Genomic DNA, 59246 nt, shown 5'->3' with positions numbered 1-59246 from the left:
GCTGGAAAAAATAATTACTAGGGCTTGATTCAAACCATAGGAAATAACATTAACACAATACTGAAGGATTCACATGAATGAGCAATAGCTGTCAGAGAGACTTTGTAATAGCTATAAAAACATTTCTTTTTGTGATTTTATGTACAAGCAAATATTTTGACATCATGCCGGCATACAAAGGCATGGTTGCTGGCCATACACAGCATAAGATCATAGAAATGTAAAAGATTTCATGAAGTTGTAATTCAGATACTGCAAATCTTGTCACATTTGCCGGAAAGTGTAAAGGTTTAAACTGGACATACTTCAGTGTGTAACTGAGCAAAAATTGTAGGGTGCCAGAGAATACAGGGTTAGAAGTAATGAATGAATTCTGTAGGATGTCCATGGTAAAAAACACCATGGACAATTATTTGCAGTAGTCTGTGTTTCTGCGTGTTTACCAATGAAATAAATTTCCACCAGTTTGTTGGTATTAATGTACAGCATGTAAACAATTTGGAGGCCCTAATGGCAAGAAAGCCAAACCAGGTGATAAAATAAAAATATATGAAGTGATAAGAAATCAGATGTGCATTGTGCATATCAAGAACATCATCAGCATCATGAGGGCGCCTTTCAATGAATTCTTTAGTTTCACTTTCAGAAGTGACTTTTACTCAACATGATCATATAAGTTCTTCAGCCACATATTCATTTGGTGTCTAAACAATGTCATGAAAACAGTTAGGTTGAATTTATTTGAAAATTTGATCAAAGATCCCAGGACCTTCAAGTTTTTACAGCTTAAAGTGAATAAAAAGACACAGCAATTGCTGTGCAAATAGATATGATAGTTTATTTAGATTGTATCCAATGCTTATAGCAATAATTTTTGTAGAAGTTTTGTTCTTTTCTGCTTCATCAAAACTAGAGAGAAATAAGAAATATGAAATCATAAACACATTGTCACTGCCGTTTGGTTCCACAAAAACACTACAGCTATCACAATCACTGTCATGGATTAGTGAACAAAATCTATTTAGCTGGGTGATTTCTCTTAATCCACTACTGTAAAATTTTCAGTGATAAGCAGACCAAGATATATTTGGTCGATATTAGTGAAAATTGAGTATAACAACCAAGCAACAGATTTGTATGTTTTCATTAAATTCAGATGAATCAAGAGGTGTTTTATGCTAGAGTCAACCCTTTCCCCATAATGGTTTGGTCCAAACTATTGTTATCAATATTGAGTGTGGACCTGTTTACAGGGAATTGGGGTGACTAGATTGACAGAGATGAGTGAAATCCAGAGGTCAAAGGTACAGGATGACCAATATTGTTGCTCTGACAGCTGAATTTTCCACTATCCAGGTCCAATGGACTAGTGAACACATTTTGAATTTCATCATACATCACACATGTAGGGCTTGTCGACAATATTAGTCCTATGTGATTTACTGGTCTTTCGGATGACTAGAAAATAAACAGATTTGATCACAACTGTATTGGTAATAATGAGATACCAATCTCAAACCCTCTTAACTTTTAATAGAGACATAAATGTTGATGTGAAGTTTGAAATTTCACTTGTGCAAAGTGTGATATGTTAATTATAATGTAACCAATCAGCTTCCTTAGTTTTGCAATTTACAGCTAAGCACAGCACAGTTATACAGGCAAGATTTGGATGGTTATTGATGTTGTACATATTTTGTGATTGAAAGCCATCATAGTATTTCCAGTGTTGAGTGATATAGCACAGAATGAGAATGAAAATTTCATAAGGTTTGAATAAATTTCAGATATTACAGAGTAGATGGTTCTATGACATTCCATTCCATGTGTGTGAGTCAATGTGTGCGATGGGAAACATGCTAAATTGTGAAGTTCAAGGTGAATGACATACACAGATTACCTGGATTACAAGTCCATAAACTGCAGAAAGTTGCATCAATTTTGTGATTTTATTTCAAACTAAATTACTTAAAGATTGTGTATATAAGTAATCACGTTCTGGAACTGCATGTTGAAGTTTGAATGGGATAAGCAGGTGGCAGCATGGATGCAAATACGCAACAAAACCCTGGATGTGGACATTCTTGACTGAACAAAGCATTGCCATCCCTTGATAAGGGTGATAAAAATTCAAACAACAATGTAGAAAACTGCAAGATATTTTATGTAAAGATTAATTACAGGTGCCGCCAACGAAGCTGTTCGTGCAAAAAGGTGTTCGTGCGAAGTTTTTCAGCGGGCGGGCAAATTTCAAAACTAATCAGCGGGCGGGGAGAAAATATCGATATTTACTGTGGGCGGGGAAGAAATTCATTACTTTCAGCGGGCGGGGAGAACATTTTTGATAGTGGGCACCGGAAAATACGTAGAGGGAGGGAAAGCGACGTGCTTAATAGAAACTTGAGGAGAAATTAAGCGCCTAACCTAGAGGGAGCAATGTTCCAAGGTATACTGCTCGTATGGTTTTGTGTTGATCTGGGTTGCATAGTGGGATCTAGTTGGCAATGGGGAATTTCAGTAGTGGGGAGAGGGCAACGGGGAGCTTGAATTGATGTGGGGAGTGGGGAGCGGGCAGACCGTAGATACCGGAGGGCAGTGGGCATCAAAATTCAGTGGGAGGGCACATTTCCAATGTATACCAGTGGGAGGGCAGCTACGAACAGCTCTCACTTTCCGCTCCAAATTTTAGGTCAGGGTCAAAAATAAGAAAAAATCGGTATATCAGCCTTCAAAACATGTTTTGTGATGATTTTGAGAAATTCATGAAATTTACCAGTTGGCGGCACCTGTAATTACAATGAGATGTAGCTTATTGGAATTTTACCAGAATGTATGTGTGATATTCTGCAGCTGTTACACTTACAATATGTAAGTGTGACACGAACATGGTGTGTGTGTGTGTGTGATAGTTACATTATGTATGTGCGACACTAACAAGACATAAATGTTAGGTTAACATCATTTGAGTGTCACAATTATATTATGTATGTGTAACAACATTGATATCCTATATCTACTGTCTTTAGTGGTATGTATATAATGTACTGTGGGAATGAAACTAATTTTCGTGAACAAATCAATTATGTGTATCGCAATTTTAACATCATAGTCAGTAACCATAACACTTAGGTTCCATTGTGACACATGTTGAACTTTCTTGTGTTTTACCCGATTGTCACTCCAGAAAATATTAAATTGATCATGAAACACCTGTGCCAATCACACCTGAATACTGTTGAAATTTGAGTCAGACAAGGAATTCACGGCTACATGTCAAACTGGCAGTTAATGATCAGGCCAGCACCATCCTATTGTCAAACCAACAATATCAAATATGGATTCATTGATAAAGTTTTGCTTTGTTACAGCCCAAATAGCTGCAAATTTTATGCATTATTTTCATGACTTTATTTTCAAACCAAAGTTGGTTAGTGTAAATGTGCTAACTGAAAGACATGTATAAAACTATCTTTGAACCATACCTACACATTTTAACTGGCTGAATAATAAACAGATGCCACACTCATTAAATGGTGCCCCTAGGAAAAGTACAAAAAAAACAGTATTTCCTGCACATACACATCGTGATCATACCAAAAACAAGCATGATGCCATTTACTTGAATGACAACACACAATGACAACATTTTGTTGTTGTAATCTTTATTTTCTCTGTAATGGTGGGAAATACAAAATGTTAAAAAGTTTGAATTTACATGCCACTTCGACACTTTGACAGTGGAATACACTTTTTCAGTCTTCAATGGGTCGTATTCAAAGAAAACTTCGGAATGTGAGGATATTTTGAAGTTGGTTCATTACACATTCACAGCTATTAGGGCTTTAAAGGCACTGTTCGCGATCCCTGGGATCGCCTTTGTTCTGGTCTGTAAGAGGATTATGGAGGTGTGATGGCCTTTTGTTTTCCATTGAAATTGTAATCTTGTGGGTAAATTTTCTGATGAGACAATCTGGTGCCAACACATGCCTTTAAGAAGACTACAGCTTCAATACCAATAATTACTTGTATCATAATAAATTGAAGTATTACCACACTGGTGTTCATCGACAGACAAAGTGTATTCTTTATGACTAAGATACTGGTAGATTAACTTAATGAAATTTAGCATGAACTTTCAAAGATAGATTTCCAAATAGAGGACGCACCATTGGAATTTGTTTGCTATGCTTGTTTATGCAAGATTTTAATCTTCAAGTTTTATCTCAGGGACAAAGTACAACTTTCTTCCCATAATGAATGTTTTGCAGTTATTCATCCAGGAAAGTCTTTATTAAAAAATATTAAAAGCTTGAAAGCTTTGGTTAATCTAATCTAATCTAATCTAATCTAATCTAATCTAATCTATTGTCGTAACTTATTTAAGAATACTAACTTGAAGATATTGCGGTCCTGTTCTCCAGAATTGCTCTGTCTTTTTGTGTGATCTAGATGGACCAAGATTGTCGGGGGGAAAAATCACTTATATCACTAAAGACTCCAAAAGTCACCTGCCAGACTGCTGTTTACAGTTAGCGTAGAACATTTGTTAGCAAAACTGCATAATACATGTTTATTTTTTCTGTGTGTACATCGCTAATATATATTTGGCTGTAGGATAATTGGGGGGGGGGGGGCTTTAAAAAATTCGATCATATAGAGAGGGACTTGAAATTTTTTGAGGATGGGGAAGGGGTTACCTCAAAAAATAAAATTTCAATAGTGATTCCTCCAGCCTCCCCCAACCATTATTTGTTAACACAGCCTAACCAGTAACTTGCTCGTTTCATGTATCAGCACAGCATCAAGCTGATGTATACCATGTGACCGTAAATACCCAATCACATCTGCGAGTTTGGACAAGATGCGTTACAAAGTTTCATGTATGAATGTAAGTATTCACTTTCTATTCGGGAAGGAGGGTAAAAGTTAGTACATCAGAAAAGGGGTGGGGAGCGACTCAAATTTCGGAATGTCCGAGGCAATCCTTTCGACGGCCTGCCAGTCCATTAATAATGACTAGTCACCATTTTTGTATCTTTTTTTTCCTCCCAATCCTGTAATCATTTATATATATGGACATGCTCATTGTCGAAATAAAGAATAAATAAATAAATAAAAATAATAAATATGCATAATTGCACATCTATCACTATAACTGTTCAGGTGATGGCAGGTTTAAAAGTATGATTTTAGACCCAAATCATGAAGAAGTTTGGGTACCTTGACTAAGCGGTGACAGCTGCCACAGTCGACATAGCTGTGAGTCCCAAAGGTTTGTGGCTCGTCACTTGGGAAGCCCCTATTAAAGTATTACATACATGTATGTTATAACAAGCCAGATGATATATATATAATAGTAATATTTTTATTGCTTGCTTGTAAATATAGGATTTACATCACATTTGTGGCAATAAAAGTGTGATACAAAAATAAGTTAAAATTTTCTTCAATAAAGATAAAGTATTACAGTATAATAATGGTAGCTAATAATAAATATAACTAGGTATTTCTTTGTTTATATAAAGTAAAAATATAATCTGCAAGTTCATTAAAAGATAACTCTTGTTTTGTTAGTAGAGAAATAAGCTGATTTTCAGTATCGTCGTTTGGGAAATTGATTTTACTGAAAAAGTACTTTCTTTGGACTTTGTATTTCTGACAGACTAATAAAAGTGTGTTTCATCTTCAATACTGTTGGTGTTACACTGATTGCAGTATCTTTCAATAATTGGGTTTTTGGAACAGTGTGTCTCCCTTTTCAATTGCTAGATCATGATTGCTAATGCGAAGTTTGGTGAGCAATTTTCTTTTCTCACCTTGCAACAGTGTTAAGTAGGGTTCTAATCTAAATTACGTTTTATTTGGCATACATTCTTAGTTTACTATTTTCATCAGTGATCAACTTTTTCCAAAAGACTTCATAATTGTTTGTTAAATTTGTTTTCATTAAAACAGTATATAACTTTGTGGTGTTTAAGTGATGGAGCTTTATCAAGGAGAAAGTCCATTCCATTGTTTTAATTAAAGCACTTAAACAGTTAAACCAGGATCTATTGTTAGTGTTGTTTACCATTTGCTCCAGAAAAGCTTCTTTAGCAAGATTACAATGTGGCAGTTGTACGATATGAAGCCAGTGTTTCACAATATTAAGTTTGATCTCAAGTAGAAGTGGGAATTGTCCTAGTTCCCCCTCACAGCGGCATTACAAGCTTGTCTATTTATAGGAGCTTCGCGAAGCGACAAGCATGCGCCCCGTGGTGGGTCCATGGATTCCTGCATTTTACAGGTTGATTTTAATGAATTGTAAGGGACTGTTCAGAATTTACTTCCAGGGGGAGGCTGGGGATTTTCTATTTTCTGGGTGATTTTTCCACGCCCCCCCCCCCCCTCAGTAAATTATGGAAAAAATCTATGCCCCCCCCTCATCTTTCCTGGTTTTTTTCCATGGCCCCCCAAATATATCATGCATGCTTACACACTAAGACATATCCAGTCTAACAAGTTGCAGGAACTGTAGTGGACATTTAATAGATGATATGACAAAACATTTCAGGGACTGCAAGTGGCACACTTTTGGAAAGGCTAGCAATAAACATACCTAGTTGTAAATTTCTGAAGAAAGTTAATTACTAAATCTGAATACTTCTTTTGTTATGTCTCACTGATACATATGATGTACACAAAGACAAACAGAGAAGTCAGTTGGAAATGATAAACAGAAAATCAGAGGAGCAGATAATTGGCAAAGTGATATATATCTTGAAGTTTAATGGTACATCATTTGCAGATATCCAGATATTTCTGGAAAGTGAGATGTACATGCACAAGTTCAGCATACATTTTCATTTGATGATGCTGAATAACTTGCAGACTCATGGTGAAAGTTTTAAACATTAGGAATTAAAATTGGCGAAAGCCAACTAGTTTTTACTTTTCTCTTTTTTTCTAATTTGGTTGCCATAAAACCAAGTAGCTGCCACTGAAAGCAACAATGCTGAGGAATATTTTAGAACATTTCTTGAACAAAACACCTTATCCATAACATGAATTCATATGTTATTCTGCTCTGCATGTACCTAGAGGCAGCAACATTAGTTGAGTGTCTTCAAATTGCAGTGAAATTTTGATATCCATTTTTAGTATGCATGTTCCCAGGGGTAAAATTAGTATGTTCACTCTGGCCTGCCACATTGAACCAAATGTGAGCCAAGTGTCATTTACACTATGTTTTTTCATCCTCATCCTTCAAGCTACAACAAATGTGATCTCTAGAAAAAGTGACTATATTCTTGGTATTGGGTAGTCCCCCACCTTAAAATGACATTTGCTGTAACTTTTAGCATTTGTTCAATGTTCATCTCTGTGTATCAGCATTTTTTTGTTATTCTATCCCTACATAGAATACCCAATGCTGTATTTAGCAACAAACATGAACATAAATGACCATTCTTACTGTTGACAAATGAATTCTAGCCTGGACTTGATCCGAGATCTCTTTTCAACAATAACAACGCTGACTGTTCACTGTATGGCCTGTGTTAACCTGCTAAATACTGGACATTTCATGATGCTTGAGGGAGGAGAACAAGATGTTGCATTAGATGCATAAAACAAACCACTGTGAATATTAACAAATTTTGCAGCTAAAGGAGTTTAAATAAACATGTTGAGTTTATCTGTAACCCAGGTAGCGTTTATGGTTCTCTTTTGTATAGATCAGAAATTCTGGGCAAATATTAAATTGATTTTTTCTTCCTTGGCCCCCCTAAAAGCTTGAGGTATTTTTGTCTGCCCCCCCCCCCTCTAATTTTTCTTGGGGAAAATGGTGGCCCCATGAAATCCTCCAGCCCCCGGAAGTAATTGTGAACAGTCCCTTATCCCTCCAAGCTATGAAAGGGTTAAAGTGGTAAAAGTCAAAGCCAGTCCGTAAATGCAGGAATCCTTTATAGGATGGATGGTGTTGCAAGTCGTTAAAGTCAAAATCCGTCCGTAAATGCAGGAATCCCGTCTGGAAACACCACAGCTACGGACTCACAGCTACAGTCGACTATAAGGCCTCGATTAATACCTTTTAGCTCTCAGATGTGCGAGTGTTCATCAGTTGCTTTGTGAACCCGTACACATGTCTGGAAGGTAGGCTGGTAGTGATGAACAGCTGCTTACGATTCCCGAGTAGAAGTGAACCATGATGTCTTGGCAAACAGCCCTTGAGAATATCAATTTGGTGATACAAAATCATAACAGCGTCCTTGTAACTGATTGATATAATTCACGACAGCCAGATGGGCACTCGCAATATGCAGATAACTTGACCTGTCAGCACTTACTCGGTCAGTAACCCTATTAAACTTAACAACTTATGTAGGGTGTGTATAATATAATATTATAACTGACAACCAGATATGAACTGAAAATGCTCACGTGTTTCAGTATATAGTGTATTTGTCAATGAATTGAAACTTTTGCCACATGTCGGCAACTTTATTGAAAGAGTTATGATCAACATCATGAACAATATTCACCACAGAGTAATTCCAAACGTCATAAAGTATAAAATATGTAATATGCTGAATAAAAATACTAATTCCTTCGACTGCTGTCATTGTATTATCACTATATATAGCAGGTGTAATTGCCTTTGGTCAAGTCCTTCAAGCTGTAGGCCCTGTCTGCCAAACTTTGAAAGCTCGTGTAGATATCCAAATTATAAATTAGCTGACAACACGATTGTAACTAATTTGGGATAATTGGATGGTGAAGTAATGTCGATTTAATCTACAAATGTTATCTCATCTGCTTTTCTTTTTATATTTTACACACTTGTTTTTATGAGTAATTTGCGATATTGAAACATTCAGCCTAAATGGCACCTAACACTTTTGAGAAATTTGCAAAATATGAAAATCCAATTATCTCAATTAGTTCCGAAATAACTTAAACATGTGTGCATCAATATGCTCAAAATGTCGATGGCGCCACTAAGTATGACACCCACGTCCGCAACAGACGCAATCGCGTGATTGGAATTCTGATAATTTGATTCTTGACTTTATTCAGTTTGAATTTGCGCTTTGTACGGCGAAGAGGCATAGAAAACTTTGCTGTAACATAAATGCATGCCAACATTGAGACTTGATGGTAATAAATAACTCGAAGCATTCGACTAGTGAGGCGTCAGTCATTCGATCGATGCGGTGTTACACTTTCCAAAATACAACTTCAACTTCGTAATTTATATTTCGCTCTTCAAATGCACAGCAAGTCGTGCAAATCTGCCAATTTCCGGGGGAGGAGGGAGGGGTCATTTTGACTGTTGATGATTTTTAAATTCTACCTTGTAATGGACGTCGACATAACACTACTATGGAAAGAAAAGAACTTTTTGTAAAGCATTCGTAAGGACTATTAAATATGACAAATGTGAATTATGCATGTTTATATGTGACGTAAGATAAAGTTAGTACTTTCTATTCCAGTGCGCAAACAAAAGGATAATATCATCGCGACCTGGACAGACTACACTAAATTTTAAGGTTACAGCTCCATACTTTCTTTGACCTAATTGCTATATCTTCATCCGGCTCTTGAGTGAACCGGACAACGTGTACAAATGTACCGGAAAGAATTTCTCTTTGTTCCGTTATGGTGTACGTTTTTAATACCCCCATTTCTGCCATCTTCAATACATTGGGAATATTATGTTTTTCTTTGAACAATTTTAGGCTAACAGTTTCTGTTTCAAGAAAGAACGAGATCTAACCGTAGTTGGAAATGACAGTCACTCCATACAATTACAAAATCAACGTTCGACAATAACAAACATTAGATGAGTCAAATACAACTCAAGTCGACAAAGACAAAACCAGAAAAGGAAGACATCGACTTCTGACAATACAAAAAAGTGATGCCAGAGGCTTCGAAAAGAACGAACACATTATTCCCGAATTGTAGCACCCACCGTGTCAGTATGTAACTACAAATGGTCCAGATGCTATCCAATATCATTTACCAAACAGATGTCATGTTTCTCTACCGGCCCATTATAACCTTCTAGTGAAGAGACAAGCAGTTCTCTCGGAGTATTCTTGATTTTACATGTAAAGTTCGCAACAAAGAAGACAACGCCATACCACACCACCCTGTAGCATGCGTGATTATTGTTATTTTCCCGTAACTATACAGTCTTTGTTTGAGAAAATGCGTGTATGTATACTGAACTGTATATATCCTAACATAAATTCTTTCATTGTGAAACGAACTTATTGAGAAACGGTAATTATTATCAAAATATTGATTGGAGTCGTCCATCTCAGAGCCTTGATGGTGGTAGCTCCACTCTGTGAGAATAGAACAGCAGCTAGGTACCAAAGGTCTCACAGTATCATTCTCCTTGGTAGGCTACCCAACAAACTAGCTCTCCCGACCAAGTTGCCCTGCTGATGTCTGGACATGCTAGACTTTTACATCGCTATTCAAAGACACTCTACATGTTCTCATACCAAGATGTTATTGCTCCAATGGTCCAATCACAAGAAGAATTACAAAAACCTTTCCCATACGCAGCATTCGTGCTAGATGATGGTGATGATGATGATAATGATGATGATGATGATTATTATTATTATTAAATTCTTTATTTTATTATTATCATTATTAGACATATATGGCATGTATTGAAAAAAAATCTTTTATAGATATTTAAAATAGGCATTGCTAGATGATTCAAACAAAAAATGGCTTGTTTAAAACTTGACCGAATTGAAATGAAACTGGTCAGATGTATAACTCACAATATTATTGTGTTGCTACTCATAGAGTATTCATCTCAGACAGTATGTTGTGTCTTCTTAGAAGGGCATCGAATTTACAGATTCTGTTAGTCACAAACATAGAACTTGCTCTCCTTCGTTTTTTGTATTCGTTTTTTTTTTCTAGTTCTACAGCATTGTGATAGGCAACTTTCAATTTTTTCATTAAATCTTACACAACAATGTATCCACAATGGTCCTGCATAAAAATCATAGCAATAAGCTTTAGATCGAACGTACTTAACTCGAAAGGTACATTTACAGAACCTTCTCATCGGAATATTAGCTGGAACATAACAGAATCTGCCGCTCAATGTCGTTATCATCTCGAAATCATTAGTTAAGAAGAATCCCAATTTTTTCCTCTACAACATAAGCTAATCTAACTCCATTCATACATATTTGAGAGATGCGATGACACTTAGAATGAACAAATGTGGCGTACATAGTTTGGTCTTCTTGCTATCTAACAACATGTAATGAATCTCAGCATAACAGGCGCATATACCTGTAAACTTCTGTGCCCCGATGACAGAAAAATCACAATACATAGTACATAAATCACCATTTATATTTTATTTACAGTGTATAGTACATTATTGTTGAAAATACCTCCAATTATGCGACCAGTTTTCGAATCGGACGATAGAACAATCAAGTAATAAATGAAAACATAACACCAACCTTGCTTAAAGTAGCGACATGCCAAATAGATTTTTATGTTTTCTCAGTTATAGAAGTCACAAACCCTAATAAAGTATATATTTTCTGAAAGCTCTGGCATTGGGAAATCCGACCATGAAAGTGCACAGTCATTATTTGCATAATAGTCACGAAACAAGCGATATGCTGAATCTTCCAGAAATCTGTTTTTCCTCCCTTTAGAGAACACGCTGCAAGATTTCCGGTTGAAATTTATGCATTGACAAGCCTTGGTAATACGCTTCAAATCCGTGTATGGGATTTACTTTGCATGCCTTTGTTTTTGTTTGTTTTTTTATTTTGTTATGCACTATTGAAGGTATTAGACTGACTAAAGGTGCTTTGTATGGAATTGTAATTGTCGTGCCATATAATTTGAATGGAGACTCGGAGAGAAAAATGATCCAATATGGTCTTCACAAATGTCTCGACAAGTTATAACGTTACACACAAAATGTTGTCCTGCAGTTATTGTATAAGTCAAAAGTACTAGTTTTCAATAACTCAAATAAATTTATTAATGACACCACATCATTATAGGTTGACAATTTTAGCCTTGACGTTACGATGATAACTGTAATGTCTAAATTTTCAATGTGGCATTAAGATGGCGGAAAAGAGCTGAATTAATAGACGTAAACCATATCTGCTTCGCGTTTGGCCCGATCGTCTTCATCTGCACTGTCGTCTTCGTCCTGGGAGCCTCTGCGGTTTTCGGTTGGCGTTTCATATCCTTTTGGAAAAGGTAAGAGAAGGGGAAATAAGTAGATTATGAATACTGAAAAGAAATAACGAAAAACGGCGATTACTAGGATGAACCAGTGACTGTAATCAGTTAACGATGACAACCAAGCCTCATTTCATAAAAATTAGCCAAAATTTATTCCAATGCAAAATAATTTCTTACCCCAACTTTGGTCTTTTGAACTGCAGGCTTGAGAATCATCTTCATGGTCCTTTGGTTCTAGCTTCAGTAAAGGAACTGCTAGAAAGGGAAACGAATTACAATAGATTATCAAAATCACCAGTGTCCACATAATTAATCGTCTAAGATGAGGCATTTCTATTGAATATCAATATTGGCCATATCATTCAATCAATCAAAGGCATTTATATGGGTAATGTTCTAAGGCGCTGAAGAAGAACACAAAAAATCAAAAAGCTCTCTCAAAGAGATGCGATTTCAAGCCCTTTTTTAAGGTGATCAACGTGGCGACTGGCCAAGTTTCAACAAATGACTGTTCCACAAATCGGGAGCACATCTTGAGAAGGAGCGTTTCCCATACGTTTGCAGGTTACACTGTGGCACATGAAGAAGACGTTTTTTCTTTGATCGAAGTGATTTTGTTGGGATATCATTTGAGCTATACTAACTTATTTATTTAGAAATGAGGTATTTGCACATATTTATAAAATTATAGTAAAGAATCCTTTAAAGTACAAATTGAATACGGAAACAGGGACTACAAAGCATTTTTAACGGAAAAGTGCTAGTATTTCTCTGGATTCAGTAAAGAGTTCACAGAACGCCTATTATGTCTATGGTAATATTGCTAAATAGCAGAGGAAATACAAAAAATTAAATTGATAATAATTTCTTTACCTTCACCTATTTTAAATTGAGCTTCTGCTCCAACTTTGGTCTGGTCATCCTCCTGTGTACTGTCGTCTTTGTCGTTGGAGCTCCTTCGTATTTTTGGTGGAATTTTAATTTCTTTCGGAAAGAGAAAAAAAAGAGATATAAGTAGACTATCAATACATAAAGAAATAACTGAAAAGAATGAATCATCAGGGTGAAGTCAAGTCGGAAATTAGTAAGCATTATTAGCTACACCACAATAGTAAAACTTGAGTAATAATTCTAAATGATTACAGGCATGGGGTCATCGTAGTTATTTGTCTGAATCAGGTGAAATGCCCTTTTACCTCACGCAAAAAGGCAAGTTTTTCCCTTGACTCAGTGGAAAGTCCACGATACTCACTATTATGGCAAGGGTAATATTGCTATATAGAAGAGGGACCACTAACAAGTATATTCAAACAAATTTCTTGACCTCACCTGTTTTGACTTTTGCCCGGTCACTCTCTGAATGAACCAGTCCACTTTCCGATGTTTCAAGTTGACGATTCGTTCCTCAGAATAGTCGGATGGAACCCTTTTTCCTCCCATTCCACGCGGAAAACAACCTCCTAAATTATATATAAAAAGATCAATTGTTGATAGTTATTATAAGTCTTTTGAGAAAGACGGACCGATTGGCCGTTTTTGTTTGGAACTCTTGCGAAATTGATTAGAATTTAAGAATCGGCTTCGAAAATGCCATACCTGTATTTTTCACAGCTTATATAGTCTTGTGATTTAACAACAGGATCTTTTTGATTGTGCAACAGGGGATAACAAACTCATTTCCAAATTAACAATAGTAATATCAAAATTAAATATACATTCGTAACATATAACATTACTATATTAACCTTTAAACCAAATAGTCCGGGCGTGGATGATCTTGTTGTCCTCAATCGATTTCATGATAAACTCGTCCTTTTGACTGTCCTTTCGTAGTTTGATAATTTTAGCCAGGACGTTACGCTTCTTACTTCTGTCATGAACATGGTACAATAATCCTGTAAAGATATATAGATCATATTATAAGTCCGTATATTTATGTAAAGTCAATACTGTAATAAGATGTTTGAATAACAGTTGGTATTTGCATTTGGATGACCTAAAACTTTCTTATCATCATATCAAAATCTGTAAACAATTAATTATATCTCAACATGTAGTGAGATGCAGTGGGCCGAAAGAAATTTGAATTCAAAATAATTTCGTTACCCTCACTTCTTTTAGGTGGGGCTCCTACTCCTGGTTTGGCATGATCCTCCTCCTGTTCACTGTTGTCTTCGTCCTGAGAGACCCTGCGTCTTTTTGTTGGCGGCTTTATATCCTTTTTTGAAAATTTAAAGGAAAGGCAATAGCTATAGACTACCGATACAGACACGAATTAATAGAAAAGTGGTGAATATTTTTGGTGAAGTCAAGTCAGAAATTAATAAGCATATTAGCTAAACCACAATAGTAAAACTTGAGTAATAATTCTAAATGATTACAGGCATGGGGTCATCGTAGTTATTTGTCTGAATCAGTGAAATGCCCTTTGACCTCACGCAAAAAGGCAAGTTTTTCCCCTGACCCAGTGGAGAGTCCATGGAACTCACTATTATGACATGGGTAATATTGGTATGTAGAAGAGGAACCACTAACAAGTATATTCAAACAAATTTCTTGACCCTCACCTGCTTTGACTTTTGCCCGGTCACTCTCTGAACGAACCATACCACTTTCCGATGTTTCAAGTTTGACGATTCGTTCCTCAGAATAGTCGGATGGAACCCTTTTTCCTCCCATTCCACGCGGAAAACAACCTCCTAATTATATATAAAAAGACCAATTTTTGTTATTATCATAAGTCTTTTGAGAAAGCACGAAACGATTGGCCGTTTTTGTTTGGAACTCTTGTGAAATTGATAAGAATTTAAGAATCGGCTTCGAAAATGCTATACCTCTGTTATCCTATGCAGTCTTGTGACTTAACACCAGGGGTCATTTTGATTTATACCAAGTGGGATATATAATGAAATTATATCTGAATTAATAAAATATTTTAAATATCTATTCACGGTACATTTATGTTTCTTTATAACCTTTAAACCAAATAGTCCCCGCACAGATGGTCCTGTTGTCCACTATCGATTTCATGATAACTGGTTCTGTGGATTGTCCTTTCGTAGTGTGACAATTTCAGCCCGAACGTACGATACTTACTATTGTCACGAACATGGTACAATAATCCTGTAAAGATATATAGATCATTTTATAAAGTCCGTATATTTATGAAAAAGCGATAGGGCATCAGATGTTTGAATCACGGTTGGTATTTGCATTTGATGACTAAATCCTATTTTATCATCGAAAATTGCCTCTGCTACATATCAGCAAAATCTTTTAACAATTCAAAATAATTTCGTTACCCTCACTTCTTTTAGGTGGGGCTCCTATTCCTGGTTTGGCATGATCCTCCTCCTGTTCACTGTTGTCTTCGTCCTGAGAGACCCTGCGTCTTTTTGTTGGCGCTTTATATCCTTTTTTGAAAATTTAAAGGAAAGGCAATAGCTATAGACTACCGATACAGACACGAATTAACGGAAAAGTGGTGCATATTTTTGGTGAAGTCAAGTCAGAAATTATAAGCAACATTAGCTACACCACACAGTAAGACACGGGTAATAATTCTAAATGACAACAGACATGGGGTCATCCTAGTTATTTGTCTGAATCAGGTGAAATGCCCTTTGACCTCATGCAAAAGGCAAGTTCTTCCCCTTGACCCAGTGGAGAGTCCACGGAACTCACTATTATGGCATGGGTAATATTGCTATATAGAAGAGGGACCACTAACAATATATTCAAAATAATTTCTTGACCCTCACCTGCTGTGACTTTTGCCCGGTCACTCTCTGAATGAACCATTCCACTTTCCGATGTTTCAAGTTTGACGATTCGTTCCTCAGAATAGTCGGATGGAACCCTTTTTCCTCCCATTCCACGCGGAAAACAACCTCCTAAATTATATAAAAAGATCATTTTTGTTGATTATCATAGATCTTTTGAGAAAGCACGGAACGATTGGCCGTTTTTGTTTGGAACTCTTGTGAAACTGATTAGAATTTAAGAATCGGCTTCGAAAATGCCATACCTGTGTTATTCACATCCTATGCAGTCTTGTGACTTAACATCCGGGTCCTTTTGATTGATATATTCGGAGATATACAAAGAACTTAATAATAGTAACATCAAATCGAAATATATATTCACAACACATTTATGTTACTATGTTAACCTTTAAACCAAATAGTCCGGGCGTGGATGATCTTGTTGTCCTCAATTGATTTCATGATAAACTGGTTCTGTGGGTTGTCTTTTCGTAGTGTGACAATTTCAGCCAGGACGTTACGGTACTTGCTATTGTCACGAACATGGTACAATAATCCTGTAAAGATATATAGATTATATTATATAGTCCCAATATTTATGAAAAAGCGCTACTGTATCAGATATTTGAATCATGGTTGGTCTTTGCATTTCATGACGTGAAACTGTTATCATTGTAGAACTTGCCTTGGCTACATACCGAAAACATCTGTTAATAAACTATCTTATCTTTGTATGTCATGAGATTAAATGGTCTTAAGCATTTTTAATTCAAATAATTTCGTTGCCCTCACTTTGTTTAGGGTTTTCTTCTCCCCCGGCGTTGGCCTGATCATCCCCTTGTGCACTGTTGTCTTCATCCTGGGAACTCCTGCGTCTTTTTGTTGGCATTTTATATCCTTTTGGAAGGGTAAAAGAAGGGTAATAACTACTATCAATATAGAAACGCATTTAAGGAAAATAGCCGAATTACTAGTTAACCCAATATACAATTAGTAAGCAATGTTAGCTACAGCACAATAGTAAGACTTGGGTAATATTGTAAATGACTATATACATTGGGTCATCGTAGTTATTTGTCTGAATCAGGTGAAATGCCCTTTGACCTCATGCAAAAAAGGCACGTTATTCCCCCTTGACCCAGTGGAGAGCCCGCGGAACTCATTATTATGGCATGGGTAATATTGCTATATAGAAGAGGGACCACTAACAAGTATATTCAAAATAATTTCTTGACCCTCACCTGCTTTGACTTTTGCCCGGTCACTCTCTGAATGAACCATTCCACTTTCCGATGTTTCAAGTTTGACGATTCGTTCCTCAGAATAGTCGGATGGAACCCTTTTTCCTCCCATTCCACGCGGAAAACAACCTCCTAAATTATATAAAAAGACCAATGTTTGTTATTATCGCAAGATTTTAAAGAAAACAGGGAATGACTGGCCGTTTTTAGATGGAACTCTTGTGAAAATTGATTAGAATTCATGAATCTGCTTCGAAAATGCTGAACCAGTATTAATCACATCTTATACAGTGTGGTGACTTACCACCACGGCTCTTTTTACTTATAGCAACTGGGTATATAATGAACTTATATCTGAATGAATAATGATAATATCTAAATTAGATATATATTCATAACATATTTACATTACTATATTAACCTTTAAACCAAATAGTCCGGGCGTGGATGATCTGTTGTCCTCAATCGATTTCATGATAAACTGGTTCTGTGGGTTGTCTTTTCGTAGTGTGACAATTTCAGCCTGGACGTAGCGTTTCTTACTATTGTCACGAATATGGTACAATAATCCTGTAAAGATATATAGATTATATTATATAGTCCGTATATTTATAAACAAGCGACCTAGCGGCCGATATAGCTCCGCTGTGTTTATGTACAGATAACTATTTTTGACACATGTTGATGAAGAAGGTGGAAATCTTTGATAATTCAATGCAGTGGCCAGAAAAAAGTGGCTAAAATAAGCTGCAAAAATACAAAATTGAAGATTTCATCATACTTTGAATATATCACATCCGATCATCCCTAAGAACATGTCAACCAAAGCTATCTGATGAGTAGTTTTTTGAGAATAAAATATTCTGACCAAAAATGGCAACAATTGCCCCCAAAATAAAAATTGCACATTTCATCATAATTTCAAAATATCACACTTAGTTCATATATAGAAACCTGTATACCAAATTTCAAAGCTGTTAGACCAGTACTTTTTGAGAGACGCATTTTTTGACCAAAATGGGAAAAATTGCTCCAAAAATTCAAATTGCAGATGTCATCATTATTTCAATAAATATCATTTAGTTCATCTATGGAAACCTGTATACCAAATTTCAAAGCTATCAGATAAGCAGTTTTGGAAATACACATTTTTTGACCAAAAATGGCAAAAATTGCCCCAAAATTACAAAATTACAGATTTCATCATTATTTCCATAAATATCATTTAGTTCATCGGTAGAAACCTCTATACCAAATTTCAAAGCTATCAGATGAGTAGTTTTGGAAATACACATTTTTTGACCAAAAATGGCAAAAATTGCCCCAAAATACAAAATTACAGATTTCATCAGAAATTCAATACATATTACTTAGTTCATCTATAGAAACCTGTATACCAAATTTCAAAACTATCAGATGAGTAGTTTTGGAAATACACATTTTTTGACCAAAAATGGCAAAAATTGCCCCAAAAATACAAAATTACAGATTTCATCAGAAATTCAATACATATTACTTAGTTCATCTATAGAACCTATATACCAAATTTCAAAACTATCAGACCAGTACTTTTTGAGAAATACATTTTTGACCAAAAATGGCAAAAATTGCCTCAAAAATGCAAATTTGCATATTTCTGCACAATTTGAACAAATCGGAAATAGATCATCCTAGGGACATATGTACCAAATATAAAAGCTTTCTGACCAGTAGTTTTGAAGATGAAGATTTTTAAAGACTTTTTTACCAAAAATGACAAAAATTGCCTTAAAAATACAAATATGCAAATTTCACCACCATTTGAACAAATCTGATTAAAGTCACCCTAAGCAAACTGCATATCAATTTCAAAGCAATCGGACCAGCGGTTTCAGAGAAGATTTTTTTACCAAAAACACCAAAAAATGCCCCCAAAATACAAATATGCAAATTTCACCATGATTTGAATAAACTGAAGTGAGGTCACCCAAGTGAACTGAATATAAAATTTCAAAGCAATTGGACTTGTGGTTTCAGAGGAGAAGGCAATTGTTGACGGACGACGACGGACGACGGACGCCGGACGACGACGACGGACGACGGACGACGACCGATAATCAACCTATTTGATAAGCTCCGCGTTGCTGACAGCGGAGCTAAAAAGCGACACTGTATCAATCTTTCATGACGGTAGGTATTTGCATTTCATGACGTGAAACTAATTGCTACTTATCATCAACATCTCTGTCAGTAAACTTAACCATGAAATGAGATGAAATCGGTCAAAACATTTCTTGATCCTCACTCTTTTTAGTTGGCCTTCTGCTCTGGCTTTGGCCTGATCATGCTCGAGTGCACTGCTGTCTTCATCGTTCGAGCCCCTACCTTTGAAAAAGATCAAATAAGGACAATACACTAGATTATCAATACAGACAGGAATTAACGGAAAATATACGACTAGGGTGAAACCAAGGTTGAATTAACAATATTACCCAAGCTATAGCCCTCTCATAAAAATGAGCCCAAAACTGATTATAATTTAAAATAATTTCGTGATCCTTCCCTTGGTCCTTTGAACTTCTGGCTTCCCGATCATCTTTCTGGTCCTTTGATTCTAGCTTCTGAAACGGGACTTCAAGAAGGGAAAATAAAACGACTAGATTATCCATGTCACTAGTGTGCACATAATGAATACACTTTACTGGGTTTGACCCCTGGATGAAATTTGTTAGGGATATCATATGAGCTATACTAGATATTTGTGATGTAGAAATGATACAGTTGGATATCTTTTGAAATATGAAAGAATCCTTAAAATAAAAATCGCATTTGAAAAGAGAGAATTAAAATAAGTTTTTGACCCTCACCCGTTTCGGTATTGGTCTGATCATCCTCCGAATGGTCCTGTTCACTGTCAGAATTATCCTGGTCGCTGTCTCCTTTCTCAAATTTTGCCGGTGCAGTTTTAGTCCCTTTCAAAAACGGGAAAAGAATTACAATACCCACTTTATCGAGATAAGAAACTTACTGGATACTGATAATACGAGGCAAATAATCCAGCACATGTCTTTAAAGTACGTAAACGGTGAAGATGGCAAAGAGGCAGACGTGAAATCACTGTAAACTGCAATATCGCATTTGGTATAGCCCCAAACTCTCTGTCGCATCGTTGCTAGTTGGTTGCTTCATCGTTTCAATTGAACTCTGTCATCACCTCATAATCGCTGCCATTCGTGCTGGTTTAGGTTTTGCTGTATAATATAGCATCTGATCGCCGTCGTATTGGCGCCTTATCCCCGGATCCCCGTCGTATTGGACTTCATTGTGACAAAGCTGCAGCCAATAGTATGCATGCGTTCACAAATCTCAATAAAACATAGATTTTCCGATCGTTTTTAATCTTTTTTTTATTGTTTTGGATTTTAAGCGATATGTCCTTTTACACAGGTATAGGAACGAGAATTCGAAGGAAATTATAACTTGCAACTAAATCACATTTTTTTAAACCTATAGGGGAGGATGTATTTTGCTTACTTTTTCCGTGAATGACAAGATTCATTTCAAGCTGCTACGCAACAGAACAGGCAAACCAAACACTGGTCGTTTGTAAAATGCTAGTTAATATTAAATAGTTTATGTGCCAGAGAGCAGGTGACAATTTGCCCGACGCCAGGAAGGCAAATAGTCTCCTGCTGCGAGGGCAGGTAAATCCATATACTCAGGCAATGATTTTTTATTACATGCCTCTTCACAGTTAATGCTATATGACATTTAGTTACACGCAGGGCATTTTCAAACAATTTTACCGTGTTATCGACCAGCATCAAACAGATTTTAACGAAAGTCAAAATAGCAGTGTGCGCATGGATATTTTACATCTAGCGTTAAGCGTCTACTTTGACGCCCAAAAGGTCGAAGGGCTAACTCCCTGGATGTTCCTATTCAAATTAATGCATTGATTTGCACTCACATCGAGGCATGTAATAAGTGGAATCCATGGTTTTTGTTATTCATTCGATGCTTTATTGTCGGTCGAAACATTATCAGAGTGAACTTTCCAAGGCAGTCCAAGCGGCACTGCATCTCGCCGAGAAAAGATGATCGAGTGAGTTCATTCGTCTTTCAGACAGCGACCACTATGATAATGCCCCAAACTCATCTCTTTGTTTCAAAGTAACTCCTCAATTATAAACGTTATCTATGACGCGTCATACTGTAGAAACAAAGCTGTAAGAAGAGTAATATCCTGAGAAATCTTCGACAACGTGAAGATTGTGCCGCCGTAGCAATGCATGGCCGCCACGCAGGTCATCATGAAAGGTTCTATATTGATCTTTGGACTCTGGCTGGATGACGATCATCGAAAAACAAACCTCAGCATTGCACAGGCAAAGAGGTATATTAAAAACAGAAGTTGCTATAGAGTATGTTTCTATAATACGATTTAATACATGTTCATAACAGTGAACATTTACTGACACATTTTGACCATATCCGATAGGTCCTGCAGCCATACAATCGTCGAATTTGAATTCAATATTTGAGCTACAAGGTGGTGGGGACCAATTCATGAATGTGCAAAACTAGGAAAGGTACTTGTACAGGTGTTTATGTTCCAACGCATACTGAGTTGAAAAGAGAACAATGTCAAGGTGCAAATGAGCATGACCCTCATATAACCAAACTAACATGGGCGAATCATTTCATCTACTACATACTTGGACTGTGTGTTATGTTAACACTTTGGGAGGGAATTATTCGCCGCTAAATTGTTTTGAATAACTACGAGACTTAGGAATTAGTTTTGTTAACCATATAAAGGGAACCACCCTAATTTTATTTTGCTTAATCAAATCCCCTGGATTATCAATTAGAATGACACTCGCGGAAAAGATACGGGTTACAAGGTGACCCGTGGCTGAAATAAGTCAGCAATATTACTAAAGCCACAGTCGTCATTTAACATGAGTTTCATTTTACACTGGACCTACACAAATTACAAAGGTTAACCCAGGGCTGAGTGCTTGAGTACTTCTTGATCTGATCTCAATGACAATCGGCACTGTGTTTGTATGTCCAACAAAAATATCATACTTACGAGCCATTATAACCAAACTCAAATCTCAGAGATTTTGAAATGATTGTTTTTGGACCTCCTTGTAGAGCGGCAAACCTTTGAATAGTGTGCATACCCCTCAGCAATTGTTCGGCTACTAGCCAAAGTGCGCATGCTCACTCTCCCGGGAGAGAAATTGTCCCGATAGAAAAAATACTAGTTTTGGCATTAGGCTCATGTGTACGTCACGAAATATGCTTGCGCCATGTGTGACATGAGTTGTATGATCATAAATTAACATACCTGTACGACACTCGTTCTCGAACCTACTCGTGTTAGGGAGCCGTTATTATTTACAGCCGAGGGTCGGAAGAATGGAAGTGGGCGTCACTCAAAATGATGAACAGAAGAGGGGTTACTCAAAATATTATAAGAAGGGGTTTGTACAAGACATATATGACTTAATGCTACTTAAAAATTTTAAACATTCACAGTACTGCAAGGTTAAAATATTCCATAAAATAACGGTTTTAATGTCTGAAATTTAGGCGTAATAATGGCAGATTTAGTAAAAATAAATATTTCAATTCAGTCATAATTTTTGCATTTAAATTAGTATCGTTATTATACCCCTGCGTCTGTAACCTATGGAGGTTTTTCGTACAGTAAGTTTCGGTATCAGAAGACGCGGAGTCCAATAACTTTGACGCGGAGTACGATAACTTGGGTTATTGAACGCTATTTGACCTTTGACCTCAAAACACTTTTACGTCAACACGGAGAAAAAGAAGAGAAAATTTTACATTTTTTACAAAAATATACACTTATAAGCATTCAGTACTTCCAAAATCAAATCGTGTCAGTCCAAAGCCGAATTCGAGTTAAATTATGCTGCTGACGTACAATTTCTACCATAGACAGCACTGAGCAGCGCGGGTTGAAATTTCTTTCTGCGCGCTTGGCGGACGCGCTCAACGCGTTCCCAGTCTGCTCGCGATCGCTCAGTACAGTGAGCGACGAGCATCCAAAAGACGCCTTAATTTCGACTTTTTTCTTGTAAGTTGACTAAAAGGTGTATAATAATAAGGTTATGCCCTCGGAATAACTCTATATTATTGTACAAAGGTTTACTTTCATGATATTGTACGGTTGTACGATGAGAATATGAAAATTTCATTCACTTCATGTACTTGAATGCTTTTAAGTGATTTTAAATGATTTTCGTCAAAACCGACTTTCATCAGACACTTGTAGAAAATCGAGCATTGTGACCCCATCTTTTTCCTTTAATATTTGATAATTCTAATATACCAGAATTCAAAAATCCCTGATAACTGTCAAGTCTCCTTGTCTTCCATGTGTTGCTCTCTGGCCTGATCGTTTGTAAAAGTATGTTTCACTGTCATGAGCGTCATATGACCAAAACTCCCCTTCAACTACATCAGAGTCAGAGCTTTCACTGTCACTGCCGGTATGCAGTGACAGTGACACTGCCCGTAGGCAGTAGCAGGGCAGTAGCTGTATTAACTGTGATAATTCTGGCAATATTTTGTTCAGTTTATGTCGTTATTCTCCTACTTCCTATAGAATGTTGAACTGCCCAACACAACCTGTGTACGTGTACCGTGCATTTGTATTATTGACAAATGACTTTAAGTCTGAACTCTAATTCAGTTATCACAAATGTTATACAAATACAGACTTTGTCGACAAACTGAATATTGTGTGTTTCAGAATGCTGTAGGGAGACAGCAAGAAGCTGCATTTTATAGAAATATTGATAAAATATCAGTAGTTTGCAGCTTCTGCTCCGTTACGAGGCCTTCTTTTTTAACGAAAATTCAATGTCATTCATATATGTTTAGATTATTCCATAGACCCTCGAGGAAAACGGTTTATTTTCTCGAGGGTCTGTGATTATTTTGAGATTAAAGTCGTGAAATGTGACAAAATGGTTCTAGTTTTTGTTTAATTTACTAACATTAAAACTATTGGATGACAGATGACATAAATGTTATTTATTTTTCATTGAACCATCTAACAAATCTTGGAATAGCAAAGTGAAAAAAATTAAAAGGCAAACAAAATATTTTCAGGTCCGCCCCTTATAAGCAGACCAAAACTTTCAAGTCCCCCTCTACTACCCCAAGATTTTTCGATTCCCCCTGAATTCCTCCAGCCACCCTCTCACCTGCATTTGAGAATGCTGCCTAAATCGTCTAGAAGGTAAGTTTTCAATGTTTTTTAAAAACATTTCTGTAGAAATACCATTGATATTGCGAGAGAGCGAATTCCATTGGAGAGTAGCTGCATATGTACGCCATGTTTACTTTGTGCCAATTTTACTATATAGGTACATAAAAACTGGCCCGATTGGAAAAGCGGGTTGGATAATCGTGGGGTATCGAGTCTAACTACTGAGTTACTTCGTGGCAAAACAATAAGAAATAACAAGTAAAAAATAAACTTGCAAGTATGTCCAAAACACTAAGATTTTTAAATAAAGGTGCGCTTGAGGCATGAAAATAAGAGAAGCTATTTAGGCGGACGGACTATCTTAGTTTTTCGAAATTCGAAAAATTCATTTTTCTGCATAGAGTTAATACAGGGATGGCGGCAATTTTGAATTTTAAATATCGGCATTATGTTATTTGTTTCTCTAAAATCAAAATTTCCACGGTGACCCCCGATTTTTATTCTTGATTTTGAAAGAGTATGGTTGAAAGATTCCTTAAGAAAAGTTTGAGCAAAAGTTTAAGACTTCTCCTCTTTCGAGGCGCATACTACCTAAGGAGGTACGCTACCATTCCAAAAATGTTGGGACATTCTTGAAGTTGACTTTTCTGAAATAATCTTTATGTGTACATTGCAAAGATATGTAAAAAATATGGGGTACCCATGCAAATTTTTGAAAAAAACACATGCCAAAATTGACAGAAAACCACTAAATCTCCCATTGTGCGAATTTGCACTAACCAGCAGAATCTTTATTTTATCGCAAATGATTAACAGATCCCAGTGTGCATACTACATTTTTGCATCGCCAGGACAGCTGAATTACCACAATAAACTAAAATTTGTAATGCCCTGTCTTAAAAATTAAATATTAGACCCTAAATTTATCATTTAACTGTAAAATTAGTCTTTTTTAAAAATATAAACTTCATATAAATGCACAAAATAATTTATTTTTCTGCACACAGTGATAGCAGTCATTTTGAATTTTAAAAACCGGTAAATCTTACGTTATTCGTTTCTCTAGTATCAAAATTTGCGCTGTGACCCTCGATTTTCATTCTTGATTGTGAAAGAGAATGGTTGAACGATTCCTTAAGGAAAGTTTGAGCAAAGATTAAGACTTTCACTTTCGAGGCGCATACTACCTTAATATGAGACTGCCAGTTAAAGTCATGGTCGACAGAAATACCAAGAAGGTAAGTTGCAGAGGAGACCCTTTGCAATGGACGTCCACCTTTCCTAAAAAACTACTGGTCAGGTGCATTTGTTTAATTTACGGGGGTTGAATTACCATGTGGTGTCACTCTGTTAGATTTCGAGATGCAATGACAAGATATTTTTCTGTACCAAAAATCTACAAAAATACAAAGACTTAGCCGTATTCTTTATGCTTTTTATAAATATGTCATTGTGTGCATATTTGCACACATTTTTCTTATGCAATGTAAAAAACACTCATAAAGCAATGTTTTCGAACTGTACACTGCAGAAGATATATATATATATATATACTTTGTCTTAATAGGTCACCCCTGGAATTCGAATGGACCAAGGGACAAACAATGCACGTGGGCATACGCGCATAGACGAACGTGTATTTGCATACACGTTAGTGTTTATGTAGGTTTGTTTGTACAGCGATCACGTGATCTCTTGGACGTACTGAGTCTGTGGAACGCAGGCGTCCTTTTTATTCCGGAGTAGAACCATTGGCACTCTAATCTTTGAAGGCGAAATTTCCTATGAAAGTTCCAAGACAAGAAATTGACCTTTTTAAGCTGTTCTAGTGGTTAATAGGTCAGAACCCCCCGTAAATTATATTTTTTGGAAAGCCTAGATATAGGGAAACACTTCGGTTACCATAGTGTAACCGTTGTTAATATAACTATCACGTGACAGGTAATTTGCATAACCTTTCAAAAATCGGTTTCCGTATTTTTTGTTTCAATGATTTGAGATATAAGGCTAAAATTTGTGTGAGTGCAAGTTGTCCTTAGGATCTTCCAAGAGTGTCTCAGAATTTTTTTAAATCTTCTAAAACAAATTTTATGCCAGAAAAACTTCCAGAGCGGTGAATTTAACACTATAGTTGATTTCTTTAAAATTGTGCTCCAAAAACACTCCGCAAGTAATAAAATATCTGAGACATGCTTTGGAAAGCGTAGTGACAGCTTGCATTCCATAAGTTTGAGTCAGATCTTTTGAAGTATTGAGACAAAACAGGGAAAACCGATTTTTCGGAAGGTTATGCAAATTACCTGTCACGTGATAGTTATGCAAAATAATGGTGACACTGTGGTTACCAAATGTTCTCCTATATCTAGGCTTTTTAAAAAGGTATAATTTACGTTGGTTCTGAGCTTATAACCACTAGAGAATTGTTAGATACAAAAAGGTCGATTTCTTGTCTTGGAACCTTAAATGGGATTTTCATGTTAAAGTTTATCTCTGTGACAAAGTACAACTTTCTTCCCAATAGTGACTGTTTTGCATTTATTCATCCAGGAAAGTTTTAACTCAAATCAAAATATTAAAAGCTGGAAAGCCTTGGCTAGTCTAAATAATTGTCCTCACTTATCTAAGAATACCAACTTGAAGACATTGCAGTCCTATTCTCTAGAATTGTTCTGCCTTTGTGTGTGATCTGGATGGCCCACGATTGTAGCAAAATAATTTTTATGTTACTTAATACTCCAAAGGTCGACTGCTATATCACTGTGATTTAGTAGATTCTCAAAACCACTTGAGTCTTGATCAGAATTGCATGTCGTATGTTAAGGAACTCACAAATATTCAAGTCTGAACATATTGTACATACTTACACCAAAACCAAACAAGTTAGTACCCCTACTTAAAGCCAGTTGTAAATTTTGTCTTATGAGTGTGTTCAACCATATAATGAAAGAATGCTTTCCAACAAATAAAGTACTTCAGAAGACACAACGAAAAGAGTTGACATCTATGTCACATTATATTACCATGCCCTGTATACAGTCACTGTGATCTGATTTCCTGTTGCATATTTTGGCCTGACTGATAATATGCATGCTAGGGAGCATTCAGTTATCATAGCAAGGGTTGTGTGCCAAGTTCTTCTTGAATCCCCATCAAATAATAGCACTCCATCCACTCAAAAATGTTTTATGATCCCTAAATTTCATGACCCCTTCCTCTGAGAGGAAATGTTGATATTCATTACTTTTTCTTCTTTATATAAAAGTTATCTGCACAGTAACTCTAACTAAGGTTTGGTAGGTAATTCAATGAAAAATGAATAATATTTCATGTCATCCAATAGTTCTTATGTTGGTAATAATTCAAAAAAATCTAGTACAATTTTGTTGCATTCCATGAAATTTATCTCAAAAAACTATAAATTTATGAATGCCATTGAATTTTTATAAAAAAACAAATAGGCCTCTTAACAGGGCAGAAGCTGTATCTGTCACCCTACAGGTAAAACACACAATACACACAATATTCAGTTCCTCGACAAAGCCTGTATTATATAAATATTGCATGATAATTGAATTAGCAGCCACACCGTACAGTTCAACATGCTGTAGGAGTATAAACTGAACAAAATACTGTCAAAATACAAGTTAATACAGCTACTGCCTATACGGGCAGTGTCACTGTCACTGCATATTGGGCAGTGACAGTGATAGCTCTGACCCTATGATGTAGTTGAAGAAGAGTTTGAGTCACAGGATGCTCGACAGTGAAACATACTTGTACACAAGATCAGCAACACATGGAAGACCAGTCATCAGGGATTTTTGAATTCTCTCGCATATTAGCATAATCAAATATTAAATAAACAAGATGGGGTCTCCATGCTTGATCTTCTGCATAGGAATACATATATTGACTCTACAAACTGCTGATAACAGTTAGTGTCGATCGTCAGTGTGCAATACTGCACAATGCATGTTTATTTTTTCTGTCGTGCATCGCTAATAAATATTTGGCTCTATGAATTTGTTTTTTGGGGGGGGGGACTTGAAAAGTTTCGATCATATAGTGGGGGAATTGAAATTGTTTTGAGGGTATTGGGGGATCTGGAAAAAAGAAAATTTCAATAGTGATTCCTCCAGCCCCCTCACCATTATTTGTGAACTTAGCCTAACCAGTAACTTGCTCATTGCATGGGTCAGCACAGCATCAAGCTGATGTATACCAAAAATAATATACTACCTATCACTACAACTGTTCAGGTGATGGCAGGTTTTAAAGTGTGAATATTTAGAATCAAATCGTGAAGAAGTGTGCGGACCTTGACTGAGCGGTGACAAAGCTGCCACAGTAGACATAGCTGTGGGTCCCAAAGGAGTGTGGCTCTTCACTTCGGGAACCCCTATTTGATACAATAAGCAATATGATATCGGGCTTCGCGAAGCGAGGAGCCACGCGCCCGTGATGGGTCCATATCTGTGGTGTTTTCAGACAGAAGTCCTGCATTTTACTGGCTGGTTTTGATCTAAACGACTTGTAACCCCTCCATCCTATAAAAGAGGGGTTAAAGTCGTGAAAGTCAAAACAAGTCCATAAAATGTAGGAATCCCTTATAGGATGGAGAGGTTACAAGTCGTTTAAGTCAAAATCAGCCCATAAAATGCAGGAATCCCGTCTGGAAACACCACAGCTATGGCCCAACAGCAACAGTCGACTTTACAGCTTCGATATATACCTCTCAGAAGTGCTGGTTATGCGAGTGATCATCAGTTGCTTTGTGAACCCGTACACATATCTGGAAGGTAGGCCGGTAGTGATGAACAGCTGCTGGCGATCCTGAGTAGAAGTGAACCATGATGTCTTGGCAAACAGCCCTTGATAATATCCGAGTTTGGTGATTCAAAATCATAACAGTGACCTTGTAACTGATTGATGTAATTTACGACGGCCAGATGGGCACTCGCAATATGCAGATTACTTGACCTGTCAACACTCGCTCTGTCGGTAACCCTACTAAACTGAAAGAACATATAAAGGATGTGTATACTATAATATAATAATTGACAACCAGATATGAACTGAAAATGCTCACGTGTTTCAGTATATATTGCATTTGTCTGTGAATTTAAACTTTTGCCACATGTTTGCAACTTCATTGAAAGTGTTATGATCAACATCGTGAACAATATTCACCACAGATTAATTCCAAGGTCATTAAGTATATAAATATGTAATTAGCTGAAATAAAAATACTAAATTTCTTTGACTGCTGTCATTGTATAACTACTTTACATAGCAAGTGTAATTGCCTTTGGTCAAGTCTTTTAAGCTACAGGTCCTATCTTCAAAACTATGAAAGCTCATTAGATATCCAATTTATAAATTAGCTGACATGAAATGAAAATATCTTTCACTTACACGACAGAATTGTCTCATCAATATACATAGCAAGTTTCATATACTTTTTAGAGTCCTTCCTAATTGGGAAGTTAGGCAATTATGCAAATTAATAACTTGCTGATGTACAATGCTAAACAACTTTCATTAATATTTTAAATTATCGTATTTCTTCAATTTACACGTAAGGTTTCGTCAACTTTGGTCAAGTCAATCAGATATAAAATGGTATGTGAATATGACAACTCTCTTCAATGAATATCATGCACCGACACAGCCTTCACAAACTTATAAAATCATCGCTTTAACACTCTGTGAACTGTCGCCTTCTCTGGACCACTTTATGATGTTTTCAAAGTTGGCCTTTGGTGCTTATGCATAGCTTCAGGCAAATTTTTACAGGTGATAATGAAATTTGCATGCTTTTAATATATTGATTCGGCCAATCTAAATTTCCCATTTAACCTAAAAGGTTTAAACATGTAGGCATCAATATGCTCAAAAATCAATGGACTATGGCACCCACGTCCGCAACAGACGCAATCGCGTAATTGGAACTCTAATAATTTGATTATGGATATTAATCTTTTTGACTTTTCGGTAAAAGCGATGGAGCAACATTTTCTTTATTTAGCTTGAATTTGCGCTTTGTACGGCAAGGAGACATAAAAAACGTTGCTGTCTATGTTGTATTCAATAACACATAAATGTATGCCAACATTGAGACTTGCTGGTAATACATAACTCGAAGCATATGACTAGTGAGGCGTCCGTCATTCGATCGATGAGTAGTGACTCTTTCCAAAATACAACTCGAACACACTTAACGCGAAAGGTACAATAACAGACCCTTGTTATCCGCATATTAGCCGGAACATAACAATTCTGCCGCTCAATGCCGTTATCACCTCGAAAATTATTGGTCAACAAAAATTCCAATTGTTTTTTTCTTTGGTACACAAGCTAATCTTAACTCCTTTCACATATATTTAAGGAATGTGATGACCCTTAGAATGAAGAAACGTAATGTAAATAAGTTGGTCTTCTTGCTATCTAACACAATGTCATCAATCTCAACATAGCAGGCGCATATACCTATCAACTACAGAAAACTCATAAGACATATATCATCATTTATATTTTTATTTCATTTACTGTGTACAGTACATTATTAAGAAAAATACCTCCAATTATGCGACCAGTTCTCGAATCGGACGATAGAACACTCAAGTAATAAATGTAAACATAACACTCACCTTGCTTAACACCATCAGTGACTCAACGAATAACAAAAAGCGTTGTCCTATACTAACTAACAAGAAATCTTCCAACGTAAACATACGAGTGCAAGGAATGACTATTACCTACTTGTTTAGATGGAAAACAAACAATTGCAGTCAGTAATCAAGGATTGAATCGTCAATACAGTCAAGTGAAATAAAAACAATTAAATATTAACACTAAAGAGTCTTCGGAAGACATATTTTTTGTAACACAATTAATAAAAGTAATGACACTAATTTAATTGATTAATTGGTAGGCTTTTTCAATGGTGTGTAAAAATAGTAAAATAAATTAAAAATTCATGGAAAACTAGTTTAATTGTCTAAATTTATACGTTGCGTGAAACACTCTATTATCATCATTATAGAGATATTGATATATTGACTTTCAACGGAAATTTATTCACTAGCAGTTTGAACATGCAATAGATTAATAAAATTCTTAGACAGTAATGATGCCATTTCTAAGGAACTATGTTTTAGGAAGGGTTGTCGTACTCTTCATTCTGAATCATTTATACATAATATTCATATAATAGTAAAGATGCTTCTATAGAAAGGGAAAATGTAATAGCAATATAAAATGATTTAAATTAACACATCGGCCTATTTCTGAAATTACTTTCGAATGGAAAAAACAAACAAATGTTTCATATATATAATTTAAATATCTATATAATTTAAATATCTAAAAGAATGCTATATGTAAAATTAAAACTAATAATGGCATAATCTAATACACTAATTCAACCATCAGTGTAAGGCAAGGATATACCGCTTTATTTTAAATTTATTTGTTCTTGCACAATGTGCCCTCGATTTTCAAATCTTATGATTGTGACCTGCCTAACTGAAATGACACTTCTGTCAAATGTCTTCTTTACGCAGATGACAGCCTTATTCTGTAAACGTCAATTATTGGTCTTCACAAATGTCTCGACAAGTTATAACGTTACTGTGCAGTTATTGTATAAATCAAAAGTACCAGTTTTCAATAACTCAAATAAATTACCTAATGACACTACGTTATAATAGGTTGACAATTTCAGCCTTGACGTTACGATGATAATTATAATATCTAAATTATCGATATGGCATTAAGATTGAATTAAACGCTGAATTACTAAACGTAACGCGTATCTCCTTCGGGGTTGGCCTAATCGTCCTCCTCTGCACTGTCGTCTTTGTCCTTTGAGCCTCTGCGTTTTTTGGCGGGCGTTTCATATCCTTTTGGAAAAGGTAAGCGAAGGGGAAATAACAGGATTATCAATACTAAAAGGAAATACGAAACAAAGGCGGATTGCTAGGATGAACTAAGGACTGCAATCAGTTAACAATGACAACCAAGCCATACAGGATATGCAAGAACTTTAAACGGAGAAGTGTCTAGATTCAGTAAAGAGTCGACAGGACACACTATTATGGCTTTGGTAAATTCAAAACAAATTAATTCATAACAATTTCTTTACCGTTACTCTTTTTCTGTTGAACTTCTGCTCCGACTTTGGTCTCGCCATCCTCCTGAGCACTTTCGTCTTCGTCCTGGGAGATCCTTCGTTTCTTTGGTAGAATTTCAGCTCCTTTTAGAAAAGCAAAAGGAGAGCAATGAGTAGATTATCAATACATAAGGAAATCACTGAAAAGGGACGAATCACCACTGTGAACGCAAGTAAGATGTAAGTAAGCAATATTAGCTTCACCATTATTGGGTAATAATTTTAATTGATAACGGATAGGTTCATCAAACTTATTTATAGGTTTGCCTACTACCAGGTGAAAAGTCATTTGACCTACGCAAAAAGGCTAGATTTTCCCGCGACCAGATGAAGAGTCCACGGAACTCACTATTACGGCTTGGGTAATATTGTTATATACAAGAGTGATAACCAACAGTTATGTTCCAAATTATTTATTGACCCTCACCTTCTTTGGATTTGGCCGGGTCACTCTCTGAACGAACCAGTCCACTTTCCGATGTTTCAGGGTCGGCTACTCGTTCCTCAGAATAGTCGTTTGGAACCCTTTTTCCTGCCTTTCCACGTGGACAATAACCTCCTAAAATATATAAGAAGATCGATTTTTGCTAGTTATCATAGGTCTTTTGAGAGAGCAAGGAACGATTGTCCCTTTTCAGATGAAACTCTGTGAAATTGATAATTAATTTTTGAATCTGCTTCGAGAATGCTATACCAGTAATATTCACAACTTATACAGTCTTGTTACTTACCATCAAGGCTCTGTTAGATTTATGCCACTGGAGATATAGAATGATCTTATTTCTAAATTAATAATAGTAATATAAAATTTAAATACATATTCATAACACATTTATGTTACTATGTTAACCTTAAACCAAATAGTCCCCGCATGGATGATCTCGTTGTCCTCAGTCGATTCCATGATAAACTGGTTCTCGGGATTGTCCTTCCTTAGAGTGATAATTTTAGCCAGGACGTTACGCTTCTTACTATTGTCATGAACATGGTACAATAATCCTGTAAAGATATATAGAACATATTATGGAATCAACACATTTATGAAAAGCGACACTGTATCACTTGTTTAAATCACATTGGGTATTTGCATTTGATGAAGTGAATCTGTCTTATAATAAATTTGCCTTTGTTACTTATCAGCAACATTTATGTAATTATTTCATTTAACCAAGTAGCGGATTGAAATAGGCCCAAACAATTTGAATTGAAAAATTCTTTACCATCGCTTTTTTTAGCTTGAGCTTTTGTTCCAGCGTTGGCCTGAACCTCCTCCTGTGCGCTGCTGTCTGCGTTCTGGGAGCCCATGCGTCTCTTTGAAGGCGTTTTATATCCTTTTTGAAAAGGTAAAAGGAAGGCAATAACTAGAGTAATCAGTATTAGCTACACTATAATATAAGTAAGACTTGGGTAATAATTCTCAATGATTACAGGCATTAGGTTTACCAAACTTATTTGTCTGAATCAGGTGAAAAGTCATTTCACCTCACTCAAAAACTCTAGTTTTTCCTTCGACCCAGACGAGAGTCCAAGGATCCACGGAACGCACTCTCATGGCTTGGGTAAGAAGAGTTACCACTAACAGTTATGTTTAAAATCATTTCTTGACCCTCACCTGCTTTGGATTTGGCCGGGTCAGTCTCCGACCGAACCAGTCCACTTTCCGGTGTTTCAGGTTCGGCTACTCGTTCCTCAGAATAGTCGTTTGGAACCCTTTTCCCTGCCTTTCCACGTGGACAATAACCTCCTAAATATATAAGAAGATAAATTTTGTTAGTTATCATAGGTCTTTTGAGAAAGCAAGGAACGATTGTCCCTTTTCAGATGAAACTCTTGTGAAATTGATAATAAATTTCTGAATCTGCTTCGAAAATGCTATACCAGTAATATTCACAACTCATACGGTATTTTACTTACCATCAAGGCTCTTTTAGATTTATGCCACTGGAGATATAGAATGATCTTATTTCTAAATTAATAATAGTAATATAAAATTTAAATACATATTCATATGACATTTATGTGACTATGTTAACCTTTAAACCAAATAGTCCCCGCATGGATGATCTCGTTGTCCTCAGTCGATTCCATGATAAACTGGTTCTCGGGATTGTCCTTCCTTAGAGTGATAATTTTAGCCAGGACGTTACGCTTCTTACTATTGTCATGAACATGGTACAATAATCCTGTAAAGATATATAGAACATATTATGGAATCGACACATTTATTGAAAAGCGACACTGTATCAGTTGTTTAAATCACATTGGGTATTTGCATTTGATGAAGTGAATCTGTCTTATAATAAATTTGCCTTTGTTGCTATCAGCAACATCTATGTAATTAATTTCATTTAACCAAGTAGCAGATTGAAATAGGCCCAAAACAATTTGAATTGAAAAAAAATCGTTACCATCGCTTTTTTTAGCTTGAGCTTTTGTTCCAGCGTTGGCCTGAACCTCCTCCTGTGCGCTGCTGTCTGCGTTCTGGGAGCCCCTGCGTCTCTTTGAAGGCGTTTTATATCCTTTTTGAAAGGGTAAAAGGAAGGCAATAACTAGAGTAATCAGTATTAACTACACCACAATAGTAAGACTTGGGTAATAATTCTCAATGATTATAGGCATCAGGTTCACCAAACTTAAGCTTATTTGTTTGAATCAGGTGAAAATCATTTCACCTCACTCAAAAACTCTAGTTTTTCCTTCGACCCAGCCGAGAGTCCAGGATCCACGGAACGCACTCTCATGGCTTGGGTAAGAAGAGTTACCACTAACAGTTATGTATAAAATCATTTCTTGACCCTCACCTGCTTTGGATTTGGCCGGGTCAGTCTCCGAACGAACCAGTCCACTTTCCGGTGTTTCAGGTTCGGCTACTCGTTCCTCAGAATAGTCGTTTGGAACCCTTTTTCCTCCCTTTCCACGTGGACAATAACCTCCTAAAATATATAAGAAGATCAATTTTTGCTAGTTATCATAGGTCTTTTGAGAAAGCAAGGAACGATTGTCCCTTTTGAGATGAAACTCTTGTGATATTGATAACCAGTTTATGAATCTGCTTCGAAAATGCTATACCAGTAATATTCACAACTCATACGGTCATTTTACTTACCATCAAGGCTCTTTTAGATTTATGCCACTGGAGATATAGAATGAACTTATTTCTAAATTAATAATAGTTATATAAAATTTAAATACATATTCATAACACATTTATGTGACTATGTTAACCTTTAAACCAAATAGTCCCCGCATGGATGATCTCGTTGTCCTCAGTCGATTCCATGATAAACTGGTTCTCGGGATTGTCCTTCCTTAGAGTGATAATTTTAGCCAGGACGTTACGCTTCTTACTATTGTCATGAACATGGTACAATAATCCTGTAAAGATATATAGAACATATTATGGAATCGACACATTTATTGAAAAGCGACACTGTATCAGTTGTTTAAATCACATTGGTATTTGCATTTGATGAAGTGAATCTGTCTTATAATAAATTTGCCTTTGTTACTTATCAGCACATCTATGTATTAATTTCATTTAACCAAGTAGCGGATTGAAATAGGCCCAAAACAATTTGAATTGAAAGAAATTCGTTACCATCGCTTTTTTTAGCTTGAGCTTCTTGAGCTTGTGCGACACTGTATCAGTTGTTTGAATCACATTTGGTCTTTCCATTTCATGATGTGAAACTACATGCTACGTATCAGCAACATCTCCTTATATCTAATCAAATTTAATCATTTAGGCTAATGAGATGAAATGGGCCAAAACAATTTAAATTCAAAATAATTTCACTCTTTTTAGGTTGGGCTCCTGCTCCTGCGTTTGCCTGATTCTCCCCCTGTGCACTGCTGTCATCAATCTGAGAGCCGCTGTGTCTTTCTGTGGGCGTTTTACAGCCTTAAGGAAAAGACAAAAGAAGGTCAATAACTAGATTATCAATACAGAAGGGAATCAACGGAAAGGGGCGAATTACTATAGGGTGAAACGACGGTTTATAATTAGTTAGCAATATTACCCAAGCCAAACTAGCCCTCTCGTAAAAACGGTCACAATTAATTTCAATGCAAAACAATTTCGTGACCATCACCTTGATCCTTTGAAATGCTGGCTTCTTGATCATCTTCCTTGTCTTTGATCCTAACTTGTGAACAGGGACTTCAAGAAAAGTAAACGAAACACACTAGATATCAATATTACCAATGTGCAAATTATGAATAAAAAGATTACTGGGGTTGACCCATGGATGACATTTTTTACGGATATCATATGAGACATACGAAATATTTGTGATGTAGAAATGATATCTGGACATATTGTGAAATAGAAAAATCCTTTAAAATATAAATTGAATATGAAAAGAGGGAATGAAATAATAATTTTAATGTAAAATAACGTTTTACCCTCATCTGCATCGGCATTGGTCTTATCATCCTCCGAATGGTCCTGTTCACTGTCAGGTTTGTCCAGGTTGCTGTCTCTTTTGTCATATTTTTCCGGTTTAGGTTTATATCCTTTCGGAAATGGAAAAAAAAATTACAATGCTTACTTTATCGAGATACGTAAACGTATGGAGGAACTGATAAGTACGGGACAATGCACGAGCAGGTATAAATTCAAGTTCATAAACGATAAAATGGAAATTTGACGAGGAGGAATGCAGGTCGACGTGAAATCATTGTAAACTGCAAGTATCGCATATGGCATCGCCCCAAAGTCGCTGTCGCAACGCAACAGAACATGTTAAGCTAAGCACTGGTCGCTAGTTAATATGCGAGTTATTATAGGGACTCCTTGGTTTTCTTAATTATTGTCGATCAAAACTTTATCAGAGTGAGCTTTCCGAGGCAGCCTAATCGGCACTGTATCAAATGACTTTTCAGCTGATTCAGAAAAGATGGTGAAGAGAGTTCATTCGTCTTTCAGACAGAAAAACTGGACATATATGTATCGACCACTATGACAATGCCCCAAACTAATCTCTTTCTTTTAAAGTAACTAGCCAATTATAAACGTAATCTACGACGTATCATATTGTCGAAAACAAAGCTGCAAGGAATAGTAACAACCTGAAAAATTTTCGAGAACGTGAAGATTGTGCCGCCGTAGCCATGCATGGCCGCCATGTACGTTATCATGAAAGGTATTATATTCACCTTTGGACTCTGGCTGGATTACGATCAAATAAATACACACCTCAGCATTGCACCGTCATAGAGGTATATTAAAAACATTAGCTGCTATATAGAGTATGTTTCTACGAGTTGAATAACATGTTCATAAAAGTGACGAGTGAAAATATACTGACTCATATCTGATCATATCTAGGCGGTCGTATAGCCCTACAATCGTCGAATTTGAATTCCATATTTGAGCTACAAAGTCGCGGGGACAAATTCATGAACGTGCAGCATTTTCAAAATCCTCTAAAACAGGAAAGGTACTTGTACATGGTTTTATGTTCCAACGCGTACTGTAGTTGATGAGAGAACAATGTCAAGGTGCAAGTCAGCATGGCCTTTATACGACCAAACTAACATGGGTGAATAATTATATCTACTACATACTTTCACTTTGTGTTATAATAACACGTTTGGAAGGAGTTGTTCGCGGCTAGCATTGTTTTGAATAACTACGAGACTTAAGAATTAGTTTTGTAAACCATATAATCGGAACCACACTAATTTTATTTTGCCCAATCAAAGCCCCTCGATTATCTATATTTCATGAAAGTCACGGAAAGATACGAGTTATAAGGTGACCCGTGGCTGAAATACATTAGCAATATTACCCAACAAGGCATAGTCGTCGTTTAACGTGAGTTTCATTTTACACTGGATCTAGACGAATTACCAGGGCTGAGTGCTTGAATACTTCTTGATCTGAATTCACTGACAATCGGACACGATGAATATCAACCAAAACAGCCCTGATTATCGTTTAGTTCAAATTATAATCGATATCAGCAATTACCGGCTGTTTAAGCCAGTAAGGACAGAACTCTTGAACAGTGAAAAGCGTTTATTTTTTCATGTACAATTTGCAAACAAAGGGATTGACCAAATAAACATCATCAATATATTGCATGATAAGAAAGTTGTGGAAAAAATGCCTCCATATTTTAAATTTCAAGAACCACCTATAGTTTCCTACTCATACACAAAAACCATTGGTAGGAAACTTTTTAACTATAACAATGTCTTCAACTTTCCTCCAAACAACAGCAGAATTTGCAATTGCTTGTCATCCCCCTTTTGGTATAAGCCACTTGGTCACATAATAACTGGTGACCTGTCCATCATAACCAACAGCAAACTCCGGCAACTCTTTCAATATGGCCCAAAATATCGGGAGCCACAAAATATTAATTGGAAATTTAATTTCAAAATTATCATGGATGCCGCCGAATTAAATGCGAGACAGTGGGCTGCAGTTGAGGAAGTTGATGTGGAATGCCTCTCTGACTGGCTGAGCAAAGTCAGAGACAAATTAAAATCACGTATTTCACATCTCCGTTCTCCCACTAAAGGAGTAAATTCTTCCTCAGTATTAGATGACCCATCTGTCAAAGCATGCCTTGATGCTTTACACAACGAATATGTTGTAGTTCCTGCAGACAAAACTTCAAACAACATTATCTTTGTCTGTAGGAATTATTTTATCCAGTGTATAATAGATGAATTAAATCTTCATTCAGATAAGAGTAATACAACCTATACTCTTTCCTCCCTTTCTGATGAAGATATTTTTTCAAACCATTCATCTATGCTCAGTGAATTGGCATTCCTATGAAAGAGAAGGACAAAACACTGCCTATGTTGTATTGGATACCTAAACTGCACAAGAACCCTTACAAACATCGGTTTATTGCAGGATCAAGCAAATGCACTACTAAACATCTGTCACAATTATTGACTATAATTTTAACAACCATCAAAAATGGTCTTTTTCGATATTGTGACAAAGTGTATGAAACGAGTGGGTTGAATCAAATGTGGATATTAAAAAATTCCAAGGAATTGTTGCTTTAAGAGACAAGAAAAACAAGTACAGGTCAATCCGAACATTTGACTTTTCCACACTATACACCACAATTCCCCACGATAAACTTAAAACAAGGCTGTCATCTCTTGTTAAACAAGCTTTCCTGCATAAAAATGGCAGAAGAAGGTACCAATACATATCATCAAACATGGGTCAGGTTATTTTAGTAACAACATGGATGCCCAGCACAAATACACAGATGAAGAAATTATTAACATGCTTAATTTCTTAATCGACAACATATTTGTTAAGTTTGGTGGTATGAACTTTCAACAATCTATCGGCATACCAATGGTAAAAATTGTGCACCACTTCTTGCTGACTTATTTCTCTATTCATATGAAGCAGAGTTCCTACAATCTCTCTACAAAGCAGGGTCTAAAAAACGTGCAAGGCGTTTTAACAACACGCACAGATATATTGATGATCTGATTAGTCTTAACAATCCAGACATATCAAATTACTTACATCATATATACCCTGATGAATTGGAAATCAAAGAAACAAAGTAAAGTAGGAACTCAGCTTCATATCTTGATCTGTTCCTGCAAGTGGGTACTAATGGGCTACACACCAAGCTGTATGACAAAAGGGATGATTTTGATTTTGAAATCATAAATTATCCCCACTTATCAAGTAATATTCCATCTGCACCTGCTTATGGTGTGTATGTGTCTCAACTTCTCAGATATTGTAGGGCTTGTGATTCCTACGCGGATTTTCAAATGAGACACAGCTTATCAGTATCAAAACTAGTGAGACAGGGATATACATCCAAAAGACTCGTGAGGACTTTCAAAAAGTTCTACGGTCGATATGATGACATTGTGGCCAAATATGACACCTCGGTCACTCAAATGATTAGCGACAGCATTCCCGGCTTTGACTTATAACAGTGATTCATATACTGTATCACTTCATACAATATTAGACAATTTTGGGACCAATCCTGACGGGTGTAGCATGCTAGCAGGGTACACTTACCCATTCCGGACACCTGGTACCACCACTAACTATCAGTGGTTCAGGATGGTCCTACTTAAATTTGTAAATCTCAAATGTCCCATGGACCTGGTAATGTATTACCTTGAATGAAAATGATTATTGGACCAGTTTAATGTCATATTTCTATTCTCAACGAAACATTCATACTTACGAGCCATTATAACCAAACCCAAATCTCAAAGATTTTGAAATGTTTGTCTTTGGACCTCCTTGTAGTGCGGCAAACCTTTGAAAAGTGGGCATGCTACTCGGCAATTGTTCGGGTACATGCCAAATGGCACATGCGCACTCTACCGGAAGAGAAGTTGTCTTCATATACTAAAAATATTAATCATGGCATTAGACTTACGTTTACGTCACGAAATATGCCTGTGGCATAGGCTGTACGATCATATATTAACATACCTGTACGACACTCATTCTTGAATCTACTCGTGTTAGCAAGTAGTCATTATTTACAGCCGGGGGTCGGAAGAATGGGAGGGGGCGCCTCTCAAAAATGGTTAACTGAAGAGGGGTTACTAAAAATATGATGAGAAGGGGCTTATGTAAAAATATTCATGTGTGGGAGCTATTCAAAGTATCACCAAAGGTCACTACATTGACGTCAATTTAAAAAAAGTTTCTGTACAGGGTGAGAGTCTCCCAAACGCAGTTTCTTTCAGTGATATGCCTGCCTTTATTGCATCTCATTGCTCAAGGATAATTGGCGAGTTCAAATTGATATATCCATTATTTATAAACGAAAACAAATTCAAATGTATGCATTTTGTTTGATGCATAGCTTTCACCTATATTCTGACAGTCAGTATTACTTCCCTGTTTGCCGAAGCAGGAAAAAAACTGTAGTATAATCCAAAAGCTAGAGTATTTTCACCTACTTTGCATGGTATGCATAGAACACGATTGGAACAAATTTGCGAGGATATTGTAGTGATATGACATAATCTTGTCCAATAACCATTTCCATTCGAGGTAATACATTACCAGGTACATGGAACGTTTGTGATTTACAATGTTGTTGAACAGCAAATTTAAGCTCGTCTACTTTTCCTTATTTTAAACTCACTTGTTCTTATGCGTAACTTGTAACATTGCAACTTTCACTGATAGGGCACCTAAAACTTTGATAAATTTGAACAGTTAAATATAATATTCTCAAAAATTAGTTCCTATCATGTTATAGGCAGGTTAAGTCCGTAAAATCCATATTTAGAGTATCTTTGTTTTCAGAGGTCTTCGAGCAATGTTCCAGTGTAGTCAAACTGCAACAAATAGGACATGTTTATGCCTTACACTTTTGACCAAACTGATCTGACAGTTACACGAACATTGTAGCATCGGCGTTAAAGCTACTAACTGGGCTGGTTGAGATAAGACGTGATTTAGTTGTGTAAATATCACCAAAATGACACTGTTTCAACATTAGATTTCAGAAGACAACATGGGGGAATCTACCTGCTGCCTCAACAGTCAGGTCATTCTTTCAAAGCTACTTGCTTATCAAACATGAATTGTGAATTCCTGGCAACATTTTGCCAATTGTGAAAAACTGAGCTCTGTTACCAACTGATTTTTTTTTCCAAAAGTACAGGACATATATGACTTAGATGCTACTTAAAAAAGTTCTAGAAAATTGAAAATACTGCAACGTTAAAGTATTCCATCAAATAACCATTTTGATGTCTAAAATTTTAGGAGTCATAATGGCAAATTTAGTCACGATTTTTGCATTTAAATAAGTGTTTTTACTGTTAAAAGTGTTACTTTTTTGTTATTGTACAATTGTAGGATGAGAATATGGAAATTTCATTCACTACATGTACTTGAATGCTTTTAAGTGATTTTAAATGATTCTCGTCAAAAACTGACTTTTCATCAGACAATCGTAGAAAATCAAACGTTGTGACCCAATCTTCTTCTTTGATATTTATTTATTCTAATATGCATGAATTCAAAACTCTCTGATAACTGTCAAGTCTCCTTGTCTACCATGTGTTGCTGTCTGGCCTGATCTTGTGCACAAGCATATTTCACAGTCAATCATATGACCCAAAATCTTCTTCGACTACATCAGAGTCAGAGCTATCTCTATACTGCTAGTATTTACTGACCGTGACATCACCCGTAGGCAGTAGCAGGGCAGTAGCTGTATAAACTGTGATAATTTTGGCAATATTTTGTTCAGTTTATACAATGGTGTTATTATCCTACTTCCTATAGTATGTTGAACTACCCAACACAACCTGTGTATGTGTACCGTTCGTTTGCATTATTGAGAAATGACTCTTAGTCTGGACTCTCACTCAATTATCATCAATGTTTACATAAACAGGCTTTGTTGACAAACTGAAATTTTGTGTTTCAGCATGCTGTAGAGAGACAGTAGAGAGACTGCATTTTATGCATTGCATAGAAATATTGAAAAAAATATCAGTAGTTGCAGCATCTGCTCTGTTATGAGGCCTAGTTGGTTTTTACGAAAATTCAATGGTATTCATAAATTTTTAGATTTTTTTGAGATAAAAGTCGTGAAATACGACAAAACGGTTCTAGATTTGTTTAATCATTACTAACATTCGAACTATTGGATGAAATAAATGTTATTTATTTCATTGAATTATCTACCAAAGCTTGGAATAGGAACTTGTAAAATTAAAAAGGAACAAAATATTTACAGGTCCCTCTGATACGTAGACCAAAACTTTCAAGTCCCCCTCTACTACCCCTAGAGTTTTCGAATCCCCTGAATTCCCCCAGCCCCCTCCAGCATTGGTGAATGCTACCTAAATCGTCTAGAAGGTAAGCTTTCAATGTCTTTGAAATACATTTTTGTTAGAAATACTTGATATTGCGAGGGAGCGAATTCCAGTGGAGGGTATCTGCATATTACGCCATGTTTACTTCGTGCCAATTTTACTATAGGTACATAAAAACTGTCCTGCTTGGAAAAGCGTTGAATAATCATAGGGTGTCGAGTCTAAATAGTGAGTTACATCGTGGGCAGAACGGCCTTGTAACAAATCAAAAATAAACATGCAAGTATGCAATTTACGTAATTCAGAAATATCTAAATACCAAGATTTTTAAATTTAGGTGCTCTTGAGGCATGAAATAAGAGAAACTAATTAGGCGGACCGACTATCTCAGTCTGTCGAAATTCGAAAATGTTATTTTTCTGCATAGAGTTAACACAATGCTGAAGCCAGTTTCAATTTTAAATATCGGTAAATCTTACGTTATTTGTTTCTCTAGTATCAAAATTCGCACTGTGACCCTCGATTTTCATTCTTGATTTTGAAAGAGAATGGTTGAACGATTCTTAATGAACGTTTGAGCAAAGTTTAAGACTTTCACTTTCCAAGCGCATACTACCTTAATATGGGACTGCCAGTTAAAGTCTTAGTCGACCGAAATACCAAGGTAAGTTGCAGAGGAGACCCTTTGCAATGGACGTCCACCTATTCCTAAAAAATACTGGTTAGGTGCATTTATTTACGAGGGTTGAATTACCATGTGGTGTCACTGTGTTAGATTTCGAGATGTAATGACAAGAATATTTCTTTCTGTACCAAAAATCTACAACAATACAAAGACTTAGCTGTATTATGACATCCAGAGACAGCTGAAGTGTATGTATGCAAGGACAAATTATATTATCCGTAACTTCAGTCATGGTTCGTATGACGTTAAAAATGTTCTTTTCAAAGCTTTCATGTACAGTAGTGTATATTGCCTGAATATCTGGAGTGACTATAGTGTAAAACAGATGAATACTATGCGAGTTGCGTACAATAATTCTATGAGAATCATCTTTCAACTTAAATTTGCCTGTAGTATAAGCAACATTTGTGTGCAGAGAAGCATTCTGAATTTTACTTCACTTCAACGCCAAGCTCTTTTTAAATTCAGGGTTCGTCTGATTGAGAGTGAGAACGTTTTAATTCGCAGTTTTATGGATTCTGACTCGTTGCTGTTTTCATCCTTTTGGAGTCATTTTGGAAATGTAATGTACAGATAAATTTGTAAAAACTCGTATTGTATTCATGTTCTTTTATCATGGTCTTTTTTTAACTTTTTTGATGTGGGCCTATGTGTGCCTGAAATAAACAACAACAACAACAACAACAACAACAACAACAACAATAATAATAATAATAATAATAATAATAACAACAACAACAACAACAACAACAACAATTAATATAAGTATTATATAGAAAATAAGTATTATATAGAAATGATAACGCGAATAATAATAGGTTCAATTTCCGTGAAAATTTCAGGTGTTTTGAGTTGAAAAGAACAAATATCATATCGATTTCACTGTCCCATGTTACCATGGTAACCATTTTAGGGGTTGAAAATTTCAGTTTTTCTAATATCCAATGTAAAGTTACTTTGATTGATATGAAAATTATCTAGCGGGGGGAGTTCGGGTCAGAGAACACAAATCAAGACTTATTTTAATGTTTTGAGTTGCTATGGTAACTATTCTAAGATTGAAAATGTTACTTTTTTCCCTAATTCCTATTAAAGAACTATTGATTGATGTAAAAATTGATATTAAGGGTTTTTCCGGTTAGCACACAAAAAAAATCACTCATTTTTATGTGAGATGTTTCCATGGCAACCATTCAGGAGTAAAAATTACCAGTTTTTTAAAGATTCCATCTAAAATCCAGGAATCAATAGAATGTGTTATATCAAGGGATATTTTGGGTTAGAAAGACTAAATATCCAGTGTAAAAATCCAGTAATCAACAGAAATATTAAACCAAAGGGTTATTTTGGGTTAGAAAGACAAAATATGATATCCATTTTACTAATATTTATAATAATAATATTGGGTTCTTATATAGCGCACATATCCACAAGTACATGTGCTCAAGGCGCTTACAATTATTATTACCCTGGTCAATGGACCTAATATGATACCACTCAACTCCCTGGGGAGCAAACTACAGCTCACATGTGCAGCCACTAAGCGCAGCTGAGCTAAACACACACATTACAACCACTGTCCTACCAGGTACCCATTACTCCTGGGTGGGAGGAGCAATGAGGAATAAAGTGCCTTGCTCAAGGACACAACACCATGGCCATGCCGGGCTCTAGCCACTGGCCCATAATGCCTCCATGCCTCTACTGCCCTGTGTGTCCATAGTAACCTATTTGCGTTTTAAAATTTCAATTTTTTTCCTAAGTCCATTAAAAGTAATCCCAGTTACTATGTATCACATGTGTGATTTCACTCATTTTTAATTTAATAGAGAAAAAGTAACTTTCATATGTTGTCAGACTGCTTCTACACGTATGATTGAGTGAATGTGTTTTGTGCACTCAGTACACTTACACAATAATAAAATGATTGTTCGGAAGATTCGCGATGTTATATTGTTGGAGACATGGACTCTATAAATCTTCGTACATTTGGATGGAGATGGTGAATTCAAGAACTTATTGCTGGGCTTGCGGTGGCCAGCAAACAGAACACTAGCCTAGAAAGTTTGAGCGGCTAAGCGCCAATGATTGGCGGGCTATGACGTATACTATGTCACATGTCTGGTGACGTAGAAGAAGCAGCTCGAAGACGGCATGGCATGGGGCCGGACGCGACTTGTGTACAGTCGAATTTCAAACTTTCTGTTTCGACGTTGTGAATGTCGGAACTGACTCAAACATCACACCGTCTAGTACGGTGAGACTCAAGAACATTTAGAGAGCATTCATTTGTGGTAAGAGAGACAATTTCTGACAGAACGATCCATCGAGCCCCGACCACGTGTGGGCGAGTGACGTAGCTACGAGTGAAAGGACAGACCGGAAGCTTCGGCGCGAATGGGAACTCACCAGCCTATATGGAACTTCTGTGCACCTTCAACGCTACGCCGCGCTACCGGACCGGACGTCAGGAACAGTAACGATCAGGTTTAGTAGATATACACGCTTGTAGGACAACAAAGATCCTGTTCTCGTCCTTCGAACTGTGTAAACTTTACTTACGAATCCGAACTTTCGGCGGAATCGAAATCGTGCTTTAATAATCTCACACACACGAGTGTAAGTCGATTTTGTATGAGTGATTCTTCGCCGCTTGGAGGGACGTTTATAGTTTGGATCGTGGGTGAAATTGGTTCGAAAAGTGGGCGATTGTTATTTCCCTACAAGAAGGCTTAGAATAGCGTGAGTGTTTGTACAAGTTGTCTGACACTGAAATACTGTTGTATTAGTTTGATAGAACTACAACTAAGTTTAGATTGACGTTTAGAGTTTACTGAATTTTAAGAAACTGTTGTATTGTTAAAATATCAGTTTAGAGTTAAAGCCTCACTGCTATACTATGCTACTGTTATTTTCGGTACACTTGTAAAATTACTACAGTGTGTTCAAAGTTTGAGATAACTTTTATTTGCCATAGTGACCGGAAATACTGTAGAGTTGTTGGACTGCTGACTTTGTTTTGAGTGCACACCATATGAGCAGAGAACTGGTGTATTTCTATGTGTTGTGAGTAAAGCCAGTTTAAAGACATTAAAGGCGTACTAGCACATAGCTACCATATTTTCAGTGTTGTTCTAGCAAATTGTGACATCATAGAAACAATTTCTTTGATGTATTACTGTCAGTCTTTGCTATAATTGTTAGCGAGTTGTCAATCATTGTACAATACAGGGGTATCTGCGAATACTCGCTGTTGTTGATTTATTCTTTAGTAATAAATATTGTTGTTGGCGGAACTGTTATGCCAACTGATATAATTGTGAGATAGCTTTCTATTGTACATTTAGAAGTAAATACCACCTATCTGAGCGAACTATCGCGACCAGGTTAAGAGGTCTCAGCGGAACGGAAGTGAGGAACATTTTAATTGTCAGTTTAGGCACGGACTTTCATGCCGTATGACAAAATACTTTCTTATAGTCACGCCTAGCACAACTTAAACAAATTTTTGTCAACTCTCAGGTGTGACATATGCAAATGCTTCTAAGTGTATTTATAACAGCTTGAACTCCATGTTCATTTTTGTTTTATGTTGCCATAGTAACCATTTCGGTAACCACAGCCATAGACCCTGTTCTATAATAATGATAATAATAATTGTAATTTCTTTGCCTTCATTCTAGAAAAAATAATAAAGATAAATGTATATTGGGGTCGTTTTGGTCAAAATTATGTTTTCCGTTAATTTTAGTGTGTTAGAATTAATTTTACATAGACCAGAACTAATTTTTCAAGCATTTTTAATTGTGTTTCATGCAGTCATCCCAAATAAGTGTTATATAGTATTTTAGTAACTTATTATGCATTTATCGAATTAAGTTTATGCCTTCAAATTAATTTTATGTCCTGAAATTAATTCTACTTGTATCCGAACCCAATCCTCGTTATCACCCAATGTACAATTATTTTATTACAAGCAGTAACAGTAGCGCACAGTTTTTTTGTTTTATTTAAAACATAATTCACTGGTACTTATTTATTTTCTGAATATATAATTTACGACGTATAATAATGTTCATTTTATAATAATTTATTTTGATTTCTTTGCCTCATTCCAGGAAGAATAATGAAGACAAATTATATATTTCTGATTGTTTAACTAAAGTAAAATTATGGCCATGTAGTAGTGCATTTTGTGTGACCTGGCGTGACCCCATAAACTCTATGATTCTGAAGATTACCTAGATCTCCCCTTTCCATGGTAGCAATGGCTAAATTTGAACATGATCCCTGTATACATTTAAACAATTTTTTTAAACCCAGCAGGCCAAGACGATGGGAAATATTACAAGTTAAATGTTTGATGTTTAATATTGCCCAGGGCTCGACATTAACTTTTTTGCTCACGTGTTCACACACGTGAGCATATGTCGCAGCGATGTCTGTCTGTCTGTCTGTCTGTCTGTCCGTCTGTGTGTCTGTCTGTCTGTGTGTCTGTCTGTCTGTCTGTTGGTCCATTTTCTCAAAAACGGCTGAACGTATTTCAGTCAAATTTGGTAGACATCTTCAGAATTCAAATGGCTAGAACTGAAAAGGTTTTGGTGGGCGTGGCTTGCATATTAATGAAGTTATCACAGTTTTAATTTTTCTGATACATGGTAGTCTATGGGAAGCCGGTATCTGTGGTTTGAGGGCGCTATCCCCACGTTACACTCTGGCTAGACGATGCTGAAATTAGACTCGGTTTCGGATTCTAGAGACTGAAAGAAATTTTATATTTTCAGCCAATTGTTACACTGTGGAATACTGGATTTTCCTTACTTTCCCTGGACCCTTTTTTCAGCTAAAATAATATCTAATCACACTAAACAAAGTGAAAATAAGTATATAGGGATAACTTAGCAATACAAATTTTTGACAAAATGTCATGTGATCTCGATGACCTTTGACCTTAAATATGAGTATATGTCCATAACTCAGTAACCACAAGTGCTACACCCTTCATATTTGGTATGATGGGAGACCTTATGACATCACATCCTGTACCTTATTAATTATGTGCATATCTAATGTGAGCCAGCAAATAGAGCTAGAGGTCTGATTTTTGGTATATAGAGATAACTTAGCAATACAATTTTTTTGACAAAATGTCACGTGACCTCGGTGACCTTTGACCTCAAATATACATATTTGTCCATAACTCAGTAACCACAAGTGCTACAGCCTTCATGTATGGTATGATGGGACAGCTTATGACGCCACATATTGTACCTCATTAATTATGCGCATATCTCATTCTGAGCGAGCCAATAGAGCTAGAGGTCTGATTTTTGGTATATAGGGATAACTTAGCAATACAATTTTTTTGACAAAATGTCACGTGACCTCGGTGACCTTTGACCTCAAATATACATATTTGTCCATAACTCAGTAACCACAAGTGCTATAGCCTTCATGTATGGTATGATGAAACACCTTATGACGCCACATATTGTACCTCATTAATTATGCGCATATCTAATTTTGAGCGAGCCAATAGAGCTAGAGGTCTGATTTTTGGTATATAGGGATAACTTAGCAATACAATTTTTTTGACAAAATGTCACGTGACCTCGGTGACCTTTGACCTCCAATATACATATTTTTCCATAACTCGGTAACCACAAGTGCTACACCCTTCATGTTTGGTATGATGGGACACGTTATGACGCCACATACTGTACCTCAATAATTATGCGCATATCTCATTCTGAGCGAGCCAATAGAGCTGGATGTCTGATTTTTGGTATATAGGGATAACTATAGGAGAGAATTTTTTGACCAAATACATGTGACCTCGATGACCTTTTACCTAAAATATATGTTTATGTCAATAAATAAGTAACCACAAGCGCTGTAACCTCCACAAATGTAATAATCTCCACAAATGTAATATCAACCACAATTGTAATAAAATCAACCACAAATGTAATAAAATAGTCAACCATTAATGTAACAACCCGCAACCACAAATGTAATAAACAATTAACCATAAATGTAATAAAACTCAACCATAATGTAATAAACTTGAACTTGCATATGTAATCATTTGTTTATCAATGCCCTGAGTAAATAATAACTTTAATAAGACTAGTGTAATGTTATTGCATACTTTCCTGAAACTAGGTTTCCTTTCCGAAACACAGAATAGAATACTTTGAGAACGCTATCAGAAAACGGCGAGGTACTGATCAAACCATTAGACAATGGAAGTGGAACAGCAGTTCTAGACACTGATAATTACATAAAGGAAGCGTCAAAATAACTGGTCAACCAGTGATACCACACAAAGTTTATGACAGATGACTCAGAACAAATAACAGAGAAATATAAAACCTTATAACAGAAACTTACGACACAAAACATGTTGACGAGAACATATATTTCAATCTAGTAAAAATCAATACGAACACTACCTTGAACACAGTAGAACAAAATTAGACATCCTGGCATCCCTAGTGAAGGAACAATCTTCAAGTGGGGACAACATAGGAATACAGACAATCTATCGATTATTCACACAATTCATCCACTGAAGGCGAATTTGAGGCAATTGATCAAAAAAGTACGGCAATTTTCGAAAAAAACGGCGTTAAAGGATCGTAGTGTTATACAGTCTTCCCCACTCTGGACTAAAGACTGCAAAGACATTCAGATTACAGCTGTGTCTAGCCATGGCCAATCAGTTCTGTACACAATACAGGGAAACGTAAAATACACTTTCAAATATGCAAACACACTAAACGCAAACAATTAAGAAATGAATAATGTGTGGAGTTGCTTTCCTTATTACATAGATCAATATTTAAGGGTTAATTCCTCAATTGCAACGACAAAATAGATTTATTACATTTATGGTTGATAAGTATTACATTTATGGGTGTTTTGTTTATTACATTTATGGTTATCATTTATTACATTTGTGGTTGGTGTTTTATTACATTTATGGTTGATTTTTGTTACATTTATGGGCGATATTACATTTATGGGTGCATTTTATTACAATTGTGGTTGATATTACATTTGTGGAGATTATTACATTTGTGGAGGTTACATCTGCTATGTCCTTTGTATTTAGTAGGATGGGAGACCTTATGACAGCACACGCTTTACCTCATTAATTATGTACACATCTAATTCTGGGCAAGCGAATAGAGCTAGAGATCTGATTTTTTGGCATATAGGGATTAATTAGGAATATAATTTTTTTTGAAAATGTCATGTGACCTTGATGACCTTTGACCTTTATTATACATATATATGCATATTTCAGTAACCACAAGTTCTATACCCTCCAATTTTGATAGGATATTAGACCTTAAGATGTCACATCTTGTACCTCATTTATAATGCGCATATGTATTTCTTGGCTGGCCAATACTGCTGTAGGTCTGATCTTTTTTCCCGATTTAGAACCGTAACTTAGACATGCCTCATGTGTTTCACATTGGGAACAACGACATAGACCTATGTGCCCATAGATCTCAACATATACACTCCAATGATACTTCTTAATGACCACATTTTCCTGCCCCATCAAGACTAGTACTCCTATTACAAGTGGGGACTATGTCATTGTAAATGACTTGTTGAGTTAATGGTTGTATCACAGTATTCGATATATCTAATTCTGTATTTTTTCCATTTTATATTCTGAATAATTACTTTAAACATATTTCACTGTCTCCAGTACATTTCTTTTAAGTATTTTCACTTCATGCAGTTTATCACTTTCACACATGTTCAAATATCTGACCAGAGAACAAACACTAAATAGTCCAGGATGGGAGCTACAGTGTCATTGACGCTATTTTTACTTCAGCCAATTCCTAATTTGCATATTAATGAATTTTCATACTTAGGGATATTCATCTGAATTGACTTGATCAAAATTGATGTAACTTGCTATGTACATTTCAGACACTGTAATACAATATTATTGAAAGTCATTAATCTTTTCTCTTCAGCAAATTCCTAATTTGCATGTTTAATGAACTTTCCTAATTAGATATATATATCTGAATTGACTTGACCAAAGTTGACAAAACTTGCTACATATATTGCAGATACCATGATACAACATTATTGACAATCATTAAGCATTTTTACTTAAGTCAATTCCTAATTTACATATTTAATGAACTTTACTTATTCGGGATATATACTGGGATTTACTTGATCAAAGTTGGCAAAACATGACAACATTGATGATTATACCTGGTTAAAACAATATCGAAAGTCATTTCACATTTTCATGTCAGCTAATTTACAATTTGCATATCTAATGAGCTTTCACAGCTCGGCATATATGGCTTGAAGGACTTGGCCAACGGTAATTACATTTGCTATATAAATGACAGCAGTCAAAGAACTTTAATATTTTTATTTCAGCTAATTACATATTTGTATACTTCATGACCTTTGAGAATTAATCAGCGGTGATTATTGTTCATTATGTTGATCATAATACTTTCAATGAAGTTGCAAACATGTGGCAAAGGTTCAAATTTACACATAACTGTATGAAACACGTAGCATTTTCAGTTCATATCTGGTTTTCCCAGGTAGTCCACTTGGGCAACTTTTGTGACCTATAAACAACGCGTTTCACTCTCACAGTTGTATGCAAATTTTAAAAGTCGCCATGACAACATGACAACAATATGGCCTTTTCAGCACTGAGACATACTGTAGCAGGGCTAAAAATAGACCATGGCCCTTCTGTTGGGAGGAGGCATAATTTCCGTGTCATTTAGATTGATACATTATTATCAAAATGCAACGAGAATGCGTTTTTATTGGCCATCGTTTCCTGTGCCTGTCATTCAAGTACGTCAGTTTAGATATGGAAACTTTGTTGCAAAGTTCCACCGCACGGCCGGTCGTCTCCAGAACAAAGTCATACTATGGCAAATTTCTATGCCCAGCTGGGTTTGACTGCATTTATCTAGCTCGTCCCAAAGTGACGGACGCATCTTTCAACCTTTCAGCTTGGTGAAAAACGCATTTATTGATTCGCCAAAGGCCTGTGGACTCGCTTATTTTTGCACAAGTGCTACATGGACATAGGAAAAAGTTGTTGAATACTCACTGTTTCAGTGAATCCGCCATGATGAGAGTTCTCAAATCAAAAATGTTGCCGAGCTCGAATACAAATGTCTTCAACGTCATTGTTATACAAGAGTTAGCATTCCAAAGTCTGTCACCCTGATTTTTTTCAAAGTTTGGAGAAGGCCGGCATTTCCATCTGAATGATTGAACGACGTGAAACGAAAAATTCCATCGCATATTATCTGGCAATATGTACAGTAGAAATACTGTATACCGTCGCTCCAGGTACGTATAAGCTTATACTCCACAAAATGGCCACAGGCGGCGTGAACTTTCTGAAAGGATTTCCTAAACGTCCTACTTGTTACCTTAGGGACTCACTTGTGTTGTCCTTAAAAGTATTCTCTGCAGTAATTCCAGTTTCTGTCAACATGCAAAGCTCAAGGACAAGATTATAGCACGAGACGTAGTGTTCAGACTACACATTCACGCGCAGGTAAATTAAAATGCATTCGCTCAATGTCAATCGGAAAAGGTAGATGTTCGTATATATCGCGTATAAGGCATATGTAATTTGCATACAGCGATATTCTAAGCGAGAAACTTTACATGAACTGTGTACATGTTTTATTGCGTTGAATTTGGAGGGGTTTGGACTTCTCGCCGATTGTGGTGTCACACCTTCTATTTTTTACACTTATATCTAGAATCAGCCTTCGGTCTCACACTTCGATCCCGGGCCTTCGATCGACTATCCAAGCAATTGCAGAAAATACTCAATTCCATTGAGTATGGGTTGAAAAAATTTGTAATAAAACAGCCTGTAACCGGAGCAGGAGAAAGCAATGGTAGATTTTCTGGAAAGAATCTACGATTTCGTGAATTTGTCGACAGGGTATGGTAAATCCCTCGTTTACTAGATTGCTCCGTTGCTTGCGATTGTCGATCGTCGGCATCCCTGGAGAGGTACTCCTGATATTTTCATAACGAGGTGCCACCTTGGCCCATGTATGTACAAAAACTATGACCCATTGTTAGAGATTTGCTTGACGAATTTATGGAACTTTGACTTTTATTCTGTTGCACATGGAGGTTTTCCTAAACCATCGGAATATTTGTTTGTTGTCAAGCCATGATAAGGTTTTTTCAGATGAAAAATCAATCCACATGGAGGAACGTTTTCATATTTTTGCTCCGTTTCAACGAAGTCCAGCCTTTTGGCCCATTCGACTGCCAATTGGTGATAAAAGACCTAGGTTTATATGCACGCCATACCTTTTTACTGGCATATTTTTAGGTGTGAACATACGAGACATGGTGGGTACAAAAGTACAGTGAAAATGCTTTGTCGTCGTCAATGCCCTGTTTTGAACCAAAATAAACCGCTGCACAAAGAACCCAACCTTCCCCAACCCAAGGGGACTGGCATATTTTCCCTGTGGTTACTCGCCGCTTGTGTGGCACACAGAGTTCCGATCAAGCACAGGCGCAGGTTAGACGTCTGGCATGCCAGACTATATATTGACCTTCGGACCGTCGATGACGATCATCGAAATACAGTCCTCGGCTTTGTACAGTCATAGAGGTATATTAAACACAGAACCTGCTGTGCAGCATATATCCACAATACGACTTTAATAACATGTTCTTTAGTGTGAAAAGTAAACATTTACTCAACACATTATATAAATATGTCTGATAGGTCCAGCCATACAATCCTCGAATTGGAATACAATGTTTGAACTACATATGGCTGGGTCCAATCACAGTGAGTGGAGGGACTATGGTCCAATACACGAATGTACAACATTTTCAAAATCCTCACAAATATTGGAAGTTGTGTACACAAGGGCTTATGTTTGAACGAGTACGGTAGTTGATGAGAACAAGTGTCAAATATTCATTCTTCCGTGTTCAAACTCACAAGAGAAAAGCATTGTTTCATTCACTACATACCTCGACTGTGTGGTATTAAAACACCTTGGCAGGGAATTATTCGCTACTAAATTGTTTCGAATAAACACATGACCTAAGAAATATCTTGAATGATAACGTCTAACCGGAATTGGCCTAGTCAAAGATCCTTGTTTGTCACTATAACATGAAACTCTCGGTAAAGAGGCGGATTACAAGGGTGAGCCCATGGCTAAAATTAGTTAGTATTATTGCTCAATATATACAAGTCGTTAAACGAGAGTTTCATGGACTTTTCGCTTGATCCAGACGAATTACCGAGTGAAACCAAAGCCGAGAAATTGAGCACTTCTTCATCTTACCTTATGAACAGGGGACACTATTTCTCCATTGTGTAACAAAAAAGGTTGTACTGACGAGACATTGTAACCAAACTCGGGTCTCTCGGACTTTGAAGTTTTCAGTTCGAAACTCCTTGGTGCTCGACAAAGCTTTGAAAAATTGGCACGCCCCTCGACATTGTTGGCATCTAGCCAAGCTGTGCATTGCGCACTGTGCAACAACAGGACTATATAATAAAGGAAAAATACCAATTATGGTATGGTTTAAGTCATTTGATTTACCTGTAATATACTCATTCTCGAATCTTCTTTTCACTCTCTTGTCAGGGAGCCGTCATTATTTACAGCCGGGGTCCGAAGAATGGCTGTGCATGACTCAAAAATGATGAACAGAAGAGGGGGTTTGTCTAAAGATGATTAAAAGGGGTTTGTGCATAAATATTCTTGTGTAACAGCTGTATCACATTACTTTTACACATCAAGTTTTCAAATAGGTCTTATTTGGAGGAGCCTCCCGCATGTATTGACTGCTTTACAGCTGCTTGGTCGTCAAACACACACATACCACTTTCAAATAATACAGTGACTACAAACGCCACATGTGTTAGAAGTTTTCAAGAACGCGTCGGCAGTGCCGGTTCAAGATATCCCGCCATCAACTGTTTACTCTATCATTTTACCTTAGACATGGAAAGTGTACGGTGTGACTTTAGACATTGTAAAGTCAAAGTGCTTATCATTCAGGCGAAAATCTCAGAAATAAAAAAGACCGATAAGACAATTATAGGACAAAGTATGTATTCTGTGTCATTGATTTGCATTTCAGTAAAATCACTCAGAAAATTGATTAAGATATGCAAACTGTATGGAAATGATCATGATATTCTCTTCCACTCTAGTAAATCTGAATGTATGTGCTTTCTGCCAATTAAAGTCTTGCAAATTAGTAGAAACCCGAACGTGTACCGCTATGGAGAGTTGCTCACGTTTGTAAAAATAAAATGGTATTTGGGCGACATGGTGTCGTCGTCTACGGGAGATAACCATAATGACATCAGAAGACAGCTAAAGTGTAAGCTTATTTATGCAAGGACAAGCTGTATCATCCGTGACTTCAGTCATTGTTCGTATGAGGTCAAAAATGTTCTTTTCAAAGCTTTCATTTGTATAGTGTATACTGCCTGAATATCTTGAGTGACTATTAGTGTAAAACAGATGAATACTAATGCGAGTTGCGTACAATAATTGTATGAGAATCATCTTTCAACTTAAATTTGCCTGTAGTATAAGGAACATATTTGTGCAGAGGAGCATTCTGAATTTTACTTCACTTCAACGCCAAGCTTTTTTGAATTCAGGGTTCGTCTAGTGAGAACATTTTAATTCTCAGTTTTATGGATTCTGACTCGTTGCTGTTTTCATCCTTTTGGAGTCATTTTGGAATTGTAATGTACAGATATTTTTTAAAATCCTTTTGTATTCATGTTCTTTTATCACTGTCATTTTTTAACTTTTTTGATATGGGCCTATGTATGCCTGAAATAAACAACAATAATAATAAAATAATTATAATTATAATAATTTTACAACTAAGTGAACATGAAATTAGCTTACGGGAAATTCAAGTACAAACTGTCTACTGTCAAGGTAAACACTTGAGAAGCTGCCTATTTATATTTAAACATGTCATGCCTTCGGCACAAACGATCTTTTGTTACTACTCTTCCAGTGCATGGAGGTAGGCTAGCTCTCTTCCTACCGCCATAGTTAACGTGTGTGTCTCTATCGCCAACTCTGGTTCATAGAATAAATTTGTATCGGAGGCAAATTAAAATGTCTTCGCTAAATGTCAATCGGAAAAGGTAGATGTTCGTTTATGTTACGTGTTGCTGATAAAGTAATTAGGCATATGTAATTTGCATACAGCGATATTTTAACCGAGCAACTTTACACATATTGTGTACATATTTCATGCGTTGGTTTTGGAGGGGTTTAGACTTCTCGCTTATTGTGGTGTCATACCTATTCTTTACACTTGTACCTAAGTTCAGCCTTCGGTATCACACTTCGATCCCGGGCCTTCGATCGACTATCCAAGCAATTGCAGAAAATACTCAATTCCATTGAGTATGGGTTGAATAAATTTGTAATAAAACAGCCTGAAACCGAAGCAGGAAGAAGCAATGGCAGATTTTCTGGAAGGAATCGACGATTTTGATTGTCTATCGTCGACATCCTGGGAATGGTACTCCTGTTATTTTCATAACGAGGTACCGCCATGGCCCATGTATATACAAAAACTATGACCCATTGTTAGAGATTTGCTTGACGAATTTATGGAATTTTTACTTTTATTCTGTTGCCCCTACATGAAGGTTTTCCTAAACCATGGGAATGTTTGCTTTGTTGTCAAGCCATGATAATGTTTTTTTCAGATGAAAAATCATTCCACGTAGAGCACCGTTTTCATATTTTTGACGGTTCCAACGAAGCCCAGCTTTTTGGCCCAATTCGACTGCCAATGCGACTGTGTACACAAATTGCCAACTGGCTAATCGGCTGTCCTATCAGCGGATTAATTGATTAAGTCAACACCACAGCCGTCCCACACTTCTTAATATTTTACTAAGTCTGGGATAGACAGCCAACACAGGTTGGAGACGAGATAAGGACTTGTAGCTAATAAAGAAAGCAGTCAGAGGGTTTGGAATCGAAATCCTTATTTGAAATATCACAGTCTAAAAATATGAATTAAAATGAAACAAAATAAACCGCTACACAAAGAATCCAACCTTCCCCCACCCAGGGGACAGGCATATTTTCCCTGTGGTTACTCGCCGCTTGTGTGGCACACAGAGTTCCGATCAAGCACAGGCGCAGGTTTTCGGTCTGGCATGCTAGACTATATATTGACCTTCGGACCGTTGATGACGATCGTTGAAATACAGTCCTCGGCTTTGTACAGTCAGGGAGGTATATTAAACACAGAACCTGCTGTGCAGCATATATCTACAATACGACTTAAATAACATGTTCTTTAATGTGAAAAGTAAACATTCACTCAACACATTTTATAAATATGTCTGATAGGTCCAGCCATACAATCCTCGAATTGGAATACCATGTTTGAACTACATATGGCTGGGTCCAATCACAGTGAGTGGAGGGACTATGGTCCAATACACGAATGTACAACATTTTCAAAATCCTCACAAATATTGGAAGTTGTGTACACAAGGGCTTATGTTTGAACGAGTACGGTAGTTGATGAGAACAAGTGTCAAATATTCATTCTTCCGTGTTCAAACTCACAAGAGAAAATCATTGTCTCATTCACTACATATCTCGACAGTGATATTAAAACACTTTGGCAGGGAATTATTCGCCACTAAATTGTTTCGAATAAACACATGACCTAAGAAATATCTTTGAATATAACGTCTAACCGGAATTGGCCTAGTCAAAGATCCTTGTTTGTCACTATAACATGAAATTCACTAAAGAGGCGGATTACAAGGGTGAGCCGATGGCGAAAATTAGTTAATATTATTGCACAATATATACAAGTCGTTAAACGAGAGTTTCATGCACTTTTCACTGGATCCAGACGAATTACCAGAGTGAAACCAAAGCCGAAAAATTGAGCACTTCTTCATCTTACCTTATGAACAGGGACACTATTTCTCCATTGTCTAACAAAAAAGATTATACTTACGAGGCATGTTAACCAAACTCGGGTCTCTCTGACTTTGAGTTTT

General features: G+C 36.4%; 1 protein-coding gene across 1 annotated transcript; it reads right to left on the bottom strand.

The window, feature by feature from the left end:
* Nucleotides 1-12136: 12136 nt before the first annotated feature.
* Nucleotides 12137-36459, bottom strand: LOC139148611 (uncharacterized). Its single transcript, XM_070720097.1, has 12 exons — nucleotides 36446-36459; nucleotides 17667-17815; nucleotides 17246-17377; nucleotides 16797-16901; nucleotides 16412-16561; nucleotides 16002-16133; nucleotides 15543-15653; nucleotides 15337-15363; nucleotides 14808-14939; nucleotides 13114-13224; nucleotides 12418-12495; nucleotides 12137-12243 (listed from the first exon to the last, which is right to left on the bottom strand). Exons 3-12 carry the CDS (start codon nucleotides 17355-17357, stop codon nucleotides 12137-12139), a joined length of 1065 nt encoding a protein of 354 aa, XP_070576198.1. The 5' UTR covers nucleotides 17358-17377; nucleotides 17667-17815; nucleotides 36446-36459.
* Nucleotides 36460-59246: the final 22787 nt, after the last annotated feature.

Source organism: Ptychodera flava, chromosome 13, assembly GCF_041260155.1.
Source record: "Ptychodera flava strain L36383 chromosome 13, AS_Pfla_20210202, whole genome shotgun sequence".
NCBI classification, from domain to species: Eukaryota; Metazoa; Hemichordata; class Enteropneusta; family Ptychoderidae; genus Ptychodera; species Ptychodera flava.
The sequence above is the reverse complement of the archived record's forward strand: the minus strand, read 5'-3'. Positions and strand labels throughout refer to the sequence as shown.

Bases quoted from the DNA above. Each gene is read 5' to 3' on its own strand.
- LOC139148611 (XM_070720097.1), bottom strand. From the start codon at position 17,357: ATGGGAGGAAAAAGGGTTCCATCCGACTATTCTGAGGAACGAATCGTC. The intron at 15,654-16,001 runs GTGAGGGTCAAG...TTTTCAAAAAAG, and splicing joins CCGGGCAAAAGTCACAGCAG to GATATAAAGCGCCAACAAAA. The intron at 15,364-15,542 runs GTAACGAAATTA...ATATCTTTACAG, and splicing joins CCCACCTAAAAGAAGTGAGG to GATTATTGTACCATGTTCGT.